General features: G+C 49.2%; 1 protein-coding gene, 1 long non-coding RNA gene and 2 pseudogenes across 2 annotated transcripts; all 4 read left to right on the forward strand.

Annotated features, from left to right (window-relative positions):
• The first annotated feature begins 23,921 nt into the window (after positions 1 to 23,921).
• Positions 23,922 to 39,311, forward strand: LOC136502982 (protein DOUBLE-STRAND BREAK FORMATION-like). Its single transcript, XM_066498213.1, has 5 exons — positions 23,922 to 23,995; positions 26,230 to 26,446; positions 26,836 to 26,979; positions 27,599 to 27,740; positions 39,127 to 39,311. Exons 1-5 carry the CDS (start codon positions 23,922 to 23,924, stop codon positions 39,309 to 39,311), a joined length of 762 nt encoding a protein of 253 aa, XP_066354310.1.
• LOC136505571 (protein DETOXIFICATION 49-like) lies at positions 24,247 to 25,713 on the forward strand (annotated as a pseudogene).
• A 7,296-nt stretch (positions 39,312 to 46,607) lies between the features above and the next one.
• LOC136504304 (uncharacterized) lies at positions 46,608 to 47,614 on the forward strand. Its single transcript, XR_010770845.1, has 3 exons — positions 46,608 to 46,685; positions 46,901 to 47,043; positions 47,488 to 47,614. It is a non-coding gene; the product is annotated as an uncharacterized lncRNA (long non-coding RNA).
• An 8,451-nt stretch (positions 47,615 to 56,065) lies between these two features.
• LOC136504291 (LOB domain-containing protein 24-like) lies at positions 56,066 to 56,736 on the forward strand (annotated as a pseudogene).
• The last annotated feature ends 4,212 nt before the right edge of the window (positions 56,737 to 60,948 follow it).

A 60,948-nucleotide genomic window follows, 5' to 3' on the forward strand; every position in this document is an offset into this window, starting at 1 on the left:
ATACTTCCCGGGCGAAGGAGGTGGCCGATGCCGAGGCGGCTGGCACCATGGAGCAGCCAGCTCTGGCCTCTGGCGAGGGAAGCTCGGCCCTCATAAGGGTACATCCTGAGCCCCGTGGGTGGGACCACCCACGTGTCTTGTGGCAGAGCTGGGACGACCCTAAGGGGGAGCCTCTGTTTGCCCTCGAGGATGTAGCCGAGGGGGGGGGGCGTTGGGACACCTTCGAGCAATACCGTAGTTGGGCAGAGCGGTCGCTACGGACAGCGCTGTCCGTCATGGCTGACGATCTGCCCGGGGTCACCTAGGTACGCGTCTTCTTTTCTCGTGCGGTGTCGCCTTTTTCCTGAGTTTTCTCGCAGCGCTTGACGTTCGTTCTTCCAATCAGGAGCTCGAGACCCGGTCCCTCGGGAAGTTGTTGTTCCTCTGGTGGGAGAGGGACATCTGGGACCAGCTTTGTCAGCAGAAGGACCTGCTTGCCAATGCCAACGAGCTTCTATCGGCGCGGAGCATGGAGGTGGAGGACCTCCACCTTCGCTGTGCAGATATGATGGCCGAGGTGGCCGCGGCTCAGGAGCAGGCCACCCCTTTGGCGACGCGGATCAAGGAGTTGGAGGAGGAGCTGACCTAGGCAGTCGGTAATCGGGACACCTTCATGTCCTGGGCTGAAGAAGCGATGGTCTCTGCCAAGGCCCTCGCTGGGCAGCTGGGGGTAGAGCAGGGTGCGCACCTGGACTGAGGCTCTGGTCTAGAAGGGAAAGGCTAAGGGTGAGTCCTATTCCCCTTGTTTTACATGTTTTCTTATATTCGGCCCCTAACTCCCTGGTGTGATGCAGAGCTGGAGAAGGAGGTTTCTAGGGCAGCCGAGGCTTCTTAGGTCGAGGTCCAGGGCTAGAAGGAGAAAGCCGAGGCCTCCCTGGTCGAGGTCCAGCGCTGGAAAGAGAAAGCTGAGGGTGAGTCCCATAGGGCTTCACCCCTGTTTGGATTATTTTCTTTTGCGCTTAACCCCATCCTACTTGTTTTGGCGTAGGGTTGGAGAAGGAGGTCTCCCGGGTGGCTGAGGCCTCTGTCGTAGTGTAGGCGGTGCTCGAGGCCGAGATCGGGGAGCACGACGCGCTACAGAGCACCGTCCGTACTGTCTGCGAGGCCTGGAGGTTGAGGGGGTCTAGTCGGGCAGCTCCCTTAGGAGCCGCTTGACCACATTGAGCGGCCAAGTGCATGAGCAACTTCGGGGAGCAATGCACATGGGCGTCAAGCGCGCCCTGGCCATCGTCGCCTCGCACTATGCCGGCGTTGACCTCGAGGCCGTCAGTGACGGCTACACCTTGGCTAAAGATGACGAGGAGGCTGATGAGGAGGTAACGAAGCTGATGGAGGCGGCTGAGGGCCCCGGTGCGGCGTTGGCCAAGTTGTTCGAAGAGGAGGTGGTTCCTCCCATGCTGTCCACCAACGCAGGAGATCCTGAGCCTTGACCTAGGCCAAAGAGGCCGTGTAAATAAATTAGGATTATTATCATGACGTTTGTGGCCGTCGAGGCCTTTTTTGAAGTACTTATGCGTCTATGCTTTCTAATTGTTTCTTTTTATGGTATTTCCGAGCCTCTGCCCTCTGTCTCATTTCTGAACACATCGCTTGCAAAAAACTTCCTTGGAGCCTAAGCTGTCCCTAGGGCAAAAGGTGGTGAGGGAGTGCCATAGCCCGGAGGCCTAGGCCGTCTCACGACTTGGCCGGCCTTTTGGCCCTGAGACAGACTTTCGGTCCTTAGGTTTTTTAGAATCGATTTGTCAGAGCGTGCCAGAGAGTTTGGGGTAGATTATTTTTGAAAAATGACTAAAAATGGTGCGTGGGACTTAGGGGGGGTCCCCCTTCTAGCCCCCGAGGGAGGCTTGGTTCTGCAGAGGTAGAGCCATGTCTCCCTTATGATGTTATCATAACGCTGAGGCCCATGATGGGCTCGGGGGGTTTCTCAAAAATTAGAACAATTAAAGAACGCTTCTTTATTGTATTTCGAGAAACAATATATACAATGCTTAGAAATTTAAGGGTAAAAGCGACGTAGCTGTTCTATGTTCCAAGCGTTGGTGAGGATTTCACCCTTCTCGTTGGCTAGCTTGTAGGTCACAGGCTTCAGCACCTGGGCGACAATGTACGGACCTTCCCATGGCGGGGTCAGCTTGTGGTGGCCCTTGTTGTTCTGCCTTAGTCTTAGCACCAGGTCGCCTACCATCAGGTCTCAGCTTCGAATGTGCCGAGCTTGATAGCATCGTAGGGCTTGCTGGTACTTGACCGAATGTAGTAGCGCAATGTCTCGGGCTTCCTCTAATTGGTTGAGGGTGTCCTCGCGGGTAGTGCAGTTGCTTTGCTCGTTGTAGGCCTGTAGCCTCGGGGAACCGTACTCCAAGTCAATGGGGAGGATGGCCTTGGCTCCATAGACTAGGAAGAATTGTGTGAACCCCGTGGCTCGGCTCGGGGTGTTCCTCAGGCTCCAGATGACCGACGGGAGTTCGGCAAGCCATTTCTTGCCAAATTTCTTCAATCGGCTGTATATTCTTGGCTTGAGGCCTTGTAGGATCATGCCATTAGCATGCTCTACTTGGCCGTTTGTCCTAGGATGTCCCATGGCTAACCAGGCCACACAGATGTGGTGGTCATCGTAGAACATCAGGAATTTGTGGCCGGTGAACTGTGTCCCATTGTCGGTGATGATGGTGTTTGGAACCCCAAACCTGTGGATGATATCAGTGAAGAACAGCACCGCTTGCTCGGACTTGATTCGATTGATCGGACATGCCTCGATCCACTTGGAGAACTTATCGATTGCTACCAGCAGATGGGTATAGCCCTCGGGGGCCTTCTATAGAGGCCCAACCATGTCGAGCCCCCACACGGCGAATGGCCACGTGATGGGGATGGTTTGGAGGGCTTGGGCCGGGAGATGCGTCTGCCGTGCGTAGTACTGGCATCCCTTGTAGGAGCGTACTAGCTTGGTGGCGTCAGCAACCGCCATTGGCCAGTAGAACCCTTGGTGGAAGGCGTTTCCGACGAGCGTCCGAGGTGCTGCATGGTGCCTGTAGGCTCCCGCGTGCAAGTCCCAAAGTAGGGCTTGGCCTACCTCGGTTGTGATGCATTATTGGAGGACATCGGATGGGCTTCACCTGTACAACTCGCCGTTGCTGACGACATAGGTTTTGGCTCATCGCATAAGCCACCAGGCTTTGGTCTTGTCTGTAGGAAGCTCTCCTCAAACGAGGCAATCAAGGAACGGGACCCACCAGTCCGTGCCCTGGTTGTCCTCGGGGGGCTTTGTGTTAACTTCCATGACCTTGGGCCTAGCCGAAGGGGTCTCGGCGATAGATGGGGCCTCGAGCCCTACGGTGGGCTCGACCGAGGTGCAGTCGATGGAAGGTTTGTGGAGGTCTCTAGCAAAGGCATTCGGGGGGGACCAGAGCCCATGCCGACGCCATCTTTGCCAGCTTGTCTGTGGCCTCGTTGAATTTGCACGCGATGTGGTTGAGTTCGAGACCATCAAACTTGTCTTCAAGGTGATGTACCATCTTGTAGTATGCCTTCATTTTGGGGTCATGGTAGTTTGACTCCTTCATAACTTGATTGACAACGAGCTATGAATCGCCCCGTATGTCGAGACGCCGTACTCCAAGTTCGATGGCAATCTGCAAGCCATTGATGAGGGCTTCGTACTCGGCTGCGTTGTTGGAGGTGGTGAAGTGGAGCCGAATCACGTAGCGGATGTGCACTCCGAGGGGTGAGATGAAGAGCTGACCCACGCCTGCCCCAGTCTTCATCAAGGACCCATCGAAGTACATGGTCCAGCATTCCGCCTAGACTTGGGCAGGTGGTAGTTGGGTGTCGGTCCACTCGGCCACGAAATCGGCCAAGACATAAGATTTGATTGCTTTCTGAGGCGCAAAAGACAGGGCTTCCCACATGAGTTCAATGGCCCACTTGGCTATCCTACCCAAGGCCTCCTGGTTATGGATTATCTCTCCTAGGGGGAAAGACGACACCACGGTCACAGGGTGGGACTCAAAGTAGTGACGCAGCTTGCGTCGAGCCAAGACTATGGCGTAGATCAACTTCTAGATGTGGGAGTAGCGTGTCTTGGTCTTGGAGAGCACTTCATTGATGAAGTAAGTAGGTCGTTGGATGGGTAGGGCATGCCCTTCTTCCTGCCTCTCAACCACCATGGCTGCGCTGACCACCTGGGTCGTTGCGGCGATGTAGAGTAATAGGGCCTCGCCTTTGGCTGGTGGTACTAGGATGGGAGGATTGGTGAGCAATGCCTTGAGCTTGGTGAGGGCTTCTTCAGCCTCGAGGGTCTAAGAAAAGCATTCTGATTTCCTCAAGAGGCGGTACAGTGGCAAGCCTTTTTTGTCAAGGCACGAGATGAAGCGGCTCAGAGCCGCAAGGCATCCCATAACCCTTTATACTCCCTTAAGGTCTTGGATTGGCCCCATGTTGGTCATGACCGAGACCTTCTCTGGGTTGGCCTTGATGCCATGTTCTGAGACTATGAATCCTAAGAGTATGCCTCGGGGGACCCCGAAGACACACTTCTTGGGGTTGAGCTTGATGCCCTTATCTTTGTGGCATTTGAATGCTATCTCCAAGTCATTTACGAGATCACTGGCCTTCCTAGACTTGACCACGATGTCATCCATGTAGGCCTCGATGGTTCACCTGATGTGCTTGCCAAAGACCTAGGTCATGCACCGCTGGTATGTGGCCCCTGCGTTTCTGAGGCCGAATGGCATAGTCATATAGCAGTACATGCCAAATGGTGTGATGAAAGAAGTCACGAGCTGGTCAGACTCTTTCATCTTAATCTGATGGTAACCAGAATACACATCAAGGAAGGATAGGGTTTCACATCCCGCAATGGAGTCAATGATTTGGTCGATTTGAGGTAATGGGAAAGGGACTTTTGGACATGCTTTGTTTAGACCAGTGTAGTCTACACACATTCTCCACTTCCCATTTTTCTTCTTAACTAGTACATGATTAGCTAACCACTCCAGATGGGATACTTCCTTGATGAATCTAGCCACCAAAAGCTTCTGCACCTCTTTGCCGATGGCCCTATGCTTTTCTTCGTTGAATTAGCACAGGCGCTGCTTCACCGGTCTGGAGCCAGCCCGAATGTCCAAGGCATGCTCGGCGACCTCCCTCGGCATGCCTGGCATGTCCAAGGGACTCCACGCAAATACATCAGCATTCGCGTGAAGGAAGTAGACGAGCATGACTTCCTATTTGATGTCGAGGGTGGCGCTGATCCTCAGCGCCCGGTCGTTAGGGCAGATGGGGTCGACCAGGACGAGCTTGACAGCCTCCGTGGGTTCGAAAGTCCTGGCATGATGCTTGGAGTCAGGTGCCCTGCTACCAAGCCGGTCGAGGTTGACGATGAGGGTCTCGGCCTCCACGAGAGCCTCAGCGTACTCGATGCATTCGACGTCGTAGTCGTATGCATGCTCGTACGTGGACTCGACAGTGATGACACCGTTAGGGCCCGACATCTTGAGCTTGAGGTAGGTATAGTTGGGGACCACCATAAACTTGGCATAGCATGGCCACCCTAGGATGGCGTGGTAGGTTCCCTTGAACCCAACCACCTCAAAGGTGAGGACCTCCTTGTAGTAGTTGGAGGGAGTACCGAAGCAGACGGGCAGGTCGATGCGTCCAAGGGGCCACATGCGTTTCCCCGGCACAATGCCATGGAAAGGCGCGGCATCGCCTCAGAGCTATGACTGGTTGAGCTCAAGGAGCTCCAGTGTGTTGGCGTAGAGGATGTTGAGGCCACTGCCTCTGTCCTTCAACACCTTAGTGAGCCGGGTGTTGCCGATGATGGGGTCGACGACAAGCGGGTACTGCCCAGGGTTCAGGACATAATTGGGGTGGTCGTCCTAATCAAAGGTGATCGCCTCCCAAGACTAGTTGAGGTACCAGGGAGCAGCCACCTTCACTGAGAAGACCTCTCGGTGTTCCCTCTTTTGCTGGCATGCCGTGAGGCACGCTGAGGGCCCACCAAAGATCATGAAGGCGTTGTGCACCTCGAGGAACCCATCGTCCTTGTCGTCGTCCCTGTCGCCGGCGTCCCTTTTCTTGGCATCATCATCGGGGAGCCTGAGCTTGGCATAGTAATGCCAGAGCATGGTGCACTCCTCGAGGGTGTGCTTCACTGGGCCTTGGTGGTAAGGGCAGGGTCTCTTAAGCATGTCGTCGAAAAGCCCGGGGCCTCTAGGGCCTCGGGGATTCTTACACTCTGCGACCGCGACTAGGCTGGCCTTGAGGACTTCTTACTTCCCCTGGTGACCCTTCTTCTTTTTCTTGGGGAGGTGGGGAGCCAAGGCCCAAGGGGGCTCATCCCTCCGCTTCCCCTTGGCGTCGTTGTCGGGGAAGATGGCCCCAACAGCCTCTTTGCCCAAGGCGAAGTTGGTGGCGATGTCAAGGAGCACGGCCACTGAGGTTGGTATGTTTCGGCCTAGCTCTCAGACTAGGTCTTGGTAGGTGGTGCTGGAGAGGAAAGCCTAGACAATTTCTGAGTCACCGACGCTTGGCAACTCGGTGCATTTCTTGGAGAAGTGTCGGATGAAGTCTCGGAGAGACTCGTCTGGCCCCTAGCGACAACTCTTGAGGTCCCAAGAGTTCCTAGGGCACACGTATGTGCCCTAAAAGTTCCCGACAAAGACCCTTACCAAGTCACGCCAGTCATGGATCTACGAGGGAGGGAGGTGTTTGAGCCAGGCTCACGTCGAGTCTGATAGGAACAATGGGAGGTTGCGGATGATGAGTAGGTCATCATCCACACCGCCTAGCTGACAAGCCAGGCGGTAATCGGCCAACCAAAGTTCAGGATTAGTCTCATCATTTTACTTCATGAGGTTGGCCGGTTGCCGAAACCGGACTGGGAAATGAGCAGCGTGGATAGCTCTGCTAAAAACTCAAGGGCCAGGTGGCTTAGGAGAAGGACTGCGGTCCTCCCCACTATCATCGCAGCCACCCCAGTGTAGATGGTAGCCTTGAGTGGGCCCCTCATTGTCGTGGCACCGTCGCCTGCTGACCACATCATGGTCGCGTTACGCCTCGCGTCGGTTGTTGAGGTGGTTGCGCACCAAGGGGACCCTATTGACTATTAGTGCCTGAGCGAGCTCAAGATGAACTGAGGCCTCCCTATCTTGCCGAGGTGATGCCATGGGAAGTTCCAAGGTGCCTCCGCGCCGTCGGGAGGTGGAACTTTTGGCCTACTGCACCGTGGTGGTCTCGAGGAGATCCTAGAGCTCACCGTGGACCCATCGCCCCTCCGTGGTAGAGGGCTCAGGCATCGTTCGGACTAGCATCACCGCTGCCGTGATGTTCTGGCTAGCGCGGTTGAAGATTGGAGGTTGCTCACCTCCTTCGTCATCATTGATGAGGTGGTGGACGTCGTGAACCCTCCGTCGGGCTCCTCCGCCATCACCATGACCTCGCTGCTCCTGCTCGAGAGTGTCTCAGAGCTGCTGTAGAAGGAGTCGGTCTTATTCGACCTTGGCCTGAAGCTCACGGAGTTGCTCTAGGTCCAGGCGTTGAAGTTGTCTGGGGGCAAGGTTCTCATTCCGCGCTACCGGTGGGACAGGCGAAGCGGGGAATTGTTGCCTACCCCCTCATCCTCATTGCTCACCCTCGGCATCCTGAGCCTAATGTGGAAACACTCTCGAGTCTGGTCGTAAGTGTCTTCGTTGTTGGAGTCGGAGTAACCATAGCAGTAGTCGCTTGCGGCCAAGAAGCAACGCATATCTTTAGGGTCGTGAAGCCCGAAAAAGTCTGCTCTGGCCCATGCCTCGTCCTCCTCCGAGGAGTTGGTGCGGGTGTGAGTCGAGGTTGTGGAGTCGAGGTCGAGGGCGAAGCGTTGGTGGTGTCCTGAGGGCTCTGCGTGTGCGGAAGCATAGGCGGAAGCATAGGCGGCAGCAGCGTTCCTCACCCCAAAGGGGTACGGGGATGGCGCCATTGCCGGGCTTTGCTCCACCGGAGTCGACTCCTTAGGAGGTGGCGGGGCAGAGCTTGACGATGGGGCATCACCATGCTCCACCGGTGCCTTTCCCATGTCCAGGCTCAGGCTTGACAAGTCCCCAACCAGGGACCTTGTGCCAACAGCTGGGCATGGGATACCGGTGGAGCGCGGCACGTCGCCCTAAGCTTGCGTAGGGTCAGGGTGGTCCTGCCCATGCTGCGCCTAGCGAGCGCGATGAGAGCGGCGGCCTAGGCACTGCCTACGCCTAGGCTACTGGGGCGTGACATCATCATTGGTCGGTGGGGCTCTAGGTGAGAGGAGTAACATATCGTACTCATGTCCTAGAGACATAAACTCTAGGCTCTCGAACCAGATTATCGTGCCAAGATGCAGTGGTCACACAGGGTCTGCCATACGAAACTTGTTGAGATGACGAAGAGACACGCAGTAGTTCCCCTACCTAGCGGGCCAACTGTCGATGTTTTAGACCGACGAGCCCTCAACCAACTAGTGAAAATGTACTACATGCCCCTAATCCCGGATGGTGATGCAAAGAGACATAAGGTTTATACTGGTTTAGGCAAGAGGTGCCCTACGTCCAGTCCGAGAGATCGATCTTGTATTCTTTGCACCGAAGTGCTTGTAGTAGGGGGTTACAAGCGGGGTGAGAGAGGGAGCTAGCCCTAGGTCTCTGCGTGGAGTGATGTGAATTGCTTGAGATGTTGATCTCAGGCGGTGGGGAGGCATGCGTGTTACAGAGTGTCGAGCGCGTGTTTGTCTATCTCATGAGCTCCCCCTAGAAACGGCCCTAGTCCCTCCCTTTTATAGTTGAAGGGGGATAGGGGTGATACATGCGTTCGCTATGCGGCGTCCTATGAGTGGAGGTGGCGTTTTCGAGCCTTGTAGCTTGTCACTATGACGGCATGGTCGACAGAGCGGTCTTTGTCCTTGATGCACTAGAGCGACGCGCTGGTCCCACATGATCCTGTGCGACGTGGGAGCTCTAGTGATAGCTTGACGCAGAGCATGGCAGGCGACATGCCGGTCGCTGTGTGTTGACTGCATAAGGAGCCAAGGCTCAGTCGGTGCCAAGGCCAAGCCATCGTGGGGGGCTCGGCGGGCACGAATCCCGAGGCTGCCGAGACCCTGAAATGGATTGCCAAGGCTTGGAGGGAGCAGTTGGTCCTGTACACTGATTTCGAGGCTATAGTGGCCCGAATTTGACTCCCCACGCTGCATTGTTCCTAGAGTAGGGGTTAGGTAGCACAGCGCAGTGCGGGCATCGATCATGGGCACAGTACCGAGCACATCGACCGGTAACTGCTGCCCCGTCCTATCCCGGACGACATGGTGTTGATGCGACTTCCTGTCTTGTCGGCCGCTCTGCTGTGTCGAGCCATCGTCCGGCTGATGTTGCTAGAGTGGTTGGTCGCATTAATTGGATGTGGCGTTCTGTCGGGGAGATCGGTCAAGGTGGAGGCAACGGGGTTGTTGCCGAGTCAGCCTCGAGCGAGGCAGAGAATTGGCACCTCGTCCGAGGCTTTACGCGTGGGGCCTCGAGCGAGATGGGGAATTGGTACCCCATCCGAGGCCTTTCGTGCGAGGCCTTGAGCAAGGCGGAGGATCGGTAGGTCATTCGAGGCCTCTCGTGTGAGGCCTTGAGCGAGGCGGAGAGTAGGTGGCCTCGGATAAGGCCAGGGTTTAGCCAATAGTTGTCTCTTGGCTTTGATTTTGACAGGGTCTAAGCGATTTTTTCGATTTTCGCTTAGGGGACTCCTTTTTATGGTACCCGACACTATCCTTCAAGAGGGTGACGAACCTGCTTACGTACGAATTGATCAGAATGAGACCCTCATTGTTGATGGACCTAAAGATAGTTAGATTATTGTTAACTATGTAATCATTATGCAGACGTTGTATTAGTAATTCGCACTGAATATTTAATTTATAATTTATGCGCATCTCTACAATTTAATTATTTACTATGTAATCAAATATTAAGATGATGTTCACAAACACTATTATTTGATAATTATAGACCATTAATTCATTATCATAGAATTAAATAATCAAGACACAATTTTTTATGTTATTTTAGAATATAACTAATTGCATTATTTCTATTAATAAATAAAGAAAGAAAAGCAAAATAAGTGAACTCCCTATTCTAGCTCAGTGGTTAAGGCCGCGCACTCTGTACTCTGAGATCCGCGCTCGAATCCCAGGTAGGCCAAACTTTTTTGATTTTGCATTTATTATTTAATAGTGCATTACAATGGGATAAAAGAAAAAAAATAAAACCATTCTAACCGAACTCCCTATCCTAACTCAGCGGTTACGGCCGCGCACTCTCGACCCCATGACCCGCGCTCGAATATCAGGCGGGCCAAACTTTTTTATATTTTTTACAAAAGGCTGCAATGGCAGGCTCCAAACTGATACTATTTTTTTATATTTTTTACCTAAAGTTGGCGGCAGGGCCCTTCACTGTCGGTTTTGGTTTTAAAACCGGCAGTGATAGCTTCTATCATAGTCGGTTGCTCAAACCGACACTGAAGGCACTATTCACTATCGGTTTTTAAACTAAAACCGACAGTGATGTGTAGATGCTCCTCACATGCCAACAGTGCTCCCATGACCACAACCGTTGGAACACTGCTCCCACTTACCCCGACAACTTTAGTTCAGAAATAAAAATATACCACGACTGCTAGCCCCTATAAAATGGCCCTCGGCCAGGAGCTAGCCTCTCCATGTATGTTGGTTTTAGCCAGGCCTTATCAGCCATGATACAATATTTTCCTCTCACAACAAACCATAGATATCGTTATGCATCGTAGTCCACCAAAATGGTGCACATATGAGGTACTAGAAGAATGCTACTGAAAATAGAGCAACGCCGAAGATTGGAGATGCCATGAGGTTCACAGAGCCATCCGTTGGGTGCCGAGCTGAATCCGATGTGCTCTGGACTGTACCGCAGAGACAAGGATTCATCGATGACACCTTATCATCTCCAACCGGTATAGCTCGTAGACCACCTCGGTGCTGTTGTTTGATCCTAGTTGGTGCTAGAAGAATGCTACTGAGGTGGTTAAATTATAATGTGTTGATACACATTGATGATAACATTGACCTATATGCAAATAGGTCTTTGTTATCATATATGTAATTTTAGTGTAAGGTTTTTGATGTATTTCATTATTATCTAAATAAATATATCGTTGTTGTTAAAACTTTCCCACTGTAGTATCTAAATAAATATATCGTTCACATATATGCACCTTCACTGTCGGTTCTATTTAGAAACCGGCAGTGATAGTCACCTTCACTGCTAGGTTTTCAAGGTCGTAGTTTAATTGAGTTCTAATTTTAATATGTATGGCTTTGTGTGTTTAATTATTGTCATGCATGTAATTCGTGTAACATTCTGGTGTCGTATTTGTCTCAAAATTATTCTCAGGCTTGCACGTGCCACGTGTGAAGGAAATACCATGTTTGGGATTTTCCAGAGATGGTTTGCTACTTTCTGAGGTTTAATTAAATTTCTGCGCGACGACACTGTTTAATTATAGGTTGAACTGAGTCTATCCACGAAAAGATCCGGAATGGTACCAAACTTTTACACAGGCTCTAATGTGCCCTAAGGATAAGAATTTTGTGGAGGTGGATGAAAAAATCTATTGGGTCCAAGATGAAATTCACCCTCTTTTATCTCATTTGGCACAGAGAAAAATATAATAAATAAAACAATGAACACAAAAACCTAAGATCCTGTGTGGGGTCTTAATTTGGGTGTACATGTTTATCAAAAAAATTTCAAGCCATTTCGACATAGGCGGAGTATACATGCTTCATAGAGGTACATGTGCTCCTTCATCGAACCTTGACTATACACATAGGTTATCAAGGTTTCCGTGGTTTATAGGTATTTCGGTGTCGTATTGGTCTCAAACTTTTTCTTAGGCTTGCACGTGCCACGTGTGAAGGAAACTTCAAGTTTGGGATTTTTCGGAGATGGTTTGCTACTTTCTGAGGTTTAATTGAATTTTCGCGCGACGAGACCGTTTAATTATAGGTTGAACCGAGTCTACCCACAAAAAGATTCAAAATGGTGCCAAACTTTTACACAAGCTCTAATGTGCCCTAGGGATAAAAATTTTGTAGAGGTGGATGAAAAAATCTATTGGGTCCAAGATGAAATTCACCCTCTTTTGTCTCATTTAGCATAGAGAAAAATATAATAAATAAAAAAATGAACAGAAAAACCTAAGATCCTATGTGGGGTCTTAATTTGGGTGTACATGCTTGTCAAAAAAATTTCAAGCCATTTCGACATAGGCGGAGTATACATGCTTCATAGAGGTACATGTGCCCTTTCATCGAACCATGACTATACACATAGGTTATCAAAGATTCTGTGATTCATAGGCATTTTGGTGTCGTATTGGTCTCAAACTTTTTCTTAGGCTTACACATGCCACGTGTGAAAGAAACACCAAGTTTGAGATTTTTCGGAGTAGGTTTGCTACTTTCTGAGGTTTAATTGAATTTTCGCGTGATGAGACTATTTAATTATAGGTTGAACTGAGTCTACCCACGAAAAGATCTGAAATGGTGCCAAACTTTTACACAGGCTCTAATGCGTCCTAGGGATAAAATTTTTGTGAAGGTGGATGAAAAAATCTATTAGGTCTAAGATGAAATTCACCCTCTTTTGTCTTATTTAGGACACAGAAAAATATAATTAATAAAAAAATGATTAGAAAAACCTAAGATACTATGTGGGATCTTAATTTGGGTGTACACGCTTGTCAAAAAAATTCAATCTATTTCGATATAGGAATACATATGCTTCTATTTATTCAGTATATAAAAGAAGTTTTTTGATATATATAAACATCAATGTCGGTTTCAAGAAACCGGCAGTGATGAGAAGAAACCGACAGTGATGCTTGTTATCACTGTCGGTTTATTTTGAAAACCGACAGTGATATATAAAAAATTAAAAAAAATTGTGCCAGCCCTCGGGTTTGAGCTCGGGTCTCGGGCTACAGAGTTCAGACACTTAACCGCTGTGCTAGTATAGGATGTGTGCCATGGTTTATTTATTTTATCATTTTAACCTTTAGACCGCTTAATAAATTATAAAATTAAACCAAAAAATTTGGGCCGCCTGGGATTCAAATACGGGTATCGGGGGCTAAGTTGTGGGGTCTTAACCGTTGAGCTAGTAGGAGGTGTTCAAAAGATGTGGAAAAGATAAGTTACTTATACTGTAACCACACATGGAAATCACTGTCGGTTTAAAGAATGGCCCGGCAGTGATGTGACAGATGACAAACATGTTGCAACACAGTATTATCTAGAAGGGCAACAGTCCTGTTGGCCCCCTCGATCTCCGGTACGTAGCATATCATATACTACGGTTTTCGTGACAACGAGGTAAGCAAAACGAGGTCATACAAAATGCAACATCCAATATGTAAGCAAATAAAATGAGAGGTCATATGCAATGCAAAGTATCAACCCAAGGTGATGATGATCAAACAAAGGATTCAACGACATGGTTTTTTTCAGCACCAGTAAATTATTACATCAACCTAAGGCATTGATTAATTACTAGTGCTACTAATTACTGCCGGTGCTGTCGCATGCGTCGTCCCCCTGCTGCCGGTGCTCCTCTTCGCGCTTCTTTCGCTCAACCCTACGCTGGCGCCGTTCCACGTCCATCGCGAGAGGCCACTCAGTCTCCTCCTGGCAGTGGCGCTCGTCCTCCTCCTCGCGGTGGCGCTCCTCCTCCTCGCGGCGGCGCTCCTCCTCCTTGGAGATCTCGATGACGCGCTTCAGGATGCAGTCGTCGGTCTCCTTCTATGTGATGGCGCGGAGGTGCCGGTCCTCCTCCTCCTTCCGAGCCGTCTCCAATGAGTTGAAGACGACCTCCTCCACCAGAAGAGGTTCTAGTTCCTCCTCCGACGCGGTCTCACGGTCCAGATCGTCCTTGAGGTTCACCTCGAGGTTCGATTCGAACGACGGCATCAGTGGAGGCGTCGGGGGGCGACATGAGGTCGACGGGTTTAGCTTCACCCATGTTGTCTTCAAGCGACGAGGCATTGTGCGTGGCGACGGGTCAAGGGCCGGGGCGAGGTGTGTGTGGGAAGGGCGGTGCTTCGCTTTCTTGACGCGCGGTGGTGTGGCGGCCACTATTAGCCTAAACGGTTGTTTAGCCCATTTAAACACCGTGTAAACGCTACACGGTGGTGCGCCATTTTCGTTTAATCACCCGTTTACCCCGTTTAATTAGCTGTTTAGCCCGTTTAATGGGACGTTTTGCCAGAATAATGGCTAAACGGTAGGTGACCGACTGTTTACCATTTAGCGTTTAGGAAAACACTAGTGGCGGCTGACTGTGTACATGGGGGCCTGGCTTATATAGGCGTGTCGGTGGTGGAACTGATCACGGTGCAATAACTCACACCCCTCGGAAGACAGAGCGCGACTGTGTTGGGAACCACAGTTGAACCGCCATTGTGCCTGCATTGGGAAGACGGAGCGCGCCTGCATTCGGGAACCGATGCGAGCAGTCGATGGACGGGTAAACGTGGTGTCTCTTTGTGGGAAACCGAAGGGCTCTTCATGGGAACCACGCTTCATGGACCGGGTAATTAAAACAGCGGCTTTTCATATGGGAACCGCGCGATCAGCGTGGTCGGGGAGTTGAAGGGCCTACGCGCAAAGCAGGGACAGATAATCACTCAAAGGAATAAATTCCTTCAAACTTTCCAAAATCAGGTGATAGCTCAATGGTTTGTCCGCTGCTCTGGAACTTGTAGGCTTCGGTTCGATTCAGGGATGCAACACATTTATTTTATCTTTTTGACCTTTAGACCGCTTAATAAATTATAAAATTAAACCAAAAAAATTGGGCTTCCTAGGACTCGAACACGGGTCTCGGGGGCTAAGTTGAGGGGCCTTAACCGCTACGCCAGTAGGAGTTCGAAAGAAAATAGAAACTTATCCTACTTAACACCTAAGTTATATCTAACTGCTACACAACATCACTGCCGGTTTGGGGAATGACCCGGCAGTTATGTACACCATCACTATCGGTTTGCAAGCAAAATCGACAGTCATGAGCTATTTCCTAAAATAAATTAATAATTTATAAAATAGAACAAAAAAATTTGGGCCAGCTGGGACTCGAACACGGGTCTCGGGGGCTAAGTTGAGGGGTTTTAACCATTGCGCTAGTAGGAGGATTTTGAAAGAAAACGAAAACTTATCCTTCTTAACACCTAACTGCTACAGCACATCACTGCCGGTTTGGGGCGTGACCCGGCAGTGATGTGCCCCATCACTGTCGGTTTACAAGCAAAACCAGCAGTGATGAGCTACTGCTATAAAAGTGGCATGGGTTGAAATTATCCCAATTCATTTCAACCCCGCGCCAACCCCTCCCCCTGCGCCGTCGGAGCACCACCCCACGCCGAAGCACCACCCCACGCCGTCCACCGCCCCACGCCGGAGCACCGCCCCATGCCGAAGTACCGCCCCACGCCGGAGCATCGCCCCACGTCGGAGTAGTGCCCCACGCCCCATTCATCAGTCACCTGATAAGAACAAAAGCATAATTTTATTTTTGGTTGCCAGGATAAACATAGCAGGGACTCGTAATACTTGATAGAAATTGCTCTCTGAACATTAATGGTAGTTTGTTTTCGGAGTACTTGCATTTTCTTTGTGAAACAAACTTATGTTTTCTCTGTGAAACCATCTTGTGCATCATTGGAGCTTGGCCGAATACATATGTGAAACCAATGGCTGGCCTCACCTTGTAGCTTGTAATTGCAACTGCGCTCCCATCAGGCGGGTACTCAATGTTTTTTGAACTATGCCACCGATGCTCAATGTTTTTGGATGTGAGGATGGAGTATATATACTTTAGACCTATAGAACTAATATATGTCCAAACTTGTCATGGAATTCTCCATGCTATCAGCATAAAGATGCATAATTATTAACTTATGCAAGATTACAAGTAATACATAGTTATGTAGCCTTGTGCATTAAACTGGGAATATTTTCCAACAATCCTATCTTATTATGAGTTTTTGCATGTCACTTTCTTGGGATAGTATGAGATGCATATTTGCCGCTACCAACCATGTAAGTTTTAGATCAAAGTATCACTAATTTGAAAAGATGCTTACCTACACTGATACTTGTGAAAGAACCTCGCGCCGATGGTTGGGGGATTTATAGTAAGACTGAAGACTCTTAGACATATCTAGGAGTATATCCAAAAGTCTTAAACTGGCTCTCTAAATCATCATTTGGTTTTGAACGAATAAAAAATATTCTTTATGTCTTTCCTACATCTAACAACTATTACTAAAGCACGTGAATAGCTATTTTCCAAACACTCCTATCTATGCAATGGTCGTGTGTTATTCGTAAATATATTAAATTGTATAAGAATACATCATGTTTGAATGACAACCTAATTTACTTAAATGTATAGGCAACCATGGCATGATATGTAGTGCATCTTGGTCACATGCCTGGGATTTATCAAACCTGGGAAGATTGCTATGCTCAAGTCAATCGCTACCCTAGTAATTTACACAAAAAATACAACACAGAAGCTGAAGCTTTGAGGGCCTACTATAGTCATCCGGCCTACCTTGCAAACCATGGGCAACCGACCTACTATGGTCCAATGAATGCAAACCATGGCCATCCGCTGGCACTAGAGATCAAAGAGAAGCCACCCGTTGGAGATGTGAAGATTAGGAGAATTGCTCCTTGGTCTTGGAAAGATGTCATGCTTTTATTTATGGCTATGGTCATCGTTTTTCTTATTTGGAAGTTGATGTAGGCTTAGTTTCGTAGAAGAGTAGGTGGACTTTATTGTATGTGGTCAATCAAACAATGAATTTGTTCTAGGTGAACATATGCTATTATTTGACTTTGTTGTATGTGGACTTATTATTATACTTTGCATTAAACATATTATATATATATATATATATATATATATATATATATATATATATGAACATATGCTATTAGTAGTTGTCCACGGTCAAAACTAACCACGATCGTGTCACAGCCATGACTCATCGTCGCCTGTTACCCCATCGCCGAAGAACTGATCGGCAACAAGAAGTGGCTGATATCGCTGGGACGGGATAGCCGCATGATCCGACAAGCGGTGACGGTGTCAATCAGGCTGGTGAGAATGAGCAGCCATGGACCCCGTCTGACCTGCTCGATCTAGGTCAAAATAACCAAGATGGCCAGTTAACTTTGGTATCATGTTACTATGTAGCCACACACGCTAATCAATTGAGAGGGTCATAGCTTACTTAGTGTCTCTAGCAGGAGCCTCCACCGGCCAAGGAGCCAGAGGGTTCGGGTAGCAGGAAGGCCAGATCCAAGCTAGGCGTGTCGAAGATTCCTGTTGGTAGGAATACACACTGGCACATTACTGAGTTCGATGAATTTGGGGATCCACTCTCACCACATATAGCTTTGACCAAATACAAGACTATCCTCGGGTTACTTGTTAGGGACTTCATCCTGATTAAGTATAGGAAGTGGATTGGGAAAGATGATGATCGATGGAGGGTTCCCGAAAGTGAGAAGGATTACATATGGGATGTCAAGATCCCAGAGTATTTCACTTTCCTAGCCGAGTATGACAGGGAGTTAGTCAAGAAAAAAGCAAAAGAAATCATGGGGACATGCTTCAAGAATTTCAAGGGGATATTGTATAAGAATTTTGTCCTCCAAAATAAAGAGCCAGATTTTGATGGTGGACAGTTTAGCAAGCAAAAGGACTTCTGGCAGAATTTCAAGGAATACAGATTATCCAAGGAGTACTTAGAACTGAGTAGGAAGAATAAGGAGAATTCGCAGAAAGCGATGAATCCTCATCATCTCGGCTCTCGTGGCTACGCCAAAAAGATGCTAGAATTTGAAGCAGAACTTCAAAAGATGGATCGCCTTGCTGAGGAAGGTGTTCAGGTTGAGACCATCGATTGGGAGCCCAGATCGGTATTATACTATATGGGGAAAAATGTACGGCACACCGAGGATGGGAACTTTAGCTCCTCAAATCAACCCATGAGCGAACTCATCCAGAGGATCTCCCAGGTAACTAAGGAGGTGAGGCAAGGGACTTACACTTCTAATAGGGAGAAAGACATGCTCACCCAAGCACTCGAAACTAAGGAGCATCCTGGTCGCACTAGAGGAACCAGTGTTGTTTCTTGGAAACTAGCATTGCCCCAAGAATCTAACACTTACCGGAGCTGCTCGAGGGGTAGAGCGGAACATGAGACAGAGTATTTGAGGAGACTAAAAGAGATGGAAGACAGAATGGAAGCTTGGATTGAGGTGATCGTTGAAGCGTGAGTCGAGCAAATTTTGCTGTCCAAGGGGTCAGTAGTACCACAAAACCCTACTCCTAGTGCCTTTAGCCCATAGTTTAGGGGTCACAGCAGTTGCGGATCGACCCCGCTCGACGAAGAAGAGGCGAATGTGCCTTATCTGGTGGACAACATCACTGAACCCATTAATGTCAGGTTATACATCTGTTAGGAATGGACAAAGGACAAGGTGGCACTCAGGACAATTAATAGCCGTCCAATTCCACTAGGGTACGCTCACGTCACCATTGATAGAATACTTGATAAGAAGTTTAACAAGATATCCATTGAGTACCCCGTAGCGGAAGATAGGCCAAAACTTGGTCAAAACAAGGGCTCTCAAGTGACCTGGCGCAAGCGCTTCATTAAGCTTGACCATCAATTGTCCTCTGATGATGAGGACGACTGTGAGTCTTCACCCACCCATGATGATCACTCACCATCTCCCAACAGAGATCACTCCCCCCCTCATCCAGAGCCATCACCCCTGAGAAGATAGAGGTCTCCTTCTATTCCTCCTCGTCCGACCCTGAGAAAAGAGACTCCTCCTCCTCCCCCTCATCCTCCATCTTCATCAGCACCGGGAAAACATAATTCTCGTCGTCAACCTCCTCCTCCTCCACCTCAGCCCAAAACAAGATCAAGGACATCCTCGTAGTCACACAAAAGGTCCTTGGATTCGGTCGCTAGTGCTCCCAAAGTGGACCAACAGAAAAGAAAAAAGGTCGTTCAGTGGTAGCGTTATCACCTTGATGAAAGAAAAAATTACAGCACACATCTCGAAGGAAGATTGTGTTAGTTTTTTCAATCTCTGTGGCTCACTGCCTTCATATATGTTGAAGTCCGAATTCGAAAGGCAAACACAGAATAAATACGCTACAACAAGAGACAAAGAAATACACAATAATGATTTAAGGAACATACAGAAGTACGTCGAAGACAACCCAGGATTAACCATGGAAGAGGCCGTGAACATCTATTATGATGTACAAGGGATGGGAACCCCGACAATGAAGTATGAAAGGGGCAATCTTTTGGTTCCCGATGATGAGTATAAAAATCTGACAACATATATGCGCCAGTTGCATGAATATTACATGGCTCAAGCAACAGAGATGGACGACTTTGGTTTTGAGGTTATTATTCGTTCGTCACATGTTTTCCATTATCTCGAAGAAGAGAAGTTCGATGTCGAGTGAGAGTGCTTGTTCTAGCTATACCAGAAACGCGATCTCGATGTTCAAATGTTGACGCTGTGGACTATGTAAGTACCCTACACACGCGATATTACAATTAACTACTCTCTCGAGACAAATTGTTAACTTTTGAGCACTTCCCATGATTTTATGTAGGTGTATATCAAATTTTTGCATTGTAAAAAGCAAATGGGATTACATAGGCTTCTTGGACCCCTTGCGAGTCAAAGAGAGGACATGTCTAGGCCTCTATAGATGTGATGTGGAAGACCTGAAACAGAGATTGATTGCTGTTTTCGACGAATTCACGATGAAGAAGAAAACCCACATACTTCTAGCCTACAACTACGAGTATGTGTTCTCGGCTTTTAATTTTATGCTTCTTTTTTCGTTAAGATTATTCGATAATTAGGATTCTGTGATTGTAGCAACCATTTTGTCTTCATTTGGGTCAATCTTGCCAAAAATCTGATCGAGATGTGGGACTCGAAGAAAAAACCATTTCATCATCTGGATGCACTGGTGGCAGTGCTGAATTAGTAAGCGATCCTAATAACATATTATTTTCTAATCACACATACCACTTTCTAATGTTTCTCCCTTTAATGTTGCTCAGTGTCTAAAGAAGATGTATCGGTGGGACGCCGGTCCCATTCAAGGTTGTCAAAATGGAGGGGAAGTACCTGTCACAGCCGGCGGGAAACAATGAATGCGGGTTTTATGTAATGTGGGCAATGCTTCGCTACATCGCCAAAAAATTGGAAGAAGCCGATAATTTGGTGTGTATAATCCCCATTTCATTTATGTCTATTAATAATTCAACAAAATGATTTACTATTCCTCTTTGGATATTATCTATTTTGAACGACATCGCAAGAAATATAACCACCAAAGGATGTTAGACATGGAGATCGTCGCACTGCAATCGGAGCTCGCAAAGTTCATGTTAGCCGAGGTATTGGAAAAAGATGGAGTATTTTCCATTGCACAATCCGTGAGGTACAAGGACTAGTATGGCCCAGAGCGGCTCGCCAGATTATTGTAAGAAGTCCAAGAAGCATTGCACAATCTGTGAAGTCCGAGAACATTTCTTTTTTTGTTTTCAGGGATCAAGATCTGGATAAGAACATTTGAACTGTAACCGTAACATTTGTAATGTTTAATATTAATGGACCTCTTGTCTACGTAGCATATATAAAGCGAAACCCAATTTCATGAAAAAATATAAATTAAAATCAATTATAAAACAATAAAATGCCAATGGGCCATCACTGGCGGTTGGCAACGAACCGGCAGTGTTGTCTTGCTCAACACTGCTGGTTTGAGCCATGAACTGACAGTGTTGTCTTTCTCAACACTGCCGGCTTGAGCCATGAACCGAAAGTGTTGTCTTGCTCAACACTGCCGGCTTGAGCATGAACCGACAGTGTTGTCTTGCTCAACACTGCCGGCTTGTGCCATGAACCGACAATGTTGGATTGCTCAACACTGTCGGCTTGAGCCATGAACCGACAGTGTTATCTTGCTCAACACTGCCGGCTTGAACCATGAACCGAGTAGGCTTACTCAACACTGTTGGCTTGAGCCAAGAACCGACACTCTTGAAGCAAACATCACTGTCGGTTGGGACTACAAACCGATAGTGTTGTTCAACTAGACACTGTTGGGTGGAGCCAGGAACCGATAGTGTTGTTCAACTAGACACTGTTGGGTGGAAGCAAACATCCTGTAGATCAGTGTCGGTTTTTAAGAACCGACAGTGATGTCAACCCCCATCACTGTCGGTATGCCACTGTCGGTTCAAAATCCGGCAGTGAAGGGGGTTTTTGAACCGGCAGTGATGTCCAGATCTGGGTTAGTGTGTGGAAGTCCTGTGCGCGGAGGAACTTGAGGAGCACCACGTCAACGCGCTCGTCGACCGGGGCAGGGGCAGCATCTTCTGCCATGGTGGGAGGAGAGTGGGGGTCCAGTGGGATGCCCCGGATGGAAATGGGGTCCCGGTGGCTGGCAAGCAGCGCCTTGAGGTCGGCGAGCGTGCGGAGCTCGGTCGACGGGAGCGCGGCGGTGATGTACGAGTCCTCCTTGAAGGAGGATGTGTGGAGCAGCACAGTGGCATCCATGAGCGAGGACATGCGGCTGCGCTTGGCGCCCTTGTTGGAGGCGGGGGCTGCCACGGGCGTGGGAGACAGTCCTCCCCAAACATTTCAAAAAAAAACTTTCTCTTCTTGACTTGGAGCCTGATTAGTTGGCTTCTAATTCTTGTCCAACCGAAATCATGGTATGCCAAAAATTTTAGTCATCAATTGGTTCATTGCCAAAGAATTGACACACCGATGTTTATGACCTAAGTTTTGGCAAATCTCTAGAAAGTTGTTAAACTGCATAAAAGAGAAAATGTGCCTTCTATTATTGTTACGACGGTCAACCAAATGCACACCGATGTTTTTGGCTTGCCATGATTTTGGTAGGGCAAAAATTAGTAGCCAAATCAGACCCTTTTCTACAACGTCTGCCTAGTCAGTTGCCAATCTCATTCGCATCTGCAACGTCTGCCTAGTCAGTTGCCAATCTCATTTGCATGGACTGTAACCCAAGATCACTAGGAAGCCATAACTCTTCTCAGCACCTCTACTGCTTCGTCTATCCCTTTTAGAACAGGGGCAAATATTTTTTTACCATTATTACAGATGACACCATAACCTGTGTCACTGACACATGAGTCACTGACATAGTATTTTATATACCACCCACCCCGTAAGGATGGTAAAAAGTTAATTATTCCTTTAGAACAAGGGCCGAGACTCCTAGAAAATTGTCCATCTCTGTCAGCAACCTGACGGTGCCACCAACAATGAGCCGGGCGCCCAAGGGCCTGTTTGTGAGGGTGGCCCGACGGCCCGGCTGTGCTCTCGGGCTGCAACCTTCCATGTTTGGCGCACCTGGCCCAACTTCAGAGCCTGGCCTGCACGAGATCTAAAGCAGCTTGGGCCAGGCCCCAGAAAAACGAAGTCTCCCTTCGTTTTTTCATGGACTGGCTCCCTCGAGCGCTCCGTGACTGATACGATTATCTCCTTCCTTCCCTCACCTTCCGCTCCTCTCCCCAGCGTCCGGCGCCGACATGGGCACGGGCACGGCCAGCGCGCGGCGGCGCGGCGCCACCTCGTCGTCCTCCACCTCCTCCGGCCGCGCCTCCCTCGCCGCAGCGCTCACCTCGCTCATGGACCCGCCTGTCCTCTACCCGTTCCAGGAGCTCGCCGCCGCTACCAACAGCTTCCTCGCGAAGCGTGCAGGCAGGGCCGCCTCCACCGCCTATTGGCGCTGCTCCCTCCGTGGCCGCGACGCAGCCCTTTTCCAGCTCTAGCGTCGTCCCGGTGCGGCGTCCAGCAGGTCGCCGCCGACGTCGCGTAGGGGCTCGAGCCGCTGCTGCTTCGGGCGCGCACTGGCGAGCTCCGGCCGCTGCCGCCTCGGGCGCTCGAACGACAGCTCCGCCACTGTGTGCGCCCCGCCCAGCCCCTACCGTGCCGTGGCTACTCACGGCCTCTCCTTCCTCGGCTCCGGCCCCTGTCCGGCGAACCCCGCGGGCCTCGTTCCCTTCGCGTCGGCGCGGACATGGCGGGTCGCTGCTGCGCGGCTGGCCACTACGGCGAGGTGGAGGCACTGTCGCTCGCTCAGCCTCTCCCTCTCCCTCCCAATCTTCTTCCTCCTGGTCTGCAATGGCGCCGGGGAAGGGTAGCGGCGGCGGCTTCTTGGCCGAGGTGGGCGAGTCCATGCTGCTCGCGCTGCACGTGTTCGATGAAATGGCAGTGACAACGTGTGGGGGTAATGTTACCGCATTCTGAGTCCAGGGTCACCGCATCCATCTGTACAGGCAAAACAAACACGATCACAATGGAGCTCGGCTCAGCTGGGTCACGTTACCAAACAAGTGCAGTTGCACCACTTGGGACTGCCCTCGGCTGGCCTGGGCCTGACGGACGGGCCGAGCCGGCCTGAACCACCGTCACAAACACGCCCCAAGCTGCTGTGCTCCTCGTCCTCTCGTCCATGGCCACAGCTGCAGTCGATGTCGTCCTTGAGCTCTTGGATATTGCTGTGTCGATGTTGATCTTCACTATACCACATTTCCGTTGATGGCCCGGCCTATTTTCAATTCAATTCAATTCAACCAGCCCACGCCCACCACAAACAAAAATTCCTCCACATTCCCGTGCCATCCATCTTCGGCGACGGCGAGCGTTTTCCATTTCAAAATAAAACCAAATAAATAAATAAAATGGGATGCCGCCACCGGCGATGGTGGAGCAGGATGGAAACGCCGCGACGCCCTCCGCTCTCGCTCTCTTCGCCTCCTGCCTCTCCTATCGTAGGTACTACGCGCCTGCCCAACCCACCTGCCGCACCCAACCGCACGACCTCTGTGACCTTTTCACTCACCTTTCGACCTCCCTCCTGCCGCCCCTGACTGGGTGGGGATATCTAACTATTTGCCACTCTTATGGTGGCTATCTCTCCATTTGCCAACTTTATCGTGCTAATTACAAAATTGCCCGAGAAAACACTAACCTTGCTAATATTTTGCCATTTTCGCTGACGTGGCACGCCACTTCAGCATACCAGCATGGAACTTGACGTCCCCGTGTGCGTAGCTAAACGGCGCTAGCAGCTCCCAGTCACTCCCATCTCTCTGCTAGTGGAGCCCAGTTATCAGTTCTTCTTGCGCGTGAGGAAGCAGTCGAAGGTGCCGGCCAGGCGTCGCGCTTGGTGAGCTTCTCCTTCTGCTTCTGCTGCTGCCGCCATTGTTGTTCCCACTTGGTGGTCTGATTGGAAAAAGCTGCTCCTTCTGCTTTGCCAACATCACCGGGTACTCCGTGCTCTCCGGCCTCGCCATGGGCATGGAGCCCATATGCGGGCAGGCATTCGGCGCGGGCAACTTCTCGCTGCTCGGAATCACCATGCAGAGGACGGTGCTGCTGCTCATCGCAGCGGCCGTTCCCATCGGTGGCCTGTGGATGCACATGCGGCCTCTCCTCCTCCTCTGCGGCCAGGACACCGGCATCGCGGCGGTCGCCGAGACCTACATCCTGGCGTCGCTCCCGGACCTCGTCCTCCAGGCGTTCATCCACCCTGTGCGGATATACCTCCGGGCGCAGTCCATCAACCTCCCGCTCACGGTCTGCGCCGCGCTCGCCATTGCCATCCACCTCCCCATCAACTACGTCCTCGTCACCGTCCTCGGCCTCGGCATCAGGGGGGGTGGCATCCGCCTCCGTGCTGGCCAACCTGAACCTCCTCCTCTTCCTCCTCGCTTACATCTTCTTCAAGGGCGTCCACAGGCGCACCGGCGGCTTCGTGCTCTCCCGTGAGAGCTTCCGCGGCTGGGGCGAGCTCGTCAGCCTGGCGCTGCCGAGCTGCGTCAGTCAGCGTCTGCCTCGAGTGGTGGTGGTATGAGATCATGCTGCTGCTGTGCGGCCTGCTGCTGAACCCGCAGGTCACGGTGGCGTCCATGGGCATCCTGATCCAGACCACGTCGCTCATCTACATCTTCCCCTCCTCCCTCGGCATCGGCGTGTCCACCCGCGTCAGCAACGAGCTGGGCGCGAACCGCCCCGAGGAGGCGAGCCGCGCCGCCACGGTGGGGCTCATGCTCGGCTTCGCCTTCGGCGGCTTGGCCTCCGCGTTCGCGTTCGCGTTCGCGTTCGTGGTGCGGAACGTGTGGGCGAGCATGTTCACGGCACGGTGCGCATGCTGCTGGTCATCGGCCGCACGGACTGGGCGTGCGAGGCCAAGCGCTCGAGGCAGCTCACCGGAGCCAAGGACAGCGACGACAAGGCTGGCGGAGACGAGAAGTCGCGCCTGTTGCTTGGTGACACGGACATCGAGCAGCTTTTTCCAATCAGGCCACTTGATCTTATTGTTACTAGTGCTTGCTGTTTGTTTTCTTCCTTCTCGGTGGATGGATGCGGATATAGATCGGTGGACAATGCACAATATATGTGCTAGCCAGCAGGAGTTAGTCCAACGTGCAAGGAAAAAACTGCAGACGAGGGAAGGAAGGACGTTGTTGACATGGCAGCACTACACATGAGCTAGGACGAGAAGAAGAAGAGGAAGACAAGCAAGATGGCACCCAGCTCGGACGCTTGTCTGCCAAGCATCTTATCTTCAGAGTTTTCCGACACACACACACACGCATGGTTTCGTATACTCCTAGTATATTCTGACATGACAACAACAACGTGAACAAGAGAGAGGAAGCTAGAGCAGTGTAGTGCCTGCATGGACGTACACAAGCTAGATGATGGATCCACAGCAGCTGCTTAGCTTAGGCGTCCGATCCATCCACCATCAGTTCTGTACCGTACTGTGCTTTTGGTCAGCGGAGACGGACCGGCGCCGTTGGTCAGCGGAGACGGAGGCGTTAACTTCCACGCTGGCGCGCTGATATGGTATGATACGTCAGCGAAAATGGCAAAATATTAGCAAGGTTACTGTTTTCTCGGGTAATTTTGTAATTGGCACGATAAAGTTGGCAAACGGAGAGGCAGCCACCATAAGAGTGGCAAATAGTTAGATATCCCGACTGGGTGCGAGTGCGCTGCAGGTTCGGGGACGAGGACCTCCGGGTGCTGGAGGCCGCGCTGTCCACCGGCGCTGACGTCCCCGCGCTGCTCGCCACGCGCTCGGCGGCCCAGAGTCTGCTTCAAGCAAGCGCGGCGGAGGCGTTCGCATGCACTGCGATGGGTTCAGTGCTGGATAGTGGGAGCAGCCTCGTCGCCGACTTCTTCGCACGCGCCTTCGCGCTCGTAGGCGATGTCGAGGTCAGCACCCAGCGAAATTAGTGGTTGCAGCATACGGTGTGCTGCAGATTATGCACTGCTATTGCTAGTTCATGCGCCCTACCTGTGGTTTTAGTTTTACTCTGATTTGTGCGCCCGCACTAGTCGTGCTTTAGTTCAGTATACATTCCTAATTGAAGGCTTGCATCATCTTATTTTAGATGATCGCAGCATGTTTCAAACACACTAGGAAGCAACAGTGCAACTGTGCAAGTGCAACCCTCAAATTCATCAACCAACATGTGTTCACCATTTGTTTTGTTCAGGCTTGAATAATGCGTCCTTTTTTCTTACTTCTGTTTGCACAAACGGGCAGAGCATTCGCTGCGTTCTTCTCTGCTAATACTGTTACCCTTCATGTACACTGACAGAGCTGCCTTGCCATGAGATACGAGGCCCTGCTGCTTCGAGACGCTAAATGCTGCAATGACCTCCACTTGCAAGTGTCCCATCAGGAGTGGTTCACTTTCGCAAAGGATTCTCTTGATAATGGCTTCTACGCCATCGCCTCCAAGGTAGTTTTATTTAGCTGTAACCTTTGTTGTAGGTAATGCCCCCTTTACTGTTCTTATTGATTGGAATGTTTGCACTTAAGCTATTAGGTTCAATGGTGTGAAGAACACAATCCAATAATAATCTGCAAGTTTGAAGCACGGGCTTACTGTAGTTTGTTTAACCTGAAGATCTAACAAATGTATCGAAGCCTTCCTCACTTACCTGCTTGCCTGCTCTACATTATTGCCTCCCTTTAACTAATAGTTTTAGGTGATTCCATGTGCTGAAAAGTTTAATGCTCTTGTGTAATTTCTTTATGCCACTCTGATAATCAAACTACTGGTATCATATAGTTAAGTACTAAGGGGAAAAACTCTCAATCATTTCAGAAATAATTATTGAAATACCTCTATTAGGAAATACTACTTCCAATTCATATTTTCTCTAATGGGTGAAGGACTCTTGTCTTTTAAATGGACGGGTATCATCTTTTGCTCTGTCTGAGGTAAGCGATGAAGGTCGCTTGATGACTATACTGTATATTTCTACTAATACACTAATGTTTATGGTTGTACATCTAATAACAAATAAATAGAGAACTGTGGAGAATGACATCGGCTTGCATTGTAAATCATTCAGGCTTTTGCAAATGCTCTTGCGCACATTCATCCAAGCCACCCAGGGCACTTGGTCTCTGCTAATCCCATTGAGGAGAAGGACAAGATCAATGATATAACAGGACTCCAGAACTTGGCCAAGTCATTATCTGCACAGCATTCTGGTGAGTTTTCAATGCCATGGATCGCTTGAATTACATGCAGAGAAACTGAGTGTCGGGTTCATAAACCCGGGGTCCCTCGTAGACCGGTTTCCACGCCAGGGCTCGGCCCAGGAGGACGACTTCTTTTCTTCTGGACCGGCCCAAGAGTCTAAATTTGACAGACCAAAGCACTCGCTTCGGACCCTAGCCGCCTTCGGCCCATCTTACAGACCGGAGCACTCGCTTCAGGCCCTGGCCACCCTCGGCCCACCATTCCGACCAGAGCACTAGCTCAGGCTCAGGCCAACTCCGAAACGGCTTCTCCGATCGGAGCACTAGCGTCAGGTCCCGGCTGCCTTCGCACGGCCTCCGCTCGGAAAGCCTGACCGAAGGACCGCCTGCGACTCCGACCCCGCGACCAGGCTCGTGGGAAGCCTGCTCACCGCTCTTCTGCGACCGGCGCACTAAGAGCCGACTGGAGCGTTCGGAAGGAACCAGAAGACGTGCGGAGAAAGGCAAGGCATGGCTCATAAGTCAAAACCACTGTACCAGGGACCATACCCTGCACGAAATAGTGCTCTGCAGCCACCCTGACACAAAGTATTGTAGGGGCCGCTAGAAACTCCCATATGGTAAGCCCCCCGCGTGTCTCTGGACACCGATCGCGGTATGGGCTCCAGGATTGGCCATACCGGGTGAACATAGCACGGCTCCTCACCTGCCACTAGGCATACAGAAGTATTTCGTAGGTACCGGCGTCATCCTTCCTGAAGAAGATAGCTCGACCTCCCGTGCACATCTGACATCCTAGAGCGACATCGACAGTATTGGGGGGCTTCAACCATTATCCAGTTTTCATCACCGTAGGCAGCAAGGCTTAGAAATATCTATACTCTCTCCCTCTCACCTGTAAAAGCCATCCCCTTCATCTCCCTCCAACGAAGAGAGATCGACTTCTTCAAGCTCAGACTCACTAGATCGACATCAACACTCCCAACCGCAGGACCACACAGTTTCGACCACGACCCTTCCGGTCGGAGCCAACCGAACCTCTTGTATCCCCCCTTCTTCCTCCTTCTCGTTTGTACCCCCACTACAAACTTCGAGCGTCTGAGCTCCGGAATAAAGTCACCGACCGACCCCAACTGGACGTAGGGCATGTTGTCCGAACCAGTATAAATCCTGTGTCATTGAGTGCTAGGCCACCTCCGATCACAACGTATAGTAAAACTATATATATTTACTAGTTGGTCACTTTCTGCACCGATAGTGCCATCCGTGGGAAGACATTGTAAGTTCAACACTCTTTTGGTCATCGGATGGCCCATTCTTCCGCCACCCCCGCCGTGGCGGGCTTGGGCGATACGATTCGTTTCGGCTTGCTGGAGTTCCCCGCATTCTCGCCCGCCGGGATGCGGGTTCCACACGTCTTCGAGCCACTCCAGGCCTTCCGTTTCGGGAGCCTGGACTTCGTCGCCGACTGGCTCGGTGTACTCCACCTCCGCGAGGAGGCTCGCGACCAGGCACCCATCGGAGGGGCGTCCTCCATCGACTCCGGGACGCGCGACTTTGATGGCGCGGCATCTGCGCTTCATTCCGAGCAAACTCTCTACTCAAACCCCGCGGTGAGTAATATACATGCTGTTATTTACTTACTGCGCTCTATCTTCTGCCAAATACCCGGTGGGTTACCGTTGTCCCCGTCGCAGCCGCCATATGGCCGATTCCCCTATGGCCTCGCATCTTCTATGGACGCATACGCCCGAGGACTCCAAAAGGTGCTGGCGCCGCACCCTCTCACGTCTGAGTTCGTGGGGATGGCGAGCTATGCTCCCACCTATTTCCTCGACATCATGGATGACGACGTCGGGAGTGATGGCTCCAGCATCAGTGACGTGGCGCCTAGCCACCGTCGGTCCCGAGAGTACGCTGTGGCGCACGCCCCGGAACAACCGCTAGGGGTAATGGAGTCCTTCCGGACCCACGCCCCGCTGGGCCCTCACGCGGAGATCCCCGAGCTCACACGTGAGCACGGGGAGGATCTGCGACGACAGTGGCCGAATTAGCCACCAACCGCACCAGCGCGCCCGACGCACCACACTGCGCCCTGTGCGCATAGACCGGCGAGCGACGCTCGGGGTCACGCCTGTCAGCCCCAGCGCAACGCCCCGGTTCGGGGGACCGACCCCCCGCAGTTCACTCGGGCCAGTCAGAACGTTGCTGCCGCGGCAATGCTCCTGTGTGACCTGCCTGAGCCGAACGACCCTCGCGGACGAGCAATCCACCAGAACCTCCGGGCACTGTTGGAGACCGCCGCCGTTCAACAAGCGGAGTGCTCCGTGTCACGACGCCGACTCACGACCTCGCTCCCCGTCCAGGGAACAGGGACGCAACAGATGGGGCACTACACCCTGTCATCGCCACAACCACCGATTACGGTACAAGAAGCCGCAACCATACCTCGTCTTGACTTGATGACCACCCCGTGCCGACCGCCTATCTACACGCGGCTCAGGCCGAACCAAGACGCGCGCAGTGTCGGCCGGAGTCCCAGCCCTGACAGCCTGGAACCACGGACCTTTGTCCAACAACCCCAGCAAGCGCCTTTTCTGCCGCGCTTCAACGGGGGCCGCGACAAAGGTAATGCCAAGCGCCAGGATCAGAACGAGGGCCCCTCCACGCAGAGGGGAAAGAAGAACAGAAATGATCGCCACCGACCGGCTAACTTCGCGTCGGTCGCCGCGACCGATCATGCGGGCACGCGGCCCCAACAAGACCCTCCGGGCCACTTTCACGAGCTCATGGAGAGCCCGTGCACCAACCACAACTATCCCGTCAACCATCTCTACAAGGACTGCCAGCTCCTCAGGTGCCTGCTGAGGTAGGCTGGCAAGCCAAGGGAAGAGCGAGGAGGCAGCGACCAAAGAAGGGGGCACAGCGGACAAGGATCCAGACAACTCGAGCATGAAGTGATCCGACTAGAAGCCTACCGACTGAAGGATAATGACGACGACGCTCTCACCAAGCACCTTGGAACAACTAGGTCGTTTTCTTTTCCCCTAAGTTTCAGTCTTAGCATTATTTACTTAACGAATGCTCCTGTAAGAGCACCCCGACCTAAACGTTTTTCGGCTCGGAGCGCTCGGGGGCTCCACTAGAGGGCACCACTACCTCTCTATTTTGTTTACTGTTATATGGAGAAATTCCTTCCTACCCTAACAAGGGGGTAGTTCATTCCTTTGTTTTACCTTACGTAACTTTGCTTTAGAACATTCCAACTGATCGCACCCCGCCTTTTCCTACGGCTACGACCGGCCGAGCCTTGCGGGCCACGCCCCGGGCTTGCAAAGTTGTGACCTACGGAACAAATGGGCAGGTACGAGATAGAAAGAAATTTAAAACAAAATTATGCTAAGGGAAAACCAAGGAACAAAGGGGAACAAGCTTCCTCGAACGGAGTGACTCCATCGCAGAAAACAAAATACCATTATAACTATTAAGCACATGAATGTTTTATACGGGGGCTTCCCTCACAAACTTAAAACTATCTACTTCCACTAAACTACTATTATTTTTACATGCTACTAGGCCGGCCCGGTGACATCCGACGACGGCGCAACCGACGATGGCGCAGCCGACGAAGGCGCGAGCTGCTCACTTCCCGACGGCACGGCATCCGGCTCGGCCAAGACCGGGGCGACATTCACCTCTGACCCAGGCTCCTCGCCATCCGAGAGCTCTGTAGCATCCTCTCCACGTGCGCTTTTGGCCAGGTCTTCACGGCGGACGTCCATCACCCACTCGGTGGAGACTTGGTCTACCACCGACCGCGCGTGTGGCAACAAGCTCTCCCCGATGGACTGGATGTCCGCCATGCTCATGCCTTCAGCGTATCCGCTACATATGGTGGCGAAGTCCAGGTGCGGATGGTGCGTCCCCACTGCGGTCAGCACCCCCAACGCTTCATAGAATAGCCCGGATCTGATAAGATCCCGGACCTCCCCCGGGACCTCCGCCAGCTGGACAGCGGGTGCGCTGGTGCTCGACGCTAACCCAAAGATCTCCGAAACGACGTGCTGGGCAACGTTGCGGATCTGGTCAAGATCCCCCTCAAGAGCACGATGCTCCTCCCAGGACTTAGCCAGCTCCTCCATACGCCGGCCAAGCGTCGCCTTGGTTGTCTCCAAGTCCTGCTCCAGCACCTCCACTTTTCCGCCCAGCTCTGCGAGAAGAGCAACGAGCTCAGAAACAGGCTGAGGGAAAAGCCAACACAACAAAAAACAAAAAGGGGACATACCGACATGAGAAGCCTCAAGGGTGGAGAGGTCCTCCGCTTGCCGAGCCACCTGCTCGCGTAGCTGGGCCACCTGCTCACGTAGCCGGGCACTCGCGTCCTCTATCTCCATCACCTGGCCCCGGAGCGCGAGCATCTCTCGATTCGCCTCCGACCAAGCCCTCCGCTCCACCTCCAGGACCTTCTCCACCGACTCCAAGGCGACGCACTCTGGATCAAGGGCCGCCAAAGCCTCCTGAAGCGCCACCTCGGTGTTCGCTAGGGACGCCCGCAACTCCACCTCAGTCTCTGCGTAGTAGGCCCTTGCCGCCTCAAGCCCTTACTCAGCCGCAGTCGCCCGCTCCTCCGCACGTTGCCCCTCCGCCCGCAATGCGGCCGCCTCGGCCGGCCGGTCCTGGGACTCACAGCAAGCGGACTCCGCCCGACGCTCGAGCTCAGCCATCCGGGCGTACTCCGACCAGAGGAAGTGGGACTTGTGGGACGATGTCTTCCTTATCTCCTATGAAAGGTAAGCACGCTAAAAACAACCGACAAGGGATTCAAGGGGTAAAGGACAAGTACCAGAAACTCACCTCCGCCGCGAGCTGCATGTCGCCCTCAACCAACTGCTGGGCGAACAAAGCCCGCTTCCGGGGCGCTCTCAAGCTGTGCGGTCAGCTTGGTGAGTTCTGATACCGTGACGTGCCCTTGCCCCCCGAAGATGTCCCAGAGCTGACGCTCCTGGGAGTCCCGAAGGACGAACCGTGCGCTCGCTGGGTGCTTAGGGCAGGGCCACTCTAGGTCACCCTCCAGCACCTCGCCGGAGGGCCCAGCCTCCAACCGTGCCACCACCGAGTCCTGCGGTGACACCACCGGCCCACCAGAGGTCCCAGCCACCGACTAGACCACCGCCAGGCCCCGCGACAACACCTCCGCTATGACATCACCGGTGGGTTGCCGCAACTGCACTGATGGCTCCACCGGGACATCCGCCCCGTCGTCAGACGGGATCTCCACCACCTCATCGACCTAGGCCGCCACCGGGCGTCCCGACCCCGGCCTGGCCACATCTTCCCCCAGCGCCTTCGGCTCTGATGGCAAAGGCGAGTCGCGCGACCCTCTACCCGGCAAGGCAGGAAGCTCGGTATCCCTTGCCACCGCCGCGAGAGTCACCTCCAACGCCACCATCGCCGTCGGCTTCGGGATCACCGCTAACACCAACGCCACAGCCGCCGCCTCCTCAACAGCCGAACCGAAGGGCACCATCCCCGGAACAGAAGGTCCTGCCGCCGTGACACGCTGCAGAACAGGCTTCTAGGTCTCCTGCATGGCTGCACGGCAGTCGGGGCAATACTCATCCCCGGCATCCCCAAGCCACTGACGAAAGGTATGGGTTAGTCACACTCCAACAAAAAGCTCAACCAGCAAAAAACCAAAAGAAAACAGAGAAAGACATACCGGGTGGCGAGCGGCACAACTCTGAAGGCCGACCCCGACCTTGACACGCCTGCGCGTCGAGGACCACTCCCGGACCGTGACCCATGCTCCTTTACTTCGGCAGGGAGCAAAGTCGTCCCTACCGGCTCTGGCCTGACCTACGGGTCATCCCGACCCCTGGCTCGGGAATCCTCAATCGGAGCAAAAGGCGCAGTATCCGTCGACTGCGACTCACGCGGCACACGTGCCCCGGTCCGCCCCTCAGATCGCTCGACATGCTCGACTAAGCCCGCAGCCAGCAAGTCCTCCCCCCGCCGTGAGCCATGCGTCAGCACCGGTCCGAGCGACACGCGGGTGTCAGTCCGCCCCTCAGCAAACCGCCCGCCTTGCTCCACCACATCCACGACAGGTGGGGGTGGGGCCGGCGACGCTGTCAAGGGACACGGTGACCGCGTCCGCTTCGACGCCCACTCATTGACGATGTCCACGCCTGCTGCGCGCTTCCTGGATGAGGGATCCGCCGCACGACGCATGACCACCAGCTCGTCACCAGCGGACGACGTCGCAATGACCCCCCGCTCTCCTCCTCATCGAAGAAGACCATATCATCCAGATCCATAGGATCGTCTGATGTGAGTTCCAACTTGATGTCGCTCCTACGTTCCCCGGCCCTCATGCGTCGAACGATCTCCTGCTCCTTCTCCTGCTTCCGTAGGATCTCCTTATTCTTTTTCTTCTTCTGAGCCTCGGCCGCCTTCTTCTGAGTGGTCTACCGAGCCACGCCCTCTAGACCCTTGGGAAGGTGCGGTCGGGACTTATACCTCCCAAGCCCCTACGGAACGAATGAACCAGGTCAAAGAAATAGGAAAGAGCAAAGAAGAAGCTCGAACAAAAACAAGGGAACGCACCAATGTGGACGCGATCGAGGCGTTGAGCGGTATGGGTTTTCCCACAACCGTCTCCCCGGGCCTCAGCTACAACACCCGGCCGACGCGACTCTAGACGTCATCATCCGACAACTCCTCCGGCGACGCACGGTTCGGGTCCGACCGGTCGCCGTACTCCCACATCGGCTGCGTCCTCTCCGCCAACGGCGCAATCCGATGGCGGTAGAGGGTGTAGAACACCTGCACTCCGTCAAGGCCATGCCTCACGAGCTTCCGGAGCTCCTCTTCGATGGCCTCCACCTTGTGCCTCCCTTTACAGCTGCAACCCCATGACCAGCTTTCCCGCTCCTCCGGCCTCCTACTGGTAAACGCCGGGAACGGCGCCGCCTCTGGGTTCCTGATGTAGAACCACTCCCCATGCCACCCCCGATTGGAACTACAAGGGGTGTACACGGGGTACGAACCTCCTGCGCTCGGCTTCCTCTGAAGGGCGGAACCCCCCACCGGCGCGGCCTCAACCGAGCTCCCCACCATCAAGGTCCTCCCAGAGAAGAATCGCTGGAAGAGATCCGCGTGCGGCTCCATCCTGAGGAAAGCCTCGCAGGCGATGACGAAACCAGCTATATGCAACACCCCCATCGGATTGAGGTGTTGCAGCTCCAAATCCCACTCATTAAGGAACCCACGCAAGAACCAGTGCACGGGGTATCCTAGCCCTCGCTCATGAAAGGTAAGGAAGGACACTACCTTGCCAGGACAAGGTCGCGGGAACTCCTCTCCCCCAGGGACTCTCTAGTGCGCCACCTCCTACGGTGGCAGAAAACCCTTCTTGATGAAAGACTCCAGCACCGACTTCCTCACGGTGGACGACCTCCAGTCCAACATCTTGCTCCGGCTTGCGAAAAGGATCAGTGAGTTCTCCTCTTCTCCCTCGCTCTCTCCCCCTTCCTTTCCTAGAAACCTCCGCAGCTCTCAGGAACACTCTCGACGAGGAGGAAAAAGAAAGGTGGCGGTGGCAGACAACGAATAGGCAAAAGAACGAGGCGAACACCCTCTCTCTTCTCCTACTTAAAGGAAGGGGAGCAGTGGTTAGGAAAAGGACGTGCCAATTGGGAAGGCGAAGCGGCGGGGCGAGAAACTCTCTCTCTTTTTCCATTTAATGCAGATGGGACACCCTCTGATCGACAAGACGTGCCCTGCTCGATGGAACGGCTCCTGATCGGATGGGACATCGCCTGGCCATGGCCCACCACTACCGCATGATCAACCACTACCACACGATGGGCGCAGGAACCAAAGCGCCACCGCACGCAGGTGGCTCCCCACTTCCCTAGGCCAGACCTAAAGGAACCAAAACGACGGGTAAGGATAGACACTGACTGACAGGTAAGGAAGTGAAGGGGCGCCCCATGTAGGCCATGCCGGCTCCGTCACGGACGACGAGCACGAGTCTCGGTCGGACATTTCTGACTAAAGCTCTCCGAACCCCATCACTTAGGTCGTCAGAGTCCCGATCGGACGTCTCCGACTGGAGCTCTCCGAACCCCATCTCTTAGGTCACCAAGGTCCCAGTCAGACATCTTTGACTGGAGCTCTCTGAACCTCATCACTCCAATCATCAAGGCCAAACCTGGAGAGATCCAACAGCAAGATCCCCACCAAGAGAGATCAACCGACCTCCTGAGTCGATCGATTCACTCAGGATAAGCACCGGGACACAGGTAGGAAGCGAAGGGACGCCCCATGTAGGCCATGCCGACTCCATCACAAATGACGAGCTTGGGTCCTGGTCGGACATTTCCGACTGAAGCTCTCCGAGCCCTGTCACTCAAAACTATCAAAGGTAAACACTATAAAACCCCCTCTATTTCTTTATAATCATTTCATACATCCATACGCGCATTTCATGCCATACGCCTAAACCCCCCGGACGGTTAGGGCATGAACCGCCCGGGGGCTCAGGAACTAAGCATCGCACATGCAGCGAAATGCATCAGAACGCTCCGTGTTGCGCCACGAAGCGATGGCTTGCCTCATTCAATATGAGCAACCGAACAAAGCCAGGGGAGAAAACCGTAGATGAGCACCGTGCGGCCTTTGCCCGGTATAGCAAACTGGGTCATCTCAACCTTCTCGTTCGATCTTAAACCTCTCGCCAAGCCCACAGAATCTCCATCGAGGGGAGGCCATTAGGCCACTAGGGTCGGTCTCTGGAATGACCTAGGCATCTGCCGGGCTACAGGTAAAGGAGTAGTGGAATGCCACAAGAGGGCTGTGCCGACCTGTCACAAATGATTTACTTGGATTCCACTCGATCACACCCATTAGCGAGCTCACCGAGCTAGTCTTCGAGCTCGAGCGATCGGGACAGGCGACGAAACTCAGCCCTTCCATTGTGAGGAACCGGATAGGGTAGCGCAAAACAACTCACAACCCCCATGAAGGCCCGACAAGGCTCGGGGGCTTAAATACCATGGGACCGCAACTTCGAACTCACATCGACGGGATAGGCGACATCCGGCTACGGCTCTTGGGACCACGACTCCTAAACTCACGTCGACAGGATTGGCGACATCCGACTATGGCTCTTGGGACCGCGACTCCTAAACTCGCGTCGACGGGATAGGCGACATCTGGCTACGGCTCTTGGGACCGTGACTCCTAAACTCACATCGATAGGATCGGCGACATCCGGCTACGGCTCTTGGGACCGTGGCTCTAGCTAATGCTCTTGGGACTGCGACTCCTAAACTCGCGTCGACAGGATCGACGATATCCGGCTACGGCTCCTAGGACCGTGACTCCTAAACTCGCGTAACGGCTTCAGACGACTTCACTAACTAAAACTAACTCTCTCGATCCACGGCGAGCACCGATGCCTGGGTCTGCTCGTGACTCCACCTTACCTGATCCCACGGCACGCACCGGTGCCAAAGATCAAACTCTGTTATGTCTGAAACTAAACTCCCTCGACCGATCCCTGGCGCGCACCGACGCCGGGATCAATAAGTTTTGTCTCAAACCAACCCCTGCGCTTAAAAACACCTCGGCTGCACAACGACGCCATGGTTAAACAAAACCACGTCTTAAAATCAAAACACACGCACCCACAGACACCACACAAAGAACCCCCTAGCCGGTTTCGCCCGAACCACCCGGGGGCTCGGCGGCTACACCCGTAGGTGCGCTCGCGTGCACTCGCTAGCAAACGAAAAAAATCCCTTGGACGATTCGGCTCGAATCGCCCGGGGGCTCGGAGGCTCCTGTCGGGTTCATAAACCCGGGGTCCCTCGTAGACCGGTTTCCACGCCAGGGCTCGGCCCAGGAGGATGACTTCTTTTCTTCTGGACCGGCCCAAGAGTCTAAATTCGACAGACCAAAGCACTCGCTTTGGACCCTAGCCGCATTCAGCCCATCTTACAGATCGGAGCACTCGCTTTAGGCCCTGGCCGCCCTCGGCCCACCATTCTGACCGGAGCACTAGCTCAGGCTCAGGTCAACTCCGAAATAGCCTCTCTGATCGGAGCGCTAGCGTCAGGTCCCAGCTGCCTTCGCACGGCCTCCGCTCGGAAAGCCTAACCGAAGGACCGCCTGCGACTCCGACCCCGCGACCGGGCTCGTGGGAAGCCTGCTCACCGCTCTTCTCCGACCGGCGCACTAAGAGCCGACTAGAGCCATCCGACCGGGGGCTCCCCGTTCGGAAGGAACCAGAAGACGTGCGGAGAAAGGCAAGGCATGGCTCACAAGTCAAAACCACTGTACCAGGGACCATACCCTGCACGAAACAGTGCTCTGCAGCCACCCTGACACAAAGTATTGTAGGGGCCGCTAGAAACTCCCATATGGTAAGCCCCCGCGTGTCTCTGGACACCGATCGCGGTATGGGCTCCAGGATTTGCCATACCGGGTGAACATAGCGCGGCTCCTCACCTGCCACTAGGCATCCAAAAGTATTTCGTAGGTACCGGCGTCATCCTTCCTGAAGAAGATAGCTCGACCTCCCGTGCACATCTGACATCCTACAGCGACATCGACAGTATTGGGGGGCTTCAACCATTATCCAGTTTTCATCACCGTAGGCAGCAAGGCTTAGAAATATCTATACTCTCTCCCTCTCACCTGTAAAAGCCATCCCCTTCATCTATAAAAGGGGATGCGCTCCCTCCAACGAAGAGAGATCGACTTCTTCAAGCTCACACTCACTAGATCGACATCAACACTCCCAACCGCAGGACCACCCAGTTCCGACCGCGACCCTTTCGGTCGGAGCCAACCGAACCTCTTGTATCCCCCCTTCTTCCTCCTTCTCGTTTGTACCCTCACTACAGACTTCGAGCGTCTGGGCTCAGGAATAAAGTCACCGACCGACCCAAACTGGACGTAGGGCACGTTGCCCGAACCAGTATAAATCATGTGTCATTGAGCGCTAGGCCACCTCCGATCACAACGTACAGCAAAACTACAAATATTTACTAGTTGGTCACTTTCTGCACCGACACTGAGCCTGCTTTAACTTTTCAAGTAAAATAGGTACAGAAAAACTAAACTTGCCTTCATCTTCTAAAGTTGAGTAAATGAAAGAGTGAGACATGCTTAATCAACAGCGATCTAATCTGACTGAATGTATGTCTTCCTTTATGTTTGAGTAACTAATGGCTTGTTGTTGTTGTTGTTTTTTAATCAAACGTGACATCTATTATCTGGGAGATTTGGGGATCTGTTGTGACACCAAATCTTCTCTTGTATCTTTCAACTGTTTGAACATATTTTCAATATAGCTTTATGATGCCATTTACTTCTGCTATGACAGTTCAGACACAGTCTGCAGAATACATGAAAAGGAGAGCTTCAGGTGTTCATGAGAAGTGTAATTTGCAATCAGGAAAACCAAAGTTAACAGAAATTTCAATGTTTAGGCTAGGGATTAAAACAAGGAACATAAAAAAATTGCTTCGTAGCCAGGAAAGGAACTTGGGAGATTTGAAGCAATCTTAACGTGGCATCATCCACAAGACCGAGAGGAATGTTGTAAAAAGGTGAGTTTTATGCCTTAATTTACTTATTTTTTCTAAGTTACCACCAGAGCATATGCACTTCAATCTCTTATATGCCTAGTTCAACATCTGCAGTACCAGCTCAAATCAATATCTGCAGTGTCAACTACATTAATCTGATTATTGAAATTGGATATGTGGGAGTGGCATTGGCAGCATGTGCATGCCAGCTGTCCTCATTTTCTTAAGTAGGGCACAACCTCTGTTCATGAGTTCTCCAAAACAGAACAGTATTTTCAGCTTAGTTTTGTAGCATTCGACCCTTGAAATAAATAAGAAAACTGTGATTAGATCATCACGTCTTGTTTCAGCTCAAAAAGTTTAATTAAAAGTCAGTTGCATTTAAATAAGATGCTTAAAATGGAATCATGCCATTTGTCATTGGCATATTTACTATAAAAGGTTTACTGGTTACATTACTGCAATCCTTAACCACATATTGCAGCCTGGTTTCCTACTCTGCTTAATCTGATCTCAGGAAGTATTGCTAGCTATGCACAGTTGCGCTTATTATCTTTGGAAACCCTTGATTTGCTTTATTTACATGCAGTTCAATTGGGTGATAATTTATGCAGTGGAGACATGAAGTGGAGTTATGGATGGGTGAGCTTTGATTCAACATTAAGAAAAATACGTCAAAGAGTACTTGTATCCTTTGGTACCATACTCACTCTGCAAGTAAGTTGTCATCTTCAATATCTGCAGACTGTTTTTCATGTACAGAATAGTAATAAATAGTAACTTTGCCTGTTTGCCATGATTGACATATTGCCTTATAATAATACAAAACTGGAATCTGTTGCTGACTGTTGAGTTGAGTCTTGGAGAACAATGCGTAGTAACCCCACCGTACCCTTTTTCTTAAAAAAAAGGAAAAAAGGAGGGGGGCATGGTTTATGTTTTTCCTGTGGAAATTTGCTATTATGCACAAATACACATGAGAAAAAGTTGTCATGACACAATGCATTTGTCATGTTTCCGTTAAGCAAACTGTTGGGCCATGTTTGTATAATAAGCCCAGCCCAATATCAATGTATATATGTATATGTATATCAAGACTAGCAAGTGAGTGTGTTTCCAGAGTTTCCCCCAAATTCCACATGGTATCAGAGCTGGTATTTGACGATGGCGACGGCGACCGACTCGCAGGCGGCGATGGAGGCCTGGCGTGGCACTAAGGCTCGGGGGCTGGAAGAGCCAGGGCGGCGCTCGATCACTAGAATGGGGCGACATGGAGGTCGTGAAGGAGGAGCGAGCCGCGCTGCTGGGGCATCTCGCGGCAGCGCAGGACTCGCTGGGGCGCGCCCAGGCAGAGGCGGCGCGAGAGGACGGGGCCAGGAGCGAGGTCGAGGCTGAGGCGCGGTTTCAGTTGGCGAGAGCAGTCAGCTCGAGCGTCATGGAGGCCCTCAAGAGGGTACTGGAGAGGAGCGGCGGCGTGCTCCCTTTCCTCTAGGCGGCCATCGATGTCTCCCACCATAGGTCCGGACTGTTCCGCGACCCTTCAGCGGTGAGCAAAGTCACCTTCATGACGACGGCCATCAGGGCGCAGGTGGAGGCCGAGGAGAGGGCGGCCAAGGAGGCAGAGAGGAAGGCTCCTGCTGCTGAGGAGCCAGAGAGCTCGGTGGAGAAGGACTGCATCTACATGGTGGTGGATAAGAAGCAGGTGACTGTAGCTGAGCAGGTGGCTGAACTGGAGGCCACGACTGCTGAATTGGTGGGCAGGAGCTTGAAGCTTCATGAGCAATTGAAGGAATTGGAGGCTGTGCAATCCAGCGAGGTGGAACAGAAGCACGTTGCATTGGTCACTGAAGTGGCTACACTCCAAAGTGAGATTAACCAGGACAAAGCCAAAGTAAAGAAGCTGGTAGAGCATTTCACAACAAGGAACTGGTGGAGCTAGCTCCAATATTTTTGGCGAAGAGTTCAGAATTAATGTCAGTTTCACAAGGGCCTACTGGTGGGGAAAATTTCTCAAGCGCAGATGATACATCAACAGTTCTGGGCAACCTCGTCAACCTTGCCCGTCCTAGCACAGGTACATTTAATGCAAATTGGATACTAGATTCAGGTGCATCACGGCATGTCACGGGGACATTAGATGAATTTGCATCATATAACTCATTTCCTCCCACGCGTAAGGAAACCATTCAAACTGCTGATGGAACTGCTTAGCCTATTAGAGGCGTGGGTACAGTAAAATGCACTCCATCAATTACATTATCTACTATTCTATATGTTCCATCTTTTCCAGTTAATCTAGTATCCATAAGTGCATTGGTGGATCAGATGGATTGTCGTGTTACTCTTGATCGAGAAAATTGTTTAATTGAAGATAGGAAGACATGAAGGATGCTTGGGAGTGGCATTAGGCGCAATGGCCTATGGTTCTTAGATAGAAGGATAGATAATTCCTCGTGTACTGCTCTAGCAATTTCTACAAGTGAAGAGGAGACTAAGTTGATACTTCAACATTGCCGGTTGGGTCATATGTCCTTTGACACTATGTCCAGAGCATTTCCTGATATTATGAGCAAGGTTGATAAAAAGAAGTTGGTGTGTGATGCATGTGAGTTTGGGAAACATACGAGAGCATCCTATATTAGTAAAGGACTTCGTAGCATATTACCTTTCGTATTAGTTCATTCCGATGTTTGGGCATCCCCCGTGGTCTCTATTAGTGGAATGAAGTATTTTGTGACATTCATTGATTGCTATTCTCGCATGACATGGGTTTATCTCATGCGGCATAAAAATGAGGTACTCAAGGATTTTTGTGCATGTGTTAAGAATTAGTTCAGTACTCAGGTTCGGATGATTAGAACTGATAATGGGACAGAGTATGTGAACAATGAATTTGCTACTTTCCTTTCTGCTGAGGCAATATTGCATCAAACTTCCTGTCCAGATACACCTCCACAAAATGGAGTAGCTGAAGGGAAGAATCAACATCTCTTGGAAGTAGCAAGGTCACTTATGTATATGATGAATGTGCCAAAATTCTTGTGGAGTGAGGCAGTTTTAACTGCTACTTATCAATCGAATCCCATCAAGAGTACTCAATATGAAGACTCCTTATGAAATGCTATTTGGGAAGAATGAATTTATTATACCACTCAAGGTGTTTGGTTGCACATGCTTTATTAGAGACCATAGACCTTCAGTGGGAAAGCTTGATCCGTGTGCTGTAAAGTGTATCTTTGTGGGGGTATTCTTCAACACAGAGGGGATACAAGCGTTGGAGTCCTAGCGAACGACGCTTGTTCGTCAGTATGGATGTTACATTCAGAGAGCATGAGCCTTTTTATGGAGAGAAGACAGATTTGAGTTCTTTATTTCTTGAGCTTGACTCATCTAGCATGGATGGTGATTGTCGAGAGGGGGAGAACGAAGCTTCACACACTAGAGAAGGTGATCACCAACCAAGGAAAATGGAAATTGTTATTGGAACAATTCCACGGCCAATGGATGACCCTAATCTTACAAGTGTAGAAGAGGGAGAGAATAGTACTATTCAAAGTGGACCTATTCATGAACAGTCAAGAAGAATGGAGGAGATAGTTGGTGGTCTAACACCTACTCAACCAAATGGAACAGGTATGGGGTTGCAAAATAGAGTTATCTCAAAAGTATATACAAGAAGGAAGTTTAGATCCCAACAAGAGAACACGGAGTTGATCCAAACACCAACATCTGAACTATGCCCTTCCGCCCCAGTGCGTGAAAGTGGACAAAAAATTATTGATGTATCTTCAACCTCAGAGATTGATGTTGAAAACTCCTCAGATGTTCTACCCATTGCATTAAGAAAAGGTACACGTGTCAATGCAGGAGTGCCTACACAGAGGTATGGTTTTGAGCATGACATAAGTAACTATGTTTCATACACATCATTATCTCCTGCATATGGAGCATTCATTGCTTCATTACAATCTGCATATATTCCTAGAGATTGGAAGGAAGCAAAACAAGATCCCAAGTGGCGTGAGGCCATGACGGAGGAGCTTAGAGCTCTTGAGAAGAATAGAACTTGGGATCTCGTAAAACTACCTGTAGGAAAGAAAGTTGTAAGCTGCAAATGGGTGTTCATCGTGAAGCAAACTCCTGAAGGAAAGGTTGAAAGATACAAAGCTCGACTTGTTGCGAGGGGTTATAGCCAAACATATGGAATTGACTATGATGAGACATTTGCACCTGTGGCGAAGATGAGTACCTTGAGAATTTTGATATCTTGTGCAGCGAATTTTGGGTGGCCTTTGTACCAGTTAGATGTAAAAAATGCTTTCTTGCATGGCGATCTCCAAGAGGAGGTGTACATGGAGGTTCCACCTGGTTATTCTAATCCAGAGATGGTTGGAAAGGTATGCAGACTAAACAAATCTTTATATGGACTCAAGCAATCTCCCCGGGCACGGTTTGATAGGTTCAGATGTGCATTATGTGCCATGGGATACATACAGTGCAATGGAGATCATACTATATTCTATAAACATTCAGGGCGCAAGATCACTGTGTTGGCCGTATATGTGGACGATATCATTATTACCGGTGATGAAGAAACGGAGATCAAATGCCTCAAGGGGAATCTAAGTAGAGAGTGTGAGGTCAAGGACCTTGGTCAGCTCAAATACTTTCTAGGTATTGAGATTGCACGAAATCCAAAAGGTATTGTTCTATCACAAAGAAAGTATGTTCTCGACCTGCTTAGTGAGACCGGTATGCTTGGATGTCGAACTGTATCAACACCAATTGAGTTGAATCACAAGTTATGTGCCGAATCAGGTTATCCATTGTTGGGCGCCTTATCTATCTATGCCATACGAGACATGATATATCCTATGCAATAAGTGTTGTGAGTCGATACATGCATGACCCAAGGAGCAGACCTTTGGATGTTGTATACCGGATCTTGAGATACTTAAAGAGTAGTCCAGGAAAGGGCTTGATATTTAAGAGTAATGGCCACCTGAAAGTGGAAGACTATTGTGATGCTGATTGGGCTAGTTGTCTTGATGACAGGAGATCAACTTCAGGCTATTGCGTCTTTGTTGGGGGGAAACTTTGTGTCATGGAGGAGCAAGAATCAATCTGGAAGCAGTCTATTGTATCCCGTTCAATAGCCAAAGCAGAATATAGAGCGATGTCTCTTGGACTTTGTGAAATGTTATGGGTACGAAATCTCTTATCTGAATTACATGTGCTAAGAAAAGACCCTTTGAGGATGTGGTGCGATAACAAGTCAGCTATCAGTATTGCAAATAATCCTGTTCAACATGATAGAACCAAGCATGTGGAGATAGACCGCTTCTTCATCAAAGAGAAATTAGATGAGGGCATACCGGAGATAAGTCATGTAAATTCAGGTGGTCAAATAGCTGATTGTTTAACAAAAGATTTAGGAGTAAAAGAATGTAATTTAGCATGTAGCAAGATGGGAATGCTAGATATCTATCATCCATCTTGAGGGGGAGTGTTGGGCCATGTTTGTATAATAAGCCCAGCCCAATGTCAATGTATATATGTATATGTATATGTATATGTATATGTATATGTATATGTATATGTATATGTATATGTATATGTATATGTATATGTATATGTATATGTATATGTATATGTATATGTATATCAAGACTAGCAAGTGAGTGTGTTTCCAGAGTTTTCTCCCAAATTCCACACAAACAATTGGTGATTTTCTTCTTGATATATTCTCTTGCAAACACATGGAAATATAGAAGGTCTGTAGCTGGAAGCAATAAGCATGGGCTTTATACCTTTGAATGCCAGTTACTTAACATGTGGCAGTGGAATATTCTGACTATGATTCCAGAGCACATGCTACGTGAAATAACAGGAACCTAAATTTGTTACTTGCCCAGGTCCATCCTGGTAGAGTTAATCCCATCAAGTCTGAAATGCTCTGATGGGGAACACGTTGTCGTGTTTTTCAAGAAAAAGGACGTCCGCTGCTTATTCCAGCAAGGAAACTTGGGATCCTAAGTAAAAGGGTTATGTGGAGTACAAGAGGTTAGATGTGGGTCGTCATGTGGCCATGTGGGTGGCAGATCGAATATGTCATATGCGGAGATGTTTGGGTTTTAGGCATCCGACGTTGCAACTTCGTCGAAACCTTCTCGATTTTTTTATCATAGCCTCTACATGCGATAACACGACGCCCAGACAAGTTTCGTGATTTTCGGACTTCGTTCGGATTTTATATAATTTAAATACACTTTTCCCGCAAGTTGTTCGTCATGTTACGTCAACAAGATGCTCGACATTTCATGCGAGTTCTTGGATAAGGCATCAACATACACCAAATATCATTAATATAATTTTTTGAATCACCAAATTCCATTATTTCATGCACCTGCAGTTCAAATTCGAAGTATGCAAAAAAAATTCAACGAAACGAAAAAAACTAACGAAATATAACAAAATAAGTCAAAATTGTCCCAAATATGAACATGCAGTTTTAAACAATGTGGAAAGGCCTCACAAAAAAATGAGGTAAAAAAACAAAAAAAAACAAAAATTCTTCCCCGAGTGCCTTCCCTGGCACTCGGCGAAGAGGCTCTTTCCCGAGTGCCAGGACAGGGCACTCGGGGAAGACTTAAAAAAAAGGCCCAACAGGCCTTATCTAAACCTAACCGGCCACCCCACCCCACCCCACACCCGCCAGCCCGCCCCGTCCGTGCGCTACCCCGCCGTCGCCAGCTCCCTCCGCGCGCCGCTGCCGCTCGCCGCGCGCCCCCCGCAGCCCCGCGCGCCCCCCGCAGCCCCCACAGCGCCGCGCGCCGCCGCAGCCCCCGCGCCGCGCGCCCCAGCAGGCCCGCCGGCGCGCTCCCGTAGCCCGAGACGGCGTCGCGCCCCCCGCAGCCACCGCGCCGCGCGCACCAGCAGGCCCCGCCGGCGCGCTCCCGCAGCCCGAGACGGCGTTCGCGCCCCCGCAGCCCCCGCGCCGCGCGACCCCTCAGGCCCCGCCGGCGCGCACCCCGTAGCCCGAGACGACGGCGCGGGCCCCGCCGGCGCGCCCCTGTCCCTGCGCGTTGGGGCCCGTCCGGCCGACGCGCCCCCTCCCCAGCCCCGAGGCAAGCCGCCTGGCCCCTATCCGTCCGTCTGTCCGTGTGGAGCCCAGCCCCTGGCGCTGGTCAGGGAGCAGAGAAGGAGGAGGTAGGTGGAGGAAGGAGGAGGAAGGAGGAAGAAGAAGGGGAAGGGGAGGAGAAGGAGAAAGAAGGGAAGGAGGTGCCACCGTCGCCACGTCCTGTCCCGTTGTCGGCGTCTTCTTCTCCGCGTGCACGTCCCGCCAACGCCCAAGGTATACGAACCGTCCCGTTCTGGTTGTCAGCCATCGCGCCGTTTATGTGTTGACGGCCTTCGTGCCGGAATTGTGGATGTGTGGGCCATCGTGCCCCAAATGTGGACGTCGGCCATCGTGTCGACGGTTTTTCTTGCAGGTTATCGAAACCTCCCCATCCAGGGGAGGTTCTACCGAAATTTTGTACTTATAGTGCTGTTTTTCTTCTTTTGCAGAGCAGGACCTGTCGCAGGGGAATCGGAGCACCTAGGCGACCTCGATCGTCTTCGTCGGCGCTGCGGTCCTACCTGCACAGCGCCGACTCGCCACTGCACCGAATCGCCACTGCGTCGCTAGCCTTTCTCCACCGCCACCCTAGGTATAATTAAGCTCTTTTCCTTACCGTTGTCGTACGTAGATCGGTGTAGCCCAGTTAGGCGTCTCTCGTCCGAAACAGATACGATTGGAGGTATGCGGATCTCTGCATATCTATGACCGTATCTATTTCGGATTGTCCAGGTGTAATTGGACAGCCCGCGGATGGGTAGATGGGTTAGTTTCCATGTTCTGCTCGGATCCGAGACAGAGTTTTGGCACCACCTACCTGTTGTTCTCTAGATACACACTCCCTTCTAGGACGTGTATCGGGAGAGCAGCGGGTAGGTGCTGCTGAAATTCTGTCTCGGATCGGAGTAGAGCATGGAAACTAACCTCATCTACGCATCCACAGGTGGGATTAGGACCTATCCTCACCTATTAGACAGTAGGCACGCCGTGCAGATGCGACTGATGGTTACTTTACTCCGTTATGTGTATATGCTAGAGGATGGATACCCGTGAGTGGATGTACACGGGACGCCCAAGTCAGTCTCAAATCACCCGTGAATGGATGGATAAGACCGAGAAATTCTTGGACCATGCATTTAAGGCAGCTAAGGGAGCGAGAGACACGTTCTGTCCCTGCAGCAAATGTGAAAACAAGAAAAGAAGAACAAGGGAAGTCATGATGAAGCATCTTTGCAAGTATGGATTTATGCCAAACTATACCCGGTGGGTGCACCATGGTGAACCCTACCGTCCTAGAGAGGAGGTCATGAGACGAGGCTTGGAGGCATTTGATGGTGATGGCGGGGTAGCAGGATGGTTAGGTGACTATGCGGATGCGATGTTCGCTGAAGGACGTACGGAGGACGAGCAGGAGGATGGGGAGGAGGAGCCAGAGCCAAGTGCTAAGGTGTTCTTGGACATGTTGAAATCGGCACAGAAGTTCCTACATGAGAAGACATCGATTTCTCAACTAGATGCCATTGGGCGCCTATTGGGGTTGAAGTCACAGTACAACATGACTCGAAAATGCTTCGATGATATGGTGGCAATTATTGGGGATCTGCTTCCGGCGGGTCATCAGCTGCCTCCAAACTTGTACGAGTCAACAAAACTCCTTCGGGCACTGAAGATGCCGTATGACCAGATACATTGTTGTCCAAAGGGGTGCGTCCTATTTAGGAAAGAACATAAGGATGCAAAGTACTGTCCAAAGTGTAAATCCTCTAGATATGTGGAGGTAGACAAAGGTGATGGCAAGAAGGAGCAGAATGAGAGGATCCCCATGAAAGTCCTACGACACCTTCCGATCATACCGAGGCTCCAACAGCTATTCATGAAAGAGGAGTCCGCGAAACAGATGAGATGGCACAAGAATGGTGTTCGATACAATAAAGACAAGATGATACATCCAGCAGATGGTGAAGCATGGAAAAGCTTTAATGCCAAGCATCGTGGCAAAGATGAAGAGGCCCGTAATGTACGTGTTGCGCTGGCAACGGATGGGTTCAATCCTTATGGAATGATGTCGGCCCCATACACTTGTTGGCCCATGTTCGCTATCCCCCTCAATCTCCCCCCCCCCCCGGGGACCTACTTCAACGGCAAAACATATTTTTGACGTTGATAATTCCTGGACACCCGGGAGACAAAATGGGTGTGTACATGGAGCCTATTTATGATGAATTGATCGAGGCTTGGAATAAAGGCGTATTGACTTACGACCGAGCTACAAGGAGGAACTTCAAAATGTATGTTTGGTACCAATACTCTATGCATGACTTTCTGGTGTATGGGATATTCACCGGCTGGTGTGTCCACGGGAAGTATCCATGCCCGGTATGCAAGGCAGCTCTATAGTTCATTTGGTTGAAGAAGGGTGGCAAGTTCTCGTCGTTCGACAAGCATCGACAGTTCCTCCCTCTTGACCATGCATTCAGAAGAGACACCAAGAACTTCACGAAAGGTGCCACGGTGATGACTAGTGCACCTCAGAAGATGACAAGTGCCCAGGTTCATGCTCAGATAGATGCTCTCGTGGTCCCAGCGCAGGAAGATAATCCAAAGAAGGGTAAAAGAAAGAAAGGTAATCCAAAGAAAGATCGCTTTGTGGGCTATGGTGTGGAACATATGTGGACTCATAAGCCAGGATTGGAGAGGCTTCCCTATTTTGATGACCTTCTCCTTCCACATAACATAGATGTAATGCACACTGAGAAGAATGTCGCCGAAGCACTTTGGGCAACACTCATGGACATTCCTGACAAGACAAAGGACAACCCTAAGGCCAGAGTAGACATGGCAACACTATACGATAGACCTAAGCTACAGGCCTCCAAGAGACAACAAACCATGGAAAAGGCCTAAGGCTGATTATGTCTTGGAAAAGAAGCACAGGACGGAAGTGATAGAATGGATGCAGACGTTAAGTTTCCCTGATGGGTTTGCAGTGAATCTGAGGAGGGGAGCGAACCCAGAAACTGGCAAAGTCTTAGGGATGAAGAGTCATGACTTTCACATATGGATTGAGCGGCTTCTTCCGTCGATGGTTCGAGGCTACGTCCCTGAGCATGTCTGGAAGGTGCTGGCAGAGTTGAGCTTTTTCTTCCGCCAGCTCTGTGCCAAGGAGATATCTCTGAGAGTGGTTGAGGAGTTGGAAAAAACGGCACCCGAGTTGCTCTATAAGTTGGAGAAGATTTTTCCACCTGGCTTTTTCTTGTCGATGCAACATTTGATTTTGCACCTCCCGAATGAGGTACGAATGGGGGGGGGCCGTGCAGAACCGTTGGTGCTATCCAATAGAGAGATGTCTAAAGACTGTTCGCCAGAAATGTGGAAACAAAGGCAGGATTGAGGCTTCCATAGCAGAGGCATTCATTCGTGAGGAGGTGTCAAACTTCACAACATCATACTATAGTGAGAACCTTCCAAGTGTGCATAATCCACCCCCTCGTTACAACAAGGACGAAAATGAATCGACCCTCAGCCTATTCAAAGGGCAACGTGGGAGATCAAGTGGAGCGTCCAAAAAGATATTGACCAATAAAGAGTGGCGCAAGATCATGCTCTACGTGTTGACGAACCTTGAGGAAGTCGACAAGTATCAGGGGTAAGTTCTCAACGAACTTGTTACATACTCCGTAAATCTTCTGCATCCAACAACCTTGTTGCTTGTCGGTGCAGAGAATTTTTTAATCAATACTGGCATCATCCAAGTCCACCTTCTGACCATGAACGAGATACCCTTCTTCAACATGGTTCGCCTGATTTCAAGGTTGATTTCATTACATGGTTCCAAAGAAAGGTACCTTCTGACCAACTTAGCTCGTTCCAAGTTTGGCGTTCCTAGTTGCCTAATTTCATTTCTCTCCTGCTTGATCTTGTAGTGCCAAAGTGATTTGTCTATAAGTGCCGAATTACGACAAGTGGCCAAAGGCTTTTACTGTAAGGTCTCGTCATTTGTTGATGTGTTGGCATTCGTGCCGGATTTGTTGATGTGTCGGCCTTCGTGCTGGAAATGTGGTTGTCGGCCTTCGTGCCGACGTTTTTCTTGCAGGTTTTGGAAACCTCCCCATGCAGGGGAGGTGCTGCCGAAATTTTCAACTTTTCTTTACAGTCCTTATATTTTTATCTTGTCACTCACGTGCAATCTCTTCTCTTTTTTGCAGCATCAATCGGGTGGGGCGTCGAACCATGTCGAAGGGTCGCCGGCATCGCACGTCGGGCCATCCCCACCTGGACCGTCGCCGGGATCGCACGCTGGGGCGTCCCACCCCTCACAGTCGCCGTGAGCCGCCTTCGGAGTCGTTTTTTTATATTGAACTTGTGAACTTGGAATAGTGTGTACTTTTGAACGTGTGGTTTGTAATATATTGTGGATTTCGGACAAATTTGGTCGTTTGTGATATATAAATGTGGTTTGTGACATATTGGTGTTGATTTGTGGTTTGGTTTGTGATATATATATATATATATATATATATATATATATATATATATATATATATATATATATATATATGCTTTGTTGTTTACGTGGAAAAGCAAAAAAAAAAAAAAAATTTAGAGGTGGCTTCCCCGAGTGCCTGTGCTGTGGCACTCGGGGAAGAGGGATTTTTATAAAAAAAACAAATTTCTTCCCCGAGTGCCTGAACTTCGGCACTCGGCAAAGAGTATTTTAAAAAAAAATTCAAAAATCTTTCTCGAGTATTGCACTCGGGGAAGAAAATAAAAAAAAACAGCGTCGGCCGCCGGCCAACGGCGTCAAGTCTTCCCCGAGTGTCAGCACGGCACTCGGCAAAGCCTTCCCCGAGTGCACGATTTTTGACACTCGGGGAAGACGACTTTCCCATGAGAGGATTAGCCGGAGGCTCTTCCCCGAGTGTTGCACTCGGGGAAGACTTCCCTGAGTGCAACTGGGCCTTCCCCGAGTGCAACCGGCACTCGGGGAATCCAGCAGTTCCTGTAGTGCATGGTTTTGTGATAGTTGCTGCAACATCAATTTGTTCTGTCATGCAGATTGGAAACAAATGTTGGTAAAATATAGTGGGTCGTTGTGGAGTCCACATCCGACTGCCGGTGTGCTCCAGAGTCCAGACCACAATACATGTGTCACCCTCTAACTTGTACACATGTCACAAGTGGTGGAGACTCACCACGACTCCATGAATATGGCCGATGTACTTGTCTGCTGCTACAACTGTCCTAGTTAAGACACGAATGATGCTTGTAGCTGCTACATGGTGTACAACATACTCCCATTCCTCACTGTTGTAGTGCACGACAAATCCCTAATCTTGCTGTTGTCATGGCCTCTTGCATGCATGCATGCATCGGTAGCCACTAGCTGACTAGCCACTCCTGACCTACTGGTTACATACGTGTCAGCTTTCTCCATCATCTTTGCTACGCTGATACTCTGTCGTTTTCTCTTGCTTATAATGCAATTTATTTATATATGGATTGGATTGAACCTATCATGATGTGGCCAATATTAAAAATGAATTGAAGTGGGAGCAGTGATCCATATGGAGACAACTGACCACGTGAATGCCAAGAAAACAATAGAGACATCCATGTTGAATTGAACCCCGTCAATTCCCTGCTCTGTTTTAATTTCATCCCAGGCCTAGGAGTAGACGAATAATCCTATGCATACATTGCTACAAAATTACTAGCATTAAGAGTCAACTAGTGAAGGGCGGGTCTAGTGCAAGCGGTAGAGTCTTACCGTCTGTGACCGGAAGGTTCCGGGTTCGAGTCGCGGTCTCCTCGCATTGCACAAGCGAGGGTAAGGCTTGCCACTGACACCCTTCCTCAGACCCCGCACAGAGCGGAAGCTCTCTGCACTGGGTAGGCCCTAAGAGTCAACTAGTGCTTTGCCGCTTCTGTACGTAAGGGTGTTGTAACTAGCTGTACTCTTTCTTCCCTAATGTAATTAAGGTCAACAGACCGAACGTGCATGTCGCGCTAATTTTCACCATCACTAGGGATGAAAACGGATCGGATACGAACGGATATCACTCATATTATATTTGTTTTCATATTTCTGTTCGGGTTCGGATTCGGACACGGATAGCGTTCGGGTACATATACGAATACGGATTGACTCGGTTACGGATACGAATAATGAGTATCGAATACGGTATGAATCGGATTCGGAGAAGGTCGGATACAAATATCTATTCGGATATTGAGTAAAAGCAGCATATATATATATATATATATATATATATATATATATATATATATATATATATATATATATATATATATATATATATATATATATATATATATATATATATATATATATATATATATCATACGTGCGCAAACCATTACACCACTCTATGAGTCCATAATCCATCTAGATTAAGCCGAAAGACTAAAGAGTAAAGCAACAAATAAGATAAAGATACAGATACATCATACATCAAACATCATACCAGCACCAATCTTCGCGGCATGAGTAGAAATAGCCAAGCTCATGGCTTCATGGGTCTCATGGAGTCATGGTCATGGATTCAAGATCTACAATCCTTATATAGGCCATTTTTTTCATTTGAGAAAGTTTGAACAAAATGTAGTTCAAATTTCACAAGTGTGTGATATAGTTTTAGAAAGTCTATATGAGATTCAAGAATTTGTGACTAGTGTTTGATAAAACTTTCTCAAATGGGAAAATGAGCTATGTAACAATTGTAGATCTTGCTGAGATGATCAAACTTGGTATTCAGAGTTTTTTCATCTGAGGTCATTTAGTGTCTCATTTGAGTAAGTTTGACCAAGTCAAATTTGGTCAAATGAAAAAACAACACTTTGACTCTAGTATTATGAACTCTAAATGACTTCAAATTGAAAAGTTTTAAATACCAAGTTTGTTCAACTCATCAAGATCTACAATTCTTGTTTTGGTCAACTTTCCATTTGAGATAGTTTGGACGGTTCAAATTTGTGATTTTTAAATTTCAATGCTTACAAACTAGTTTTCGGAATCCTAGATTGTCTCAAATTGAAAAGTTTTGAATACCAAGTTTGTTCAGCTCATCAAGATCTACAATCCTTATATAGGCTATTTTTTCATTTGAGAAAGTTTGAACAAAATGTAGTTCAAATTTTACAAGTGTGTGACATAGTTTCAGAAAGTCTATATGAGATTCAAGAATTTGTGACTAGTGTTTGATAAAACTTTCTCAAATGGGAAAATGAGATATGTAACAATTGTATATCTTGCTAAGACGATCAAACTTGGTATTCAGAGTTTTTTCATCTGAGGTCATTTAGTATCTCATTTGAGCAAGTTTGACCAAGTCACATTTGGTCAAATGAAAAAACAACACTTTGACTCTAGTATTATGAACTCTAAATGACTTCAAATTGAAAAGTTTTGAATACCAAGTTTGTTCAACTCATCAAGATCTACAATTGTTGTTTTGGTCAACTTTCCATTTGAGATAGTTTGGATGGTTCAAATTTATGATTTTTAAATTTCGACGTTTACAAACTAGTTTTCGGAACCCTAGATTGTCTCAAATTGAAAAGTTTTGAACACCAAGTTTGTTCAGATCATCAAGATCTACAATCCTTATATAGGCTATTTTTTCATTTGAGAAAGTTTGAATAAAATGTAGTTCAAATTTCACAAGTGTGTGACATAGTTTCAGAAAGTCTATATGAGATTTAAGAATTTGTGACTAGTGTTTGATAAAACTTTCTCAAATGGGAAAATGATCTATGTAACAATTGTATATCTTGCTGAGACGATCAAACTTGGTATTCAGAGTTTTTTCATCTGAGGTCATTTAGTGTCTCATTTGAGCAAGTTTGACCAAGTCAAATTTGGTCAAATGAAAAAACAACACTTTGATTCTAGTATTATGAACTCTAAATGACTTCAAATTGAAAAGTTTTGAATACCAAGTTTGTTCAACTCATCAAGATATACAATTGTTGTTTTGGTCAACTTTCCATTTGAGATAGTTTGGACGGTTCAAATTTATGATTTTTAAATTTCAATGTTTACAAACTAGTTTTCGGAACCCTAGATTGTCTCAAATTGAAAAGTTTTGAATACCAAATTTGTTCATCTCATCAATATCTACAATCCTTATATATGCCATTTTTTCATTTGAGAAAGTTTGAATAAAATATAGTTCAAAATTCACAAGTGTGTGACATAGTTTCAGAAAGTCTATATGAGATTCAAGAATTTGTAACTAGTGTTTGATAAAACTTTCTCAAATGGGAAAATGAGCTATGTAAGAATTGTAGATCTTGCTGAGACGATCAAACTTGGTATTCAGAGTTTTTTCATCTGAGGTCATTTAGTGTCTCATTTGAGCAAGTTTGACCAAGTCAAATTTGGTCAAATGAAAAAACAACACTTTGACTCTAGTATTATGAACTCTAAATGACTTCAAATTGAAAAGTTTTGAATACCAAGTTTGTTCAACTCATCAAGATATACAATTGTTGTTTTGGTCAACTTTCCATTTGAGATAGTTTGGATGGTTTAAATTTGTGATTTTTAAATTTTGATGCCTATAAACTAGTTTTCCATTTGAGAAAGTTTGGTCGGTTTAAATTTTGAAGCACTAAATGATTTCAAACGAAAAAGTTGTAAACAACAAAGTTTCATAACTTTTTGAGATCTACAATTTTTATTTTGATCATTTCTCCATCCAAGGTCGTTTGAATAATATCCGGATAATATCCGTTTTTAAATATCCGGATATATCCGATACTTAACCGGATTATCCGATATCCGCCGGATATCGATGATATTACATCCGTATTTGATATCCGCCCAAGATATCCGTTTTAGTATCCGTATCCGAAAAAAATTACGGATATCCGAGTAACTATCCAGATAAGTGTTCATATTTGTTCGGTCGAACGGACGGTCGAATAAATATCCGTACCATTTTCATCCATAACCATCACCCATAGTCAAATAATCCTGCTCTCTAGAGCTAGCTAGGTGTTGTCAGTGTTCTAGGACACAAAGCAGTGGTATATGTTTCAATCAGCAGCCGGCCACTGCCCTTGGTCCAATGCAACAATAGTCAATTCATTTCTCAAGAGATTTACCTGTCGTAATGCATGTGAGCCATTAACTTGGACCATGGATTACTTTTACTATTGTCATCACTGACAGTAAACAATGCAGTCTTGGTTCGGCAGAGTTTGAATTCTCAAATGATGCTTTGCTTACATGCACTTCTACATTTCTGTCAGGTGCCTATTGCCGACTGCTGTAGCAAGTGAAAACGGAGGTAGAATTTCCATGCCACAACTGTACTGATTGGGCAGGAGGGTCCCGTTCGGCTTACCTCATATTCGGTTTGTTCGGCTTCTTTTTTTAGCCGGAACAGTATTTTTCTCTCGCAACAATTCAGTCAGAACAGTATTTTTCAACCAGTTTCAACTAAAATTCTGCCAGTCGAACAGGGCCATATAGAATAGTCCATGAACCATGAACGTGTAGACTATGTTTCGCTTTCTTTCTTGTTTCTAGTAATTAATTATAAGGAGATAAAGACTTTCTCAGCTGTAATTAATTACCAGGACAGAACATGGCCGGCAGCGGAGGCGGGAGTGGCAGCAGCAGCCCGCCATGCGCCTCATGCAAGCTGCTGCGGCGGCGGTGCACGCAGGAGTGCGTGTTCGCGCCCTACTTCCCACCCGAGGACCCTCACAAGTTCGCCATCGTCCACAAGGTCTTCGGCGCCAGCAATGTCAGCAAGATGCTGCAGGTTCGCTCAATTCTCCAATTCCTTGGATCATTCTGCAGCCATCTTGCTCATCATCAGGCTAACGTGAACTGCACCAACTGTTGATTCCATTTCCAGGAGCTGCCTGCTCAGCAGAGAGCGGACGCTGTGAGCAGCCTGGTATACGAGGCGAACGCGCGCATGAGGGACCCTGTGTACGGCTGCGTCGGCGCCATCTCCTACCTCCAGCAGCAGGTCTCCCAGCTCCAGGTGCAGCTCGCCCTCGCCAAGGCCGAGATCTGCGTCCAGATGCAGCACGACGACGGCCATGCGCACTCAGCTTCAGCTGCTGCTGTGCCATCTCCGGCAAAGCAACAACTTCATCAACACCAGCAGCAGCAGATGGAATGTGACGCTTGAACAGCACTGGTGCAGCTCATCAGCAGCAGATGCTGGGCAGCTTCGGCTCTGCAGGGAACACTGCAATGATGCTGCAGGAGGCGTGCCTCAAGAAAGAGACCCTCTGGGCATGAATGAGTGAATTATGTACTTCCATTTGTCGATAAGAAAAAAAAAAGAACTTCTTGTCTCTTTCGCTGTCCGCCGCTGTAATTTTCCCGAAAGATGGGAAATTATTAAGACATGAGTTAATCGGGTCACATGAGCATCACAATCTCAGGCTCTCAGCATTTCTACTTAAAAACTAAGAATAAGATCTTCGGAAAAAATAAAAATAAAAATAAAAACTAAGAATCAAGACGAAGCTAGCTGAGGGATCTTGATGTGTGAAGAAGAGTTTTTGGACGAGCCATTGAAGTTTCAGAGGTTCACCTTTTGGTAGACTTGGGAGTTGAGAGTCAGCTATTTTGGACGCGTTTGGATTCACATGGTCTGCACAGTAGGATTGTTCGTGGACAACTGGACACTAAGCATGGACAAATACTTTTTTTTGTCCCACCGCGCTGGATCGGAGTTGTATATTTGACTGCTGCTAAATCCCAATTGGAAGACCTTACCTAACAGATTCCTAAGCTTTCGGCATAGGACGTGTGTCCATCTGCTGGGCTGCACAAGGGCTTGCAGATGTTAGTTGTGCGCCCCGTGTCATCAAGAAACCGACAAAGCAAAAACCTAATTCGTTTCTTTTTGTTCAAAAAAGAATTGAGTACCCCTCCAGTTTCCTAAAAAAAAGAATTGAGTTCCAAGCATGGCTTTGGTGGATCTACTTGGAATGATTCGTGCATGGAGGCTAAGTGGTTTCACTATCTATACATTTTTTTTGGCAATGATTGGTTAGGTTTTGATATTGTCAAAGTGACAAGCAGGTGCGTGCATGGACGCATGAGGAGGTGAATCTAGGACGAACAAAAAAGTATCAGTTGTAGCCTTGTAGGCTTGTAGCCCCCACGGTGTTGCTTATATATGGATATACTTGGCTATCTTACTTTATAAACTGTTGTAAGCATTGTTACGTCTAGCTCTAGCACAAAGGACATGTTAAGATTAACAAGAAGGAAGACAAATATATACATGGAAGAAGCTTGCATTTTGTAATCTGTTAGTCCTGCTCTTCACGATAGCATTTGCATTGGTCCTCTTATCGAACAGCAGTTGTACGTGTTCTTTATCAGGACGTGTCGCTTCCTGCACTAGCAATCACTGTATAACTGTGTCAGTTAACATTGGATCAAGCGCAAACCGGCCATTTTAGTGATCTAATCTTTACCAAGACCAATGATTGACGACGGGTTAAAAATAGATGTAACAAACCTTCAGTCAATCTCTAAACTCAACCATTGTCCTTGCTGCTGTATTTTGATGGTGCACATGGCATCGAGACTTTTTAATGTGTTGTTACATTGTTCATTGTTTACAGTACCAATACTGACATATACGAGTATGGGCCTTTTGCAAATTACGCATGGGCTTGCTCAGAAAGAAGTGGGCTGATAATATATGCATCATTGGGTCATTTATTTAGGACTCCGAATAGGCCCAGCAGCCCCTGCAGACAAGGTTTTGTTTCTCAACAAAATTTAAACTGATTTTTTTTTAAACTGACACAAGCAAAGTATTAGGATATATAGTATTATATGGATGCTACAGTACTTGGACCTTTATCGAGCTCTCCTGGCCTTGCTCCGCTCCCCCGCCAAGCAAGAATAGGCAAAGCAAGCAAAGCTATTTCGGCGTGGCTAGCGCCCGGACATTTGGACGCTAGTTCGCATCCAGACGCAGCTCTGGCGCCTACACCCCACATAGCATGCCATGTCCCACGCCCGCATCAGATACTACGCTAGCGACCACGCCCAGCCCCCCCGCGACCAATCCTGTGCCAGCGACCGCGTCCCCCTGCCCGCGACCCATCCCACGCCCCTTGCCACATCCTTTCCTGCCGCGACACGCTCCTGCCCCTGCCATGGCGCCATCCCCAGCCGTGCCCTGTCCTCCGCCACATTCTATCTTCGTCGCACCTCTTCCCCCCGTCCTAACATCTCATCTCCTCTGCAACATCCGTCCTGCCGTTGCAACATATGCATTATACTCTTGAAACATACATATACAATCATTGCAACATCCAGAAACACTTGCAACATCCAGACGAAACACTTGGAACATGCATTTGAAACAGCTAAAATATTTGGAACATACATTTGCATCACACGTCTGAAACAGCTGAAACATGTGGAACATATACTTGCAACATACGTGTGCAGCCATTGCAACATACGCAACACTAGATCTACTTTTGCAACATCTAGATGAAACACATGAAACATACATATAAAACACATGAAACATAAATTTAAAAACATACGGTTGCAAAAGGTTCGTCGACGCGGAGCTCAACGTCGTCGTGGAACTCAAAGCCACCTACCACAATTCTAGTGTCTATGATCTCTAAGCACACAATAGCTGTCACTACACTAAGTTAGTGTGCTCTCAAAGACTAACTGAAGAGCCACACTAACCACTAGACCCTACACAAGCTTGCTCTCAAAACTAATTACACTAAAGAGCGAAGCAACACTAGAAATGTAAATGCAAGGTATGGAATATGATGATTATAGCACCGTGTAGATAAAAGGTCCTAATAGCTAGAGGGGGGTGAATAGCCTATTAAAAATTTCTACAACAACACTTAACAAACCGGTTAGACAATTATGAGGCGAAGCAAGTGTTGCGCTAGCCTACTAAAAATGCAAGCCACCTACCATAATTCTAGTTTATATAGTTTCTATCCACACAATAGCTATGTCACTACACTAAGTTAGTGTGCTCTCAAAGGCTAACTAAAGAGTCACACCAACTAAACTAACAAGCTCTCACAGCTAGCTACACTAAAGAGCTTGATAACTAGTTTGCGGTAATATAAAGAGAGTGAGCAATTTGTTTATACCGCCGTGTCGAGGAGTGAACCAATCAATCACAAGAATGAATACCAATGAAGACCAATCACCTCATAATCAAATGATGACACAATGATTTTTTACCGAGGTTCACTTGCTTGCCGGTAAGCTAGTCCTCGTTGTGGCGATTCACTCACTTGGAGGTTCACGCGCTAATTGGCATCACACGCCAAACCATCAATAGGGTGCCACACAACCAACACAAGATGAGGATCACACAAGCCATGAGCAATTCACTAGAGTACCTTTTGGCTCTCCATCGGGGAAAGGTCAAGAACCCCTCACAATCACCACGATCGGAGCCGGAGACAATCACCAACCTCCGCTCGATGATCCTCGCTGCTCCAAGATGTCTAGGTGGCGGCAACCACCAAGAGTAACAAGCGAAGCCCACCGCAAAACACAAACACCAAGTACCTCTAGATGCAAACACTCAAGCAATGCACTTGGATTCACCATGTGTATCTTGTGTAATCATCCACTATCACAAAGCCATATTTGTTACCACCAATGCTAGTGTATTGTGTTGGCCCAAACAAGTCCATGTGCAATAACTCAAATGCTTTACTAGTGCTCATCATGCTTTTCTTAGGATGGGTGTTTCCAACTTGTTTGCCGGCTTGATAAGAGCTACAAAGCTTATCCTTCTCAAACACTACATCTTTTAAGCCTCTAACCAAGTCATGCTTAACCAATCTATTCAATTATTTTATTCCAACATGACCAAGCCTTCTATACCATAACCAACCCATGCTAGACTTAGTGAACAAACATGTAGATAATTTAGCTTCACTAGCATTGAAATCAACTAAGTATAGATTCTCATATCTAAAGCCTTTAAAGATCAAGTTAGAGCCATCTACACTTATGATCTCTACATCATCTACCCCAAATATGCATTTGAATCTAAGGTCACATAATTGAGCCACAGATAGCAAATTGAAGTTCAAGCTCTCTACTAGCAACACATTGGAAATGCTCATGTCATTGGATATTGCAATCTTACCAAGCCCTTTGACCTTGCCTTTGCCATTATCACCAAATGTGATACTATCATAACCATCATTGCCATTGGTGTTGATTGAGTTGAACATTCTTGCATCACCGGTCATGTGTTGAGTGCACCCACTATCAAGAACACAATGCCTTCCTTCGGCTTTGTAATTGACCTACAAAAGAAGATCAATTCCTTTTAGGTACCCAAACTTGCTTGGGTCCTTAAAAGTTAGTTACTAAGCTCTTTGGTACCCAAATAGCTTTCTTCTTTGAGCCCATCCATAGTTTACCAATGAACTTAGCCTTTATACCATTTGCACCCTTGGTAAGCATATAGAA

This window comes from Miscanthus floridulus, chromosome 14, assembly GCF_019320115.1.
Source record: "Miscanthus floridulus cultivar M001 chromosome 14, ASM1932011v1, whole genome shotgun sequence".
In the NCBI taxonomy this organism is placed as follows: Eukaryota; Viridiplantae; Streptophyta; class Magnoliopsida; order Poales; family Poaceae; genus Miscanthus; species Miscanthus floridulus.

Coding starts and splice junctions, on each gene's coding strand:
- LOC136502982 (XM_066498213.1), top strand. CDS start 23,922: ATGGTGGAGCAGGATGGAAACGCCGCGACGCCCTCCGCTCTCGCTCTC. Junction 26,980..27,598: donor TCTACGCCATCGCCTCCAAG/GTAGTTTTATTT, acceptor TAAATCATTCAG/GCTTTTGCAAATGCTCTTGC. Junction 27,741..39,126: donor ATTATCTGCACAGCATTCTG/GTGAGTTTTCAA, acceptor CTGCTATGACAG/TTCAGACACAGTCTGCAGAA.